This window comes from Hyla sarda, chromosome 7 (assembly GCF_029499605.1).
Source record: "Hyla sarda isolate aHylSar1 chromosome 7, aHylSar1.hap1, whole genome shotgun sequence".
Lineage (NCBI taxonomy): Eukaryota > Metazoa > Chordata > Amphibia > Anura > Hylidae > Hyla > Hyla sarda.
Genome location: NC_079195.1, coordinates 30,670,807 through 30,731,754, shown reverse-complemented (window position 1 = coordinate 30,731,754; position 60,948 = coordinate 30,670,807). Strand labels below are relative to the sequence as shown.

General features: G+C 43.9%; 1 protein-coding gene across 9 annotated transcripts; it reads right to left on the bottom strand.

Moving 5' to 3' along the window:
* Positions 1-664: 664 nt before the first annotated feature.
* On the bottom strand, positions 665-53,411 carry ZNF384 (zinc finger protein 384). Of its 9 annotated transcripts, none has more exons than XM_056528955.1 (11): positions 53,077-53,411; positions 29,899-29,989; positions 28,583-28,650; positions 26,518-26,755; positions 21,453-21,759; positions 17,832-18,056; positions 9,870-10,052; positions 5,940-6,122; positions 5,594-5,672; positions 4,037-4,195; positions 665-1,400 (listed from the first exon to the last, which is right to left on the bottom strand). In XM_056528955.1, exons 3-11 carry the CDS (start codon positions 28,643-28,645, stop codon positions 1,167-1,169), a joined length of 1,671 nt encoding a protein of 556 aa, XP_056384930.1. In that variant the 5' UTR covers positions 28,646-28,650; positions 29,899-29,989; positions 53,077-53,411; the 3' UTR covers positions 665-1,166. The 9 variants fall into 9 exon arrangements, with proteins under 9 accessions (XP_056384930.1, XP_056384929.1, XP_056384931.1 ...); XM_056528954.1 differs by having other exon boundaries at positions 26,518-26,758; positions 29,911-29,989; XM_056528956.1 differs by having other exon boundaries at positions 29,911-29,989.
* Between the last annotated feature and the right edge of the window lie 7,537 nt (positions 53,412-60,948).

Sequence of the window (60,948 nt, the reverse complement as noted above, 5' to 3'; positions counted from 1 at the left end):
ACAGGGACCACGGTGGTGGGAGGAGAGCAGGACAGGGACCACGGTGGTGGGAGGAGGAGAGCAGGACTGGGACCAGGGTGGTGAGAAGTGAGCAGGACAGGGACCAGAGTATGAGGTAGGAGAACGGGACAGGGACCAGAGTGGTCTTTGAAGAAAACCATAGCTCAGTTTACAGAGAAGGGATAAGAGCGGCTTGTAAGTTGGGGATCTATCAAACTGGTAGGTCCCCATACGATATAATGTATCAGACTGCGTAAAAAAATAATAAGCTAGAGCAGTAAAATAAAGCAGTGGATAGATATACACACTTTGTTCTGTATATATTTATACATAATATTAACCAGGACACAGGCGTAACCTCCTCTCCCTGGCAGATGAACAGAACTAGCTAATAGAAATGCAGAAAATAGTCAATAAATCAGCCACCTCCTCTCCTAAAGACCGGCAATGTCAGTCTTAATATGGCCTCCACTTCCTAATCCTATGCAGTGTACTTCCAGGGAAGATGTCAGCTGAGGAAGAGCAGGAACAAGATATGGATAAAATAATATATAATACAGAACGTACCCCCCCCCCCCTCCCTTCCCGTCCTCCCCATTTTACGTATTAGGGTATAAAATAAAGTCCAAAAATCTTAAGCCATACTCCCCCTCCCCCCCTCCCAATCTGTCCCATATATGGGAAGTATTGCTGGCTGGGCACTGACACTGGGTATAAACTGCAGTCCTTCCAAAACACTAGCGGTGCATGGCATCCTCCGGTTCAGTGACAGCACTTGCACTGCAAGAAACCTGTATGAAGTCAATAATGGGATGCAGTGCATTGTATATAACACTGCTGGGACACTGCCGTTCTCCGTGTGCTGTTAATGTATACTATGAGCAAGCAGCAAAAGTGTTGACGTCAGGACTTCAGCCTGATCTCAGCCCAATGTCCAGGGCTCCAATGTAATAGCTTGAAAACCTCCATTATACTGAGGCTGGTTATGAGTCCATTCTCTCTGTCTTCGTAAGCCAAAGTTCATAGCCACTTTTTTCTGTAGCTTTTTTTTCCCCACCCAACAAGAATGGTCCGGTCCAGACCTTTAACCCCCTCCCCACATGTCTGGTCTGGGACATTTTCGCTCCCTTCCCACTTGTACGAAGTTTGTCCATTTCTTGAATAAACTAAGAGCTGGCTAAATGTTCCACTTGAATGGTGCTGGTGGCGACGGTCAAACATAAGTCCTTGTGATGATCAGTCTTGAAGGGACTCATGTCAAAGGAGCACTGAGGACCGTCAGACGTTGGGGCCTGGGATACGGGTGTGAAATGCGCTTGTGAGGTTAGGACTTGCGTAGGAGGCGGCTGCGAAGTTTCTGGAGCGTTGTGTTTCCTCATGTGTTTCATCAGATAAGTCTCCTGGATAGAAGAGAAAAGAACAAGATGAATAAATATGAAATAACAATGAGGCTGTGTGTACAGGGGATCTGTATGGTGATACTAGGAGCGCACTTCTGCTGAACAGAGGGACAGGGATTCATGGGGTACAGTCCAAAGGCACCACACTTCATTATACCACCTCCCGGATAAGTCTTCAACAAAGAGCTGTGTTGTCCGCTCACTCACCGATGACCACTGTTGCACACCTGTGCTATCGGACCCACCGGTCCCGCCCCGGCTTCAAAATGCAAAAATTGCAAATCCAAAAGGAAGAATGTCCGGCACTGGATATGCATAAAAGTTTTTGCTTTATTTCGGCTTTGGCAAGGAGTCACAATACAGAGCAGGAACAACTGACGCGTTTCTCACTGTCAGACGTTCAATCGAAGATTAAGCACCTGACGGTGCAAAACGCATCTGATTAATCTACGATTGAACGTCTGACGCATTTCGCACCGTCAGGTGCTTAATCTACGATAAAAACTCTGACGCATTTCGCATCGTCAGGTGCTTAATCTACAATTAAACGTCTGACGTTTAATCGTAGATTAAGCACCTGACGGTGCGAAACGCGTCAGTTCCTGCTCTGTATTGTGACTCCTTGCCAAAGCCAAAATAAAGCAATAACTTTTATGCATATCCAGTGCCGGACATTCTTCCTTTTTGACCTTCCGGATTAACGCAAAGAGGTCACAAAGCTAAGACCATGAGGTGCCTTCTGACGTGGGAGGTCTTGTTCTTAGCATGTGGCACTCACTAATGCCAGGAGTAAGACCCCCCCCCCCAAATCTAATAAATAGTCCATAAATATTCAAAGTCCAGGTGACCTCTTTAAAACTTGCCAAAATTTATCAGGAAAATAGTGGGTTAAAGTAAGCAAAAGGTGGAAGAGAAAAAGAGCCTAACATATCTAACCGTATACACCAAGTCTATCGCCAGTGTGCGCTACTGGAATTAATTTAACATGGCTTCTGCCTGAGCCAAATTTATTACAGTAACAATAAAAAATAAAAAAAATAAGTTAAGCCCTATCTTTTGTGAAGATATGCTTTTATCTTTATATATTCAACCAGCATGAGTAGAAAATAGGTCATTAAAAGGGGTACTCCGCTGCTCAGCATTTAAACTGTTCCGAATTCTGGAGCCGGGAGCTCGTGACGTCATAGCCCCACCCCCTCGTCACGTCACGACCCACCCCCTCAATGCAAGTCTATGGGAGGGGGCGTGACGGCCTGCCGTGCATGACACGAGCACTGGTCCGATGCTCGCGGTCGTGGTGGAGCGTAAATGTACGTAATGGTGCGTTAAGTACCACCGCACCATGACGTACATTTATGTCAATTGTCGTTAAAGGAGATATATCATAGAATAAAGCTTATCCCCCTTATTCCCCTCCGCAGGATAGGGAATAAGTTATAGATCACGGGGGTCCGAGTGCTGCGGCCCGTGCGATCTCCTGTATGGAGTGACGCATCACGACCCTCGCCATGGCCGCCATGCCCCCTTCCTACATCTCTATGGGAGACATACAGCTATCATTGGCTCTCCCATAGATATACAGTGACCCCCCCCCCCCCCCGACCTACGATGGCCCCGATATACGATCATTTTAACATACGATGGTCTCTCAGAGGCCATTGCATGTTGAAGGCAGCATCAACATACGATGCTTTTGTATGTCGGGGCCATCGCATAAACGGCTATCCGGCAGCGCTGACTGCTTCAGCTGCCACCGGATAGCCGTTTACGGTGCCCCATGTGGTCTGGTGACGATCACTTACCTGTCCTCAGGGCTACGGCGCACCCTCTTCAGGATCCCCTGCATCGTCGGCGCTCTCCATCGTTGTCATCACGTCGCTGCGCACGCCGTCCCGTCATCCAATAGGAGCGGCGTGCGTAGCGACGTGATGGCGGAGACGTGAGAGCGGGGACACCTCGGGGATGCGGCGACAGCGATGGACAGCGACATCCAGGGCAGCGGTGACGGTCCAGAGTGGCAGGGACACGTGAGTATAACCTTCAACCTGCGGATCTCCAGATGTTGCAAAACTACAACTCCCAGCATGCCCGGACAGCCGTTGGCTGTCCGGGCACGCTGGGTGTTGTAGTTTTGCAACATCTGGAGGTCCGGAGGTTGTAGACCACTGTCCTATACTTTACATTGCACGGATCGCTCAACATACGATGGTTTCAACAAACGATGGTCCGTTTGGAACGGATTACCATCGTATGTTGAGGGACCACTGTATATGGAGGGGGCGTGGCAGCCCCCTGCTTCAGGCGGAGGTTGTGAAGCGCCTCTCCAGGGGAGAACTGGGGCTCCCGCGATCAAAATCTTATCCCCTATCCGCAGAGACTACTCCTTTAATGACCAAACCATTTTCTACTTATGCTGGTTAAATATATAGGGATAAAAGAATAATTTTTTTGAGTAAATCTTTAATATGTTCTTTAATGTTTTTTAATCTATGCTAAAGCCTACAGTCCTCCGGTAACAAGCGTTACAGAAGAATGTTATCAGCTGCAGCCTAAGAAATGGCGCTACCGGCTGTAACACCAGAAATATGGAAGGATAATAACAAATCGCAGTTGTATACAGTCATATCAGCACACACCGAAGTATATGCTCGGCTACAGATGGAACAGGTATACACTTTAGCGTGCTTGACGGTGTGAGTAGACAGGTGGACCTCCAGGGAGGACGAGTCGGTGTACGCTCGGTGACAATTGTGGCACTTGAAGGGTTTATCTTTGTTGTGCTGCCTCCTGTGAGACTGAAAGACAAAAACACAAAACGGGAAATTATTCAGACGCCAAAGTGATAACAGAACAATGAGCGTATACAAACATCAGTTGTACAGAACGTCACCCAAATATGCTATAAATGGGTTGGATAGGGGCCATGAGGAGCGCGAGGGTCCGTCTCCCACCAATCACACAAACTTATTACAGCCAACCAAAAAGTAGTTTTTCCCTTTTTATGTATCGTTCCGCAACTTTCTACACTTTTTGTAATGCTTCTAGTAAATCAGAATTTTTGCAGTGTATTTCCAAAAGATATACCAAAATGTGATTAACCCCTTAAAGATATCTCATGCATAAAAAAACACTTAGCCCCTAACCACAGAATAGGGGATAGGTTTTAGATCGCGTGGGGTCCTAGTGCTGGGACCCCCGTGATCTCCTGTAATGAGCCCCGACTCTCCCCTGGAGCGGCGCGTCACAACCCCCGCCCGTAGTGTCCCCTCCATATATCTCTATAGGAGAGCCATTCGGCAACCTTTGGCACTCCCATAGAGATATATGGAGGGGGCGTGGTGGCCCCTGCTTCGGGCAGGGGGTTGTGAGGTGCTGGGGTTGTGAGGTGCCGTTTCAAGGGAGAGCCGGGGTTCCGTACTGGAGACCGCAGGGGGACCCATATCAGGAACTGTCCAGAGCAGGAGGAAATCCCCATAGCAAACCTCTCCTGCTCTGGACAGTTCCTGACATGGGCAGAGGTGTCAGTAGAGAGCACTGTGGACAGACAGGAAAGAAATTCAAAAAGAAAAGAATTTTCTCTGTAGTATACAGCCGCTAAAAAGTACTGGAAGGATTAAGATTTTTCAATAGAAGTCATTTACAAATCTAAAACAACCAAAGAACACATAGGTCCACTCACCGCAAAGCAGAGACTATCGGGTCTTGAAGTCCGGTGACGGGGTGCCGGGTCATGGCATAGGCACTGGTGAAGAACCGCCACACTTTACCAGCGCCTATGCCGTGATCTGTCACCGGACTTCAAGACCCGATAGGCTCTGCTTTGTGGTGAGTGGACCTATGTGTTCTTTGGTTGTTTTATATTGATGTATTTGTGTATATACATGTATATATATCTGTGTACGTGCACCCCGCAGGAGACTTTGATTGGAGGTCACCGAGGACCTTACTGCACTCAGCGTTAGGTGATATAGCCCCTTGAGTGCTCTCCCAATTTCCTTACTTTGTTGTTTATCATTTACAAATCTGGCACCAGTTGAAAAAAAATAAAAAATAAATAAAAAAAATAAGTTTTCCAAGGGAGTACCCCTTTAATTCATTTAATTTACATTGGAATCTGCAGCATGAAATCCTGCTCATCAAAATCTGCACAATGGCAAGAGCAGAAAGCAATAACATGTAACGGGATAAATTACCTGCAGATTTGACAGCTGGGTGAAAGCCTTGTCACATCCAGGATGTACGCATTTATAGGGCCTGTCGCCTGTGTGAATCCTGCATGCAGAAATGAAAGGATAAAGAATGACATCAACAAACCAGACAAGTATTAGGGGCAGGCACGGGAAAGCAGCTCAAGGAGGGGAGGGGAGGGGGGGGGGGGGATGTTAATGGGGGGGAGGGGTGAAATGAGCAGACAGGATGTCATCCCTCCCCTGACCCGGTTTCCATTCAGACACGTGTGCATGCGGTTGGTGGGGGAAAAAAAAGGAAGGTGCATGCTGGTGTCGGGGCTCCCCCAGCTCTCTCCTCCTGCCCCCTTACCGTGTATGTTGCTGGAGGTGAGAGAGCTGGCGGAAGGCCTTCTGACAGTAGCGGCAGTTGTAGGGCTTGGCCCCCGAGTGGATGCGCACGTGCTGGGCCAGATAGGAGCTGTTGGCGAAGGTTTTGGAGCAGTGCGGGCACTTGTGAGGCTTGGACACCACAATATGCACCTTCGTGTGGATTCTGCCAGAACACACAATTGGTTGGGACAGGGACCATTTAAAGAAAAAAAAAAAGAAAAAAGAAAATTTACGGGAACTTTGTAGAGTGTATGCAACCTGCCGAATGTCAGCACATGGCCCCCGGGGGACTATGCAACTGCGTGTGTTATGTGTAACCCCCAGAGAAAGGGACCCGACCAAATCCGTGAATGAAGTGCGTGTGTGTGTATGAAAACTTATACTGTAAACAGACCTGTCTCTACATTACCTGACTGTAACATACACAGGGGTTTGGACGGGGGGGTTTTATTGGTCATGTGTAAATAAAACACCATCATCTCATCAACTTTCTAAAAAAAAATTATTAGGATTTTATTATTATTAATAATTATAATAATAATATAATTAATATCTTTTATTATTATTTTATTATTATTAATAATAATTATTATTAATAATTATTATAATAATATTAATAATTTTTCCAGTATTTTAGTGAATGGAAACCTATACAGACCTGATTATGCATCATAGCTGAGGATTTGCTACAATTGTTTCCAGTTCAGGCAGTCCTCTGTGTCAATGATCTCCACCATGATGTTGCAAAACCACAACTCCCAGCATGCCCGGACAGCCGTTGGCTGTCCGGGCATGCTGGGAGTTGTAGTTTTGCAACATGGTGTAGGTACACAGTTTGAAGACCACTGCTCTATGTGCTGAACTTCTTGCTGTTTGTTGCAATGTATCAGTGGTGGTGAAAAGCTGTGTTTTTTCCGGACTTTAGAGATGAGCGAACTTACAGTAAATTCGATTCGTCACGAACTTCTCGGCTCGGCAGTTGATTACTTATCCTGCATAAATTAGTTCAGCCTTCAGGTGCTCCGGTGGGCTGGAAAAGGTGGATACAGTCCTAGGAGACTCTTTCCTAGGACTGTATCCACCTTTTCCAGCCCACCGGAGCACCTGAAGGCTAAACTAATTTACGCAGGAAAAGTCATCAACTTCCGAGCCGAGAAGTTCGTGACGAATCGAATTTACTGTAAGTTCGCTCATCTCTAGTTGCAATGTATCAGTGGTGGTGAAAAGCTGTGTTTTTTCCCGGACTTGATACAAGTGCAGCAAAATCTCAGCTGTGAAAAACAGTAGGCCATATTCATGTCAGACTTAAAGGGGTACTCCGGTGGAAAAATTATTATTATTATTATTTTTTTTTTTGTTAAATCAACTGTTGCCAGAAAGTTAAACATATTTGCAAATTACTTCTATTAAAAAATCCCAATCCTTCCAGTACTTATCAGCTGCTGTATGACACACAGGGATTTTTGAATTTCTTTTCTGCCTGACCCCAGTGCTCTCTGCTGACACCTCTGTCCATATCAGGAACTGTCCAGAGTAGGAGTAAATCCCCATAGAAAACCTCTCCTGCTCTGGACAGTTCCTAAAATGGACAGAGGTGTCAGCAGAGAGCACTGTGGTCAGGCAGAAAGGAAATGAAAAAAAAAAAAACTTCCTGTGGATCATAACAGCAGCTGATAAGTACTGGAAGGATTACGATTTTTTTAATAGAAGTAATTTACAAATCTGTAACTTTCTGGCACCAGTTGATTTAAAAAAATGTTTTTCCAGTGGAGTACTCCTTTAAGATTTGATGTGTATTTCAGTGGCAGAAATCTGAAGCCGAGCCTAGCGTTTCCGCCATGGCTATGCTGCAGTTTTGCATGAGGCTTATCCTCCCCGATAGCAAAAAATCTGCACAAATAATTTCCACTGAGTGGGAAGAGGGTTGTAATAACCCTGTTAACATGCATTGAATGTGAAAGATCATTGTATTTGACGGTGATTTCGGCCTGAAATCTGTCTTACTCTTAGAACTGCATAGGTTTTCAGGCTCTGGAGTTAAAACAGGAATGTTCCCATTCACCTACTATAGGCAGAGGTCTTGAAAACAGTGAACAATTCGAGTAAATACAAGTTTAGAAAGTTAGGGAACTTTCCCCTTTACAATGATGAAAGGGAAGTTGTCACTCAGTCCTGTTTACCTGAAGCTGTAATACCCTGTACAGCCACAACTATACATATGGCGCTCTGCTTGCATTAAAGGGGTACTCCGGTGGAAAACTTTTTTTTTTTTTTTTAAATCAACTGGTGCCAGAACGTTTAACAGACTTGGAAATCACTTCTATTAAAAAAATCTTAATCCTTCCAGTACTTTTTAGGGGCTGTATACTAAAGAGAAATCCAAAAAATACATTTATTTCCTCTGATGTCCAGACCACAGTGCTCTCTGCTGACCTCTGCTGTCCATTTTAGGAACTGTCCAGAGCAGCATATGTTTGCTATGGGGATTTTCTCCTGCTCTGGACAGTTCCTAAAATGGACAGCAGAGAGCACTGTGGTCTGGACATCAGAGGAAATGCATTTCTTTTTTTGGATTTCTCTTTAGTATAAAGCCCCTAAAAAGTACTGGAAGGATTAAGATTTTTTAATAGAAGTGATTTACAAATCTGTTAACATTTTTGGCACCAGTTGATTTAAAAAAAAAAAAAAAGTTTTCCACAGGAGTACCCCTTTAAAGGGGTACTCCGCTGCTCAGCATTTGGAACAAACTGTTCCGAATGCTGGAGCAGGCGCCGGGAGCTTGTAACATCATAGCCCCGCCCTGTCATGATGTCACGCTCCGCCCCCTAAACGCAAGTCTATGGGAGGGGGCGTGACAGCCGTCACGCCCCCTCCCATAGACTTGCATTGAGGGGGCGTGACGTCACGATGGGGCGTGGCTATGACATCACAAGCTAACGGCGCAGCTCCAGTATTCAGAACAGTTTGTTCAAAACGCTGAGCAGCGGAGTACCCCTTTAAGGGAGCACTCCAGTGCAATAAAACTTTGGATAAGGGATATGTTTTAGAACGCGGAGGATCTGACTGCTGGGACCCCCGTGATCTCCTGCACAGCACCCCGGCAGTCCCCAGGAAGAGGGCACGCCCCCTTCATCTATTGCCAACACGCCTCCTTCATCTATTTCTATGGGACACATGGAGGGGGCGTGTCAGCCGCCGCTACGTGTGGGAGTCGACGCGCGCCCTTCCTGGGGACTGCTGGGGTGCCGTGCAGGAGATCCCCCAGTGGTCAGACCCCCCCCCCCCCCCCCCACACACAATCTAAAACGTATCCCCTATTCTTTTGATAGTGGATACGTTTTATTGCACTGAAGTACTTCAACAATAAAGCTAACCGTTCATTCTGCTGCTTGGTGCTGGTCTCAGGGGCCACATCACTCCAAATAAATACTGCTGATCTCTCCTAAGTCAATCTAACTACTGGAAAGACTTCTAGGTTTTATAAATACTCTACTGTAGTGTTTCCAAACCAATGTGCCTCCAGCTGTTGCAAAGCTACAAATCTCAGACTAGACGCACAGCCGAAGGTTGTCCGGACATGCTTGGAGGTGGCAGTTTTGCAATAGCTGGAGGCACCGTGGTTGAGAAACACTGCTCTATATACTAAGGTGCTGTATAAACATAACCGGTTCTGACTATATGTGCGGAACGGGGCGACTCTTATGTGCATCGATCAAAGTGTAAAATGTAAAAATCCCAAGCCTACCCCCATCCCCCCCCCCCCCCCTCCCAAACCAGCTATAGATGACGTGTGCCCGGGAACAGACTGTGTGCATGTAGGGATGCATGATGTGTACACTGTTAGGTGGGTGGGGTAAAGGTAACATGCTGGTGTCGGGGCTCCCCCAGCTCTCTCCTCCTGCCCTCTTACCGTGTATGTTGCTGGAGGTGAGAGAGCTGGCGGAAGGCCTTCAGACAGTAGCGGCAGCTGTAAGGCTTGGCCCCCGAGTGGATGCGCACATGCTGATTCAAGTAGGAGCGGTTGGCGAAGGATTTGGAGCAGTACGGGCACTTGTGGGGCTTGGACACCGCACTGTGCACCTTCGTGTGGATCCTGCCGGAACAACACAAAGGTTGGGTCTGGAATCATTGTGAAAAATGAATGTGGTGAGGCGGTCTATACAAGTGTATGGGGTGTCATCATGCTGATACCAGGCCCTACAAACTCCAGCTATATATATATATATATATATATATATATATATATATATATATATATATATATAAAGTCAACCCTATGTCGTGATGAACCTAAACATGACTGTCTTCCTATAATCGCCTAGGACACTGGTGCTTTTTGTTGAGGTCCGTAGCTTGTTGCTTCTGCGATAACTTCAGGGCCCTGTATGTCCTACCCCAGCGGTCTGCAACTTGTGGATTGTATCTGCAGCTATTGGGGAACTACAACTCCCACACTCTACAGCTCTACCCCATGAGCAGACAGAGTAAGGGATGCAGTGGCCTCCCATCCCTAGACTGCTTGTGGCCCTAAACTCTAAATCAGAGGATTCTAACACTTTTCTAATGTCGGAAAACAACTCAGTATTCGGATAAACACACATGATCTAGTCTAAAGTGATCAACATGGCATCCGTCCCATTAGAGCAGTGTTTCCCAACCAGGGTGCCTCCAGCTGTTGCAAAACTACAACTCCCAGCATGCCTGGACAGCCTTCGGCTGTCCAGGCATGCTGGGAGTTGTAGTTTTGCAACAGCTGGAGGCACCCTGGTTTGAAAACACTGCAGTAGTGTATCTGGTGCATGCTATAGCGGGGGAAACACTGCTCTCCCACTGTGTCAGTAGGGTATATTCCTTACTGCGCTCCTGTCCTGTTACATGCAGCTTCACCAACTTATCTCTCATATATATTTATATACACACATGGGGGTCTCTAATGTAGGGCCTGATGGGGGGCACTGCACAATACATTCTCACACTGGTGTTAATTACTTAAAGGAGTAGTCCAGTGGTGATTCAGTGGTGAACAACTTATCCCCTATCCTAAGGAAAGGGGATAAGTTGCAGATCGCGGGGGGTCCGACTGCTGGGGCCCCCTGCGATCTCCTGTACGGAGCCCCGACAGCCCGCGGGAAGGGGGCGTGTCGACCTCCGCACGAAGCGGCGGCCGACACACCCCCTCAATACAACTCTATGGCAGAGCCGAAGTGCTGCCTTCAGCAATCTCCGGCTCTGCCATAGAGTTGTATTGAGGGGGAGTGTCAGCCGCCGCTTCGTGCGGAGGTCGACACCCGCTATCTGGCCGGAGAGCCGGGGCCCTGTACAGAGAGATCGCAGGGGGCCCCAGCAGTCGAACCCCCCGTGATCTCAAACTTATCCCCTATCCTTAGGATAGGGGATAAGTTTTTCACCACTGGACTACCCCTTTAAAGGGGTACTCTGGTGGAAAATTATTATTATTATTATTTTTTTTTTTTTTTTTAAATCAACTGGTGCCAGAAAGTTAAAACAGATTTGGAAATTACTTCTATTTAAAAATCCTAATCCTTCCAGTACTTATTAGCTGCTTTACACTACAGAGAAAGTTACTTTCTTTTTGGATCGCTTTTTTGATTTATTATTTTTTTTTTTTTCCTGTCCACGGTGTTCTCTGCTGACACCTCCAAATTAGAAGCATATCCCCCATAGCAAACCTCTCCTGCTCTGGACAGTTCCTGACACGGACAGAGGTGATCAGCAGAGAGCACTGTGGACAGACAGAAAATAAATTAAAAAAAGAAAAGAACTTCCTCTGTAATATAAAGCAGCTAATAAATACTGGAAGGATTAAGATTTTTAAATAGAAGTAATTTACAAATCTGTTAGAAATTCAAAAAGAAGATTACTTCTATTAAAAAGAATCTTAATCCTTTCAGTATTTATTAGCTGCTTTATACTACAGAGGAAGTTATTTACAAATCTGTTAGAAATGCAAAAAGATGATAACTTCCTCTGTAGTATAAAGCAGCTAATAAATACTGGAAGGATTAAGATTTTTAAATAGAATTAATTTATAAATCTGTTAGAAATTCAAAAAGAAGATAACTTCCTCCGTAGTATAAAGCAGCTAATAAATACTGGAAGGATTAAGATTTTTAAATAGAAGTAATTTACAAATCTGTTAGAAATTCAAAAAGAAAATAACTTCCTCTGTAGTATAAAGCAGCTACTAAGTACTGGAAGGATTAAGATTTTTTTTAAATAGAAGTAATTTACAAATCTGTTAGAAATTCAAAAAGAAGATAACTTCCTCCGTAGTATAAAGCAGCTAATAAATACTGGAAGGATTAAGATTTTTTTAAATAGAAGTAATTTACAAATCTGTTAGAAATTCAAAAAGAAGATAACTTCCTCCGTAGTATAAAGCAGCTAATAAATACTGGAAGGATTAAGATTTTTAAATAGAATTAATTTACAAATCTGTTAGAAATTCAAAAAGAAGATAACTTCCTCCGTAGTATAAAGCAGCTAATAAATACTGGAAGGATTAAGATTTTTTTAAATAGAATTAATTTACAAATCTGTTAGAAATTCAAAAAGAAAATAACTTCCTCTGTAGTATAAAGCAGCCAATAAGTACTGGAAGGATTAAAAATTTTTTAATAGAAGTAATTTACAGATCTGTTTAACTTTCTGGCACCAGTTGATTTGAAAACATTGTTTCCCACCGGAGCACCCCTTTAATTCTCAGTGTCATGCACCACTCCTGGATTAGCTATTAAGAAAACTAAACCTGTTACTGGAATCTGGTGGTTATGTAGAAATGGTATAGTAGTGAAGGAAGCATAAATATCATGTATACAGTCTACAGATGCATTCTGCTGTAGCATGGGATCAGATTTCCCCACAATCTTCACTATTGGAATAGCTCCACCTTGTGGATGGAACAATGCCAACAATAACATAACTTTAGCGATTTGCAAAAAAAGAAAAAAATATAAAAAATAAAATTAAATCTAACTCCAACCTCCCACATGTATGTTAGCTGTATGTGAATGACAACTATCTAAACCTGTATGGTATATGCTGAGGTGTGGAAGCTGTGATTCCAAAATGAGAATAATCTATATCAGTGGTCTTTAGAGATGAGCGAACTTACAGTAAATTCGATTCGTCACGAACTTCTCGGCTCGGCAGTTGATGACTTATCCTGCATAAATTAGTTCAACTTTCAGGTGCTCCCGTGGGCTGGAAAAGGTGGATACAGTCCTAGGAGACTCTTTCCTAGGACTGTATCCACCTTTTCCAGCCCACCGGAGCACCGGAAAGCTGAATTAATTTATGCAGGATAAGTCATCAACTGCCGAGCCGAGAAGTTCGTGACGAATCGAATTTACTGTAAGTTCGCTCATCTCTAGTGGTCTTCAACCTGTGGACCTCCAGATGTTGCTAAACTACAACTCCCAGCACGCCCGGACAGCCAACGGCTGTCCGGGCGTGCTGGGAGTTGTAGTTTTGCAACAGCTGGAGCTTCGCAGGTTGAAGATCACTGATCTATATAGTGTATAAAGAGAGAAGAGGGGTCGGTGAACTGTGCGTCTGTCATGTGCTGCACCTGTACTGGTGAATGAACAAGCTGCTGTTAGTGGGAAAGAGAGACATGGTACCTGTATGCAGCAGATATGGAAGAGACTTAAAGGGGTACTCCGGTAGAAACTTATTTATTTATTTAAATTTTTTTTTTTAATCATCTGGTGTCAGAAAGTTAAACAGATTTGTTAATTACTTCTATTTAAAAAATCTTTATCCTTGCAGTACTTATCAGGTGCTGTATGCTGCACAGGAAGTTCTTTTCTTTTTGGATTTCTCTTCTGTCACGATTAGAGATGAGCGAACTTACAGTAAATTCAATTCGTCACGAACTTCTCGGCTCGGCAGTTGATGGCTTTTCCTGCGTAAATTAGTTCAGCTTTCAGGAGCTCCGGCGGGCTGGAAAAGGTGGATACATTCCTAGGAAAGAGTTTCCTAGGACAGTATCCACCTTTTCCAGCTCACCGGAGCACCTGAAAGCTGAACTCATTTATACAGGAAAAGTCATCAACTGCCGAGCCGAGAAGTTCGTGACGAATCGAATTTACTGTAAGTTCGCTCATCTCTAGTCAAGACCACAGTGCTCTCTGCTGACACCTCTGTTCATATCAGGAACTGTGCAGAGCAGGAGAAAATCCCCATAGCAAACCTATCCTGCTCTGGACAGTTCCTGATATGGACAGAGGTGTCAGCAGAGAGCACTGTGGTCAGACAGAAAGGAAATTCAAAAAAGAAAGGAACTTGCTCTGTAGTATACAGCCGCTAATAAGTACTGGAAGGATTAAGAATTTTTAATTGTTAAATTACTTCTATTAAAAATTCTTAATCCATTCTTCCAGTACTTATTAGTGGCTGTATACTACAGAGAAAGTTCCTTTCTTTTTGAATTTCCTTTCTGTCTGACCACAGTGCTCTCTGCTGACACCTCTGTCCATATCAGGAACTGTCCAGAGCAGAATATGTTTGCTCTGGGGATTTTCTCCTGCTCTGGATAGTTCCTGATATAGAGATGAGCGAATTTACAGTAAATTCAATTCGTCACGAACTTCTCGGCTCGGCAGTTGATGCCTTATCCTGCACAAATTAGTTCAGCTTTCCGGTGCTCCCGTGGGCTGGAAAAGGTGGATATAGTCCTAAGAGACTCTTTCCTAGGACTGTATCCACCTTTTCCAGCCCACCGGAGCACCTGAAAGCTGAACTAATTTATGCAGGATAAGTCATCAACTGCCGAGCCGAGAAGTTCGTGACGAATCGAATTTACTGTAAATTCGCTCATCTCTAGATATAAACAGAGGTGTCAGGAGAGAGCACTGTGGTCATGACAGAAGAGAAATCCAAAAAGAAAAGAACTTCCTGTGGAGCATACAGCAGCTGATAAGTACTGCAAGGATAAAGATTTTTTTAATAGAAGTAATTAACAAATCTGTTTAACTTTCTGGTACCAGTTGATACAAAAAAAAAAAAAAGTTTTCCACCGGAGTACCCCTTTAGGGTCTTATACACACGTAAAGTATTCTGGGCTGATCTGATGCGCAGGATTTGAAGCGGTGTTCAGTCATTCAGTTTACATTGACATCTGCAGCAGAAAATCCTGCGCTTCAAATCTGCACAGAATACTGCACGTGTGAATTGACCCTTAAAGGTTAACTTAAAGGCATTTGGCTCCCACCTGTTCTCCAAGGAACGGTGACGCAGCTCACGCTGGAAGGTATGGTTGCCAAGGCACCTGTACAAAGATGAGTGAGTTCTGTGCACAAGTCCTGTTCATAAGAAAAGGGCTCATGCAAGGAACTCACTGAACGACGTACGCTTTGCCTCGGCCACTGTACTGACCAGCGCGAGCTGCGTCACTTTACACCAAAGGCGGGAGACAAGCTCTGCAGTTACACTTTAAACATGGAGAGAGAGAGGAAAAGCTTTTATGGTATTTTAATTAAAGGGGTACTCCACTAGAAAACTTTTTTTATTTTTTTTTTCAATCAACCTGTGCCAGAAAGTTAAACAGATTAGTAAATTACTTCTATTTAAAAATCCTTAATCCTTCCAGTACTTATCAGTTCTTTTTTGTTTTTGAATTTCCTTTCTGTCTGACCACAGTGCTCTCTGCTGACACCTCTGTCCATGACAGGAACTGTTCAGAGCAGGAGAGGTTTGCTATTGAGGATTTTCTCCTACTCTGGACAGTTCCTGATATGGACAGAGGTGTCAGCAGAGAGCACTGTTGTCAGACAGAAAGAAAAAAAAAAAATCCAAAAAGAAAAGAACTTCCTGTGGAGCCAATAGTACCTGATAAGTACTGGAAGGATTAAGATTTTTAAATTGAAGTCATTTACAAATATGTTTAACTTTCTGGCACCAGTTGATTTAAAGAAAAATGTTTTCCAGTGGAGTACCCCTTTAAGGAAAGGTCTGGCATCACAATGGGCAGGGTTGAGTGGTTTATGGTACAGATGCTGTGTAGAGAGAGGATGCCGATGGCAAAGAGAAAGCAGCTCATGAGGCAAAAAAAGAGAGAAGCAACAAGAATGAGATCAAAACAAAACAAACCACACACAAAAAGGACAACGTGGTGACATTGCAGCAGAGAATAGGAGATACTGTGGAAGATGGTAAAGCTAAAGGGGACAAACACAAGGACACAAAGGGAGCGACATCATACACACATGAGCAGGAGAGGGATCAGATGATCAGGTGATTCAGAGTATGGATCAGTAACAGAAGGATGACAATGTCTCTGTGCCGTGTACAAGGACACATGACACGGTGTATAAACTGCTGTGTGAATGGAAGAGGTAGGAGACATGTGACACGATGTCTGAATGGAAACACTCCCATGGAAGTGTGACACAGACTAACTGGATAGAATGTTCTAGAATGTCCTAGAACAGTGTTTCCCAACCAGGGTGCCTCCAGCTGTTGCAAAACTACAACTCCCAGCATGCTCGGACAGCCGAAGGCTGTCCGGGCATGCTGGGAGTTGTAGTTTTGCAACAGCTGGAGGCACCCTGGTTGGGAAACACTGTCCTAAAATAACATCCCATTAAAGGGGAACGCCGGTGGAAAACTTTTTATTTATTTATTTTTTTAAATCAACTGGTGCCAGCAAGTTAAACAGATTTGTAAATTGCTTCTATTAAAAAAAAAAAAAAAATCTTAATCCTTCCAGTACTTATTAGCTGCTTTATACTACAGAGGAAATTATTTTCTTTTTGGAACACAGAGCTCTCTGCTGACATCACGAGCACAGTGCTCTCTGCTGACATCTCTGTCCATTTTAGGAACTGCCCTGTAAATGACTTCTATTAAAAAATCTTAATCCTTCCAGTACTTATTAGCTTCTTTATACTACAGAGGGAATTCTTTTCTTTTTGGAACACAGAGCTCTCTGCTGACATCCCGAGCACAGTGCTCTCTGCTGACACCTTTGTCCATTTTAGGAACTGCCCTGTAAATGACTTCTATTAAAAAAATCTCAATCCTTCCAGTACTTATTAGCTTCTTTATACTACAGAGGGAATTATTTTCTTTTTGGAACACAGAGCTCTCTGCTGACATCCCGAGCACAGTGCTCTCTGCTGACACCTCTGTCCATTTTAGGAACTGCCCAGAGCAGCATATGTTTTCTATGGGGATTTTTCTCCTACTCCTGGACAGTTCTTAAAATGGACAGGGATGTCAGCAGAGAGCACTGTGCTCGTGATGTCAGCAGAGAGCTCTGCGTTCCAAAAAGAAAAGAATTTCCTCTGTAGTATTCAGCAGCTAATAAGTACTGGAAGGATTAAGATTTTTTTTAATAGAAGTCATTTACAAATCTGTTTAACTTTCTGGCACCAGTTCATTTAAAAAAATAAATAAATAAATAAATAAAAATAAAATAAAAAAAGTAAAAATAAAAGTAAAAAAAGTATTCCACCGGAGTACCCCGTTAAGTCCCATATATCTGTCATAGACGACATTGTGTTTTGTGTGAAATGTGTAATCTGTCAGTACCTTAATGCACATAATGTGTGGTAAAAGTAACAAAAAAGCATCCATGTGTCCTGCTCTATGTCCAGTCCTGAGATGTGTCTCAAGTGTCCACGTTCCTGATGTAAAGGTGAAGAATCCGAACCGGTGAGCTCAATGATGTATATAGCGTGAGATGATTATGTCAGTGCAGACTAGGACCAAGACCCCCCCCCATATATAAATAACACAATGTGCATCTCTACACACACATTACCAAACCTGCAAACTACATTTTCTCTCTAGCTCTGCCCCTCCCCCCCCGCTGGTGAAAACGTCCTTTTCTCACTCCTCCTCTTACCGTGTGTGCTGCTGGAGGTGAGACAGCTGGCGGAAGGCTTTCTGACAGTAACTGCAGGTATAGGGCTTAGCCCCAGAATGGATCCGCACGTGCTGAGCCAAGTAGGAACTGTTGGCGAAGGTTTTCGAGCAATGAGGGCACTTGTGGGGCTTGGCCTCTGTGTGAGACTTGGAGTGAATCTGCATCTCAGATTTGGAGAAGAAGGTGATCGAGCACATCCGGCACCTGAAACAACAAAGCGGTGACTGTCAGCTCAAGTGACTATATAAAGCTGGGTGATGGAGGAATTCAAGATTTAGAGACGGTGCAGATGAGATACATAGAACAACAACAATTCAAAGAAAAAGCCAGAGCACATTGTCTGCCTGTGAAGCATATGATTGGGAAGGCATGAGAACCTGCTGCATTAAAGGGGTACTCCGGTGGAAAACACTTTTTTTTTTTGTCAGAAAGTTAAAACAGATTTGTAAATTACTTCTATTAAAAAAAAATCTTAACCCCTTAAGGACCGGAGGTTTTTCCGTTTTTGCATTTTCGTTTTTTGCTCCTGGCCTTTAAAAAATCATAACTCTTTCAAATTTACACCTAAAAATCCATATGATGGCTTATTTTTTGCGCCACCAATTCTACTTTGTAATGACGTCTGTCATTTTGCTCAAAAATCTATGGTGAAGCGGGAAAAAAAATAATTGTGCGACAAAATTGAAAAAAAAACGCTGTTTTGTAACTTTTGGGGGCTTCCGTTTCTACGTAGTACATTTTTCGGTAAAAATGACACCTGATATGTATTCTGTAGGTCCATACGATTAAAATGATACCCTACTTATATAGGTTTGATTTTGTCGGACTTCTGGAAAAAATCATAACTACATGCAGGAAAATTAATACGTTTAAAATTGTCATCTTCTGACCCCTATAACTTTTTTATTTTTCCGTGTATGGGGCGGTATGAGCGCTCATTTTTTGCGCCGTGATCTGAAGTTTTTAACGGTACCATTTTTGTATTGATAGGACTTATTGATCACTTTTTATTCATTTTTAAATGATATAAAAAGTGACCAAAAATGCACTATTTTGGACTTTGGAATTTTTTTGCGCGCACGCCATTGACCGAGCGGTTTAATTAATGATATATTTTTATAATTCGGACATTTCCGCACGCGGTGATACCACATATGTTTATTTTTATTTTTATTTACACTGTGTTTTTTTTATTATTGGAAAAGGGGGAGTGATTCAAACTTTTAATAGGGGAGGAGTTAAATGATCTTTATTCACTTTTTTTTTGCAGTGTTATAGGTCCCATAGGGACCTATAACACTGCACACACTGATCTTCATCATTGATCACTGGTTTCTCATAGGAAACCAGTGATCGACGAATCTGCCGGATGACTGCTCATGCCTGGATCTCAGGCACTGAGCAGTCATTCGGCGATCGGACAGCGAGGAGGCAGGTAGGGGCCCTCCCGCTGTCCTGTCAGCTGTTCGGGATGCCGCGATTAGCCGCGGCTATCCCGAACAGCCCGACTGAGCTAGCCGGGAACTTTCACTTTCACTTTTAGCCGCGCGGCTCAGCTTTGAGCGCGCGGCTAAAGGGTTAATAGCGCGCGGCGCCGCGATCGGCGCTGCGCGCTATTAGAGGCGGGTCCCGGCTTCACTATGACGCCGGGCCCGCCATGATATGACGCGGGGTTACTGTGTAACCCCGCGTTATATCAGAAGAGCAGGACCAAGGACGTACCGGTACGTCCTTGGTCCTTAAGGGGTTAATTCTTCCAGTACGTATCAGCTGCTATATGCTCCACAAGAAGTTCTTTTCTTTTTAAATTTATTTTCTGTCTGACCACAGTGCTCTCTGCTGACACCTCTGTCTGTGTCAGGAACTGTCCAAAGCAGGAGTAAATCCCCATAGCAAATCTATCCTGCTCTGGACAGTTCCTGACTCAGACAGAGGTGTCAGCAGAGAGCACTGTGGTCAGAAAGAAAAGAAAGTCAAAAGGAAAAGAACTTCCTCTGTATCATAAAGCAGCTGATAAGTACTGGTAGGATTAAGATTTTTTAATAGAAGTAATTTACTAATCTATTTAACTTTCTGGCACCAGTTGATTTAAAAAAATAAATAAAATGTTTTCCATCAGAGTACCCCTTTAAAGTGGTTGTCAAGTTATAGAAAAACAGATAAAAAATAAATAAATAAAAAAACAGCACCACACCTGTCCTGGCTCCATTCACTGAGCTGTATTACCACACACAACCCAAGAACAGGGGTGGCTTTTTTATTTTTATTTTTTCTGGGTTATCCAGGAATAGAGAAACAGAGCTCATTTCTATAAAAAAACAAAAAAACAAAAACAGCTCTGTGTCTGTCCCCAGGTTGGGTGGGGTTCTGCAGCTCATTTCCAATGAAGTGAATGGAGCCAAGTTGTAATACCACACCCAAACTGGAGACAGACCTGGAGCTGTTTTTGAAATAAATTAGCAGTTTTTTCTATTCCTGGACAACCCCTTTAAGGCCATGTTCACAAGGCAATTCCACACAGAATCCGTTTAGCAAGGTTCACAGAACGAATTTGTGAAATTCTGCCGGAATTGCGTCAGAATTCAGTGTTCTCTAAAGACAGAATTCCGCCGAAATTCAAGTCCCGCCACAGAAATTTTGTTGTGTGAATGAGACGGCGGAATCATATTGAAGTGAATGTACAGTCAATTTCGGTACAATTCCGCCATGTCAATGTAGCCTAAAGAGCTTTTCCAGGATTTTAAGAAAATGTTATTAAATTTAAAGAGTACCTCTCATCAAAAGTTTTTTTTAAAATATTTTATAGTATAGTGTGTGTATATATATATATATATATATATATATATATATATATATATATATATATATATATAGATTAACTTTGTAATTGGATTCTATAAAAAAAAAAATATATATATATATATATATGTTTCCTTTTCCATGTGTATTTTTGATTTAAAAGTTTGGCCACTAGGGGTCCCCTGTCTGCGAGCTTTTTCAGTGATTTTGGACTCACGGAGGCCTGGCTGTTGAGTCCGAAATCGCATACTCAGCGCAGCTCCCCGCCTGTCAGTCAGACAGGCGGAAGCGAGCGCTGTGCGCGTATCCCTGGAGGGCATGGCAGCTCTGTCCTACGACATTCCTCCTCTCTGTATGGCACGTGTATAGCCAAACAGAAAGGACGAGACTCAGAGGCTGCCGTCCCTGCCCTGTACTCAGCCTGTATGCGTGCTCCCGAGAGGGAGCGCAGCATACAGGAAGAAGGGCGAAAGCCGTCCCTGGCAGGCATCAGATGACGTCACGCCTGCCGAGCCACGCCCACTTTCTCCCCTCATACACAGCTCCAAACTGAGCTACTGAAGATAGAGGAAAAAATCTGCAGTATTTTTTCAAACAGTGTGCCCCCAGCTGTTGCAAAGCTACAACTCCCAGCATGCCCGGACAGCCGTGGCTGTCCGGGCATGCTGGGAGTTGTAGTTTTTGCAAGAGCTGGAAAACACTGCCCCATGCTGTGGATAGGAGGATAACTTTCAGAGATAGGAATACCCCTTTACAAGAATACTAGCAGTACACTACAACATGATGTAGTAGGGTTATTACCGGTAGGTCTTCCCATCTTTATGGTGATCCTCATCATCTTCATTAGACAAGTCATACGGGTCGTGCAGCTCGGGTAGTGTAGGTTCTGGGATTCTCTTCTTCTTCCTCCCTCGGCCTGATTTTTGGATACCTATAGTTCCCACCTCATTGATCTTGGCCTTGGTAAGCTCAGACACAACTTGCAATGTCTGGGAGCCTGGCAAAGTAGACACAATCATGGTGGAAGGGGCAGAAATGGGAAAGGTTTGACCAGAAGAAGATGGAGTAGTCACAAGAGATCCAGAGGGAGAAGTGATGACCAGGCCGGCTGTAAAGAAAGAGGAATAACAAATGTAACAATCAACATGGGTCTGGATCTTATACACTGATGATGATCATGATAATAACTAATAATATAAGTTAAAAAATAATGTCAAATAAAATATAATACAAATATTAATCAAAATAAAAATGATTATTTTTTATATTTTTTTTTATTATTTATTTATTTTTTTAACTAGTATTAGTTATATTATTATTATAATAATTAATAATAAACAATATTTTTATTATTATTGTTATTATTACTAGAGATAAGCGAACTTAAAGTAAATTCAATTCGTCACGAACTTCTCGGCTCGGCAGTTGATGACTTTTCCTGCATAAATTAGTTCAGCTTTCCGGTGCTCCGGTGGGCTTTGAAAAGGTGGATACAGTCCTAGGAAAGAGTCTCCTAGGACTGTATCCACCTTTTCCAGCCCACCGGAGCACCGGAAAGCTGAACTAATTTATGCAGGATAAGTCATCAATTGCCGAGCTGAGAAGTTCGTGACGAATCTAATTTACTGTAAGTTCGCTCATCTCTACTTATTACTATTACCATGAAGAGAATAAGACAAAAGACATATTGGCCCATAATAATAATAAAAACAATAACTAATAATAAAAAAAATTATATATACACCGGTATATATTAAGAATATTAATAAAAGATAATAATTATTATTCCTTATAATTTTTTTTTTAACTAGTACTATTAGTTGTTATTATTATTATTATTATAATCAATATTATTATTATTATTAATAATAATAAATATTTATTTTTATTATTATTGTTAATATTATTACTAGATATCATTATTACTATTATCACGAAGAGAATAAGCAAAGAGATCTATTGGCCTATAATAATAACAATAACTAACTAACTGATTACCGTATTTTTCGCCCTATAGGACGCACCGGCGTATAAGACGCACCCAATTTATAGGTGCAAAATCTAAAAAAATAAAGATTTTGAACCCAATAGTGGTCTTCAACCTACGGACCTCCAGATGTTGCAAAACTACAACTCCCAGCATGCCCGGACACCCGTTGGCTGTCCGGGCATGCTGGAAGTTGTAGTTTTGCAACATCTGGAGGTCTGCAGCTTGAAGACCACTGCATAGGAGGTAATACTCACGTGTCCCCGCCGTTCCGGACCCGTCACCGCTGCCCTGGATGTCGCTCCATCGCTGTCGCCGTGTCCCTGTCGCTCTCCGTCGCCGCCATCAGGTCGTTACGCACGCCGACACACGTACGCGACAACGTGATGACGACGAAGGAGAGTGACGGCCATACAGGGGATCCCTGAACGGAGAAGACACCGAGGAGGCAGATAAGGTCCCTCCCGGTGTCCTGTAAGCACTAACCCGGCTATTCGGTGAAATCGCGGCGGTCCCGAACAGCCCGACTGAACAGCCGGGTCAGTGTCACTTTCCCTTCAGAAGCGGCGGTCAGCTTTGATTGCCGCGTCTGAAGGGTTAATACAGGGCATCACCGCGATCGGTGATGTCCTGTATTAGCCGCGGGTCCCGGCCGTTGATGGCCGCAGGGACCGCCGCGATAGGGGTGTATTCGCCGTATAAGACGCACAGATTTTTCCCCCCCCAGTTTTGGGGAAGAAAAAGTGCGTCTTATATGGTGAAAAATACGGTATATATAAAAAAAAAATTTAACCAATACTATTTGTTATTACTAATTATTCATTAATTAATAATTAAGTATTAATAGTAATAATAATCAATATATATATATATATTTTATTATTATTAATATTATTACTATCAGTTATTATTACTATTATCATGAAAAGAATAAGCAAAGAGACATATTGGCCTATATTTATGAACCTGCCTGAAACCCTAATTGTCTGTTTTTTCCCATAACAACCAATCACAGCTCGTCTTTTACTTTACTAGAGCTTGTTAAGATATGAAAGTTGAGCTGTGATTGGTTGTTATGGGAAAAAACTGACAATTAGGGTTTCAGGCTGATAAATCAGGGCCACTATATATTTACTTTTACTTTCCACTTTACAAAAAATTATATTTGCTGCAATGAGAATTCAGTACATATCATCATAGCGGATACTATAAAATATTAAAATGATGTGACCCGCTCCATGATGACTGTATTGGTACAAGCCCCACTGACTAATGACATTGTAACACCCTGATGCTTATTTACAGAATAATTTCCAGAAAGAATATAATGCAAACTAACAATACATTGCTCTATTGCTCAGACAGGGAACCCCATAAAACTCATAGCTTGAGATAAAGGACATGTGACCCTTATAGATCGGAGTTCTGAGCTTAAAGGGGTACTCCGGTGGAAAACACTTTTTTTTTTTAAATCAACTGGTGCCAGAAAGTTACACTGATTTGTTAATTACTTCTATAAAAATGTTTTAATCCTTCCAGTACTTATTAGCTGCTGAATACTACAGAGGAAGTTCTTTTCTTTTTGGATTTCTTTTCTGTCTGTCCACAGTGCTCTCTGCTGACACCTCTGTCCATTTCAGGAACTGTCCAGAGCAGGAGAAAATCCCCATAGCAAACATATGCTGCTCTAGACAGTTCCTAAAATGGACAGAGATGTCAGCAGAGAGCACTGTGGACAGACAGAAAGGAAATCCCAAAAAAAAGAATTTCCTCTGTAGTATTCAGCAGCTAATAAATAAGTACTGGAAGGATTAAGATTTTTTTTTATAGAAGTAATTTACAAATCTGTTTAACTTTTTGGCACCAGTTGATTTAAAAAAATAAATAAAAAATAATGGTTTCCACCGGAGTACCCCTTTAAATTCCGGCACAGTCATTGACTTTTACAGAGAATTGCTATGCACGGGCAGCCAAGTCTACAGCCCAGAAGAGAGATTTGGGACCTCTTGATCTAGGTTACATTAGGTTTCCAGTGCCAAGATCTCAGCCTATCGTACATTTTCAACTTATGGTGTTTTTTCTTTCCACTTTGAGTAAGGGAGCGCTCCCACCTGGCGTATACGCAGCGTGAAAAATTTACGGCAGCAGCGGGAAATACGCTGCGTATTCCTTGCTCACTATACACACAGGGCTTTCCGGTGGCAGCCCTATGTGTGTAGAGAGTTTTGGAGGCGGGGCCATGTGCCGGCGTGACTGTGATGCGCGGCTCCGCCTCCAAAACTCACTGCACACATAGGGCTGCCACCGGAAAGCCCTGTTCGTATGGTGAGCAAGGAATACGCTAGGGATTGACCATCCTCTGCCCACATAACGCCGCCGTCTCCCCCCCCCCCCACCTCTGCCCACATACCGCCACCGCACAGCAACAGCGCAGGAGCCAGAAGGATCGCGGACCACAGGCACAGGTAATTATAACACCGGGGATGGGGGGAGGCGATGGGGCAGCGGCATGTGGGCAGGCAACGGGGCAGCGGCATGTGGGCAGGCAATGGGACAGCGGCGGCGGTATGTGGGCAGAGGATGGGGGGAGGCAATGGGGCAGCGGCGGCGATGGTCGTCTCTGGCCGGGGCATTATCGGCAAGGTAATTGCCGATACCAATAATGTCCAAAATCGCGATTATCGGCCGATAATATTGGTCAAACTGATAATCGGTCGATCCCTAGAATACACAGCGTATTTCCCACTGCTGCCGTAAATTTTGCGCGTGGAATACGCTGCGTATACGCCAAGTGGAAACGCACAGTAAGGCTGCATTCACCCCACGTTTTAGCTATACGGGGACTAGAACCGGCGCCCTTCTCATTCATTTGAATGAGCCGACCGGAGCCAAACAGTGACACCGGTCGGCTCATTTTTGCCCCGTATCCGGTTTTCTGACCGGACTGAAAACAGCAATATGCCACGGTTTTCAGTTCGGTCAGAAAACCGGATATAGGACAAAAATGAGCCGACCGGAGTCACTGTTTGTCGCACTTTGTAAGTAGCAGCCACTGTAAGTTTAAAGGGGTACTCCACTGCCCCAGCAGGGTGGGGGCTACGGGTGGGTTGTGATGTCAAGGCCACGCCCCCTCAAAAACATTTTTTTAAAAAAATTTAAAAAAAAAACTATTTCCCGATAGATAAAAAGTTCTGAAACTTTTCAATATACTTTTGCTTTTTTAAAGGGGTTATCCAGGAAAAAAATGTTTTTTTTATATATCAACTGGCTCCAGAAAGTTAAACAGATTTGTAAATTACTTCTATTAAAAAAACTTAATCCTTTCAGTACTTATGAGCTTCTGAAGTTAAGGTTGTTCTTTTCTGTCTAAGTGCTCTCTGATGACACGTGTCTCGGGTTCTGGCCAGTTTAGAAGCAAATCCCCATAGCAAACCTCTTCTTAACTGGGCGTTTCCCGAGACAGGTGTCATCAGAGAGCACTTAGACAGAAAAGAACAACCTTAACTTCAGAAGCTGATAAGTACTGAAAGGATTAAGATTTTTTAATAGAAGTAATTTACAAATCTGTTTAACTTTCTGGAGCCAGTTGATATATATATAAAATAAAGTTTTTTCCTGGATAACCCTTTTAATTTATCACCTACAAAGACCTCCTCTGCTTGCAGTCAGTGAATGTGAAACCTTATGTTTACACATTAGGTCGGCGTTTCCCAACTAGAATGTCTCCAGGTATTGCAAAACTACAACTCCCATCATGCCCGGACAGCCAACGGCTGTCCGGGCATGCTGGGAGTTGTAGTTTTGCAACAGCTGGAGGTACCCTGGTTGGGAAACACTGCTCTAGAACATAACTCAGTAACTCTAATGTAAGCCACTCACTTGCTGTCATGAGCCCCGTTGTGGGGACAGGCAGGACGGTGATGTTCTGGGTGACAGACGCCTGACTGTGAGGAATCCCATGAATCTCCACCTTGTTATCGCCATCTACGCTTATGCCTGCGGGCAGGGACACGGACGTGGGTACCGTCAAGAGAGTGGGGTAGTGGGAGCTTAGGTTGCAGCCTTTCTCCTGAATCAGCTGCTCTTTCACTTTGTTTAGGAACATAGAGTTGTCAATCTGCTAAAAAGAAAACAAAAACATTATGTTACATGATTACAACCCTTTGGGCAGAGGGAAAACTCTGTCCTACTCCTCATGTATTCCTATTAACTACCACAGATCTAGTGTGTTCACGAGCGCTGTCATGACTACGATCATAAAACGTAACTCTAGCGGTGATAAGACAGTGCTGCACGACCGCTTTCTCCCCACTACTCTACGCAGCTCACAACTGTGCAAAATCAGTGTCCAGCACCAGACCCAGTGTCATAGACTTACAATATGCTGTGTGTTGCGCTGGGGGTGGATTTCACAAAGCTAACATGTGTGGAGAGCGGGGAGAAAGACGATGAATACATTTTTTTAAATTTATTTATTTATTTTTTTAATTTCCATCTTGCGCAGCGCTGTCATTTGCCAAATCACCATCTTCTTGATACGTTCTGCGGTTTCAACAGCAAAGTATTGCATTGGATGTACCAGTCCCACCACAATGTTAGGCTGCATTCACGCCACGTTTTTGCAATACAGTTCCCGTATACTTTTTCAATTTGAAAACCGTGCGGAACCGTATTGAAAACCCTATGCATTGACTCTCCATTGAAAACCATATGCCAAACGATGCATGCGGTTGCATTCTTTTTGCGTCTTTTACGGTTTTGTGCATATTTTTCTTGTACACAAAACCGTAGCCTACCACGGTTTTTGGTCTGGGTGAAAAACCTTATTGAAACCATATATGTTTTTTTTTTTTTTTTTTTCCAACATGGGAGTCAATGGGAACCGTAGAGAACTGTATGTGTGTACGGTTCCATCCGGTTTCCACCATACAGTTTTTGACTTTGCACGTGCGCAGTGCACGCCAGAAGTTTTTTTCTTGGAATTTCAATCAAACAAGTGAAACTTTATTCATAATGAAATAAAAAAAAGGAGATTTTTGTACTCACCGTAAAATCTCTTTCTCGTAGCTTTCATTGGGGGACACCTTTACTGATGGGTGTATATATATATATATATGCTCTTGCCACTAGGAGGCGCTGACACTAGGAAAAAAAAGTCGGCTCCTCCCTGCCAGGATATACCCGCCCACTGGAAGTGAGGTAATCAGTTTTGTCACAAAGCAGTAAGGGAAGCCAACAAAGAAATATGTCCGAATGACCCTAGAAAATAATCCCAGATAAAAAAAAAACCCTAATAACCGGAAGGATTATTCGGACAAAAAAATTAAGAAATGGGTGGGTGCAGTTTCCCCCCCATTGAAGGCTACGGGAAAGAGATTTTACGGTGTGTACAAAAAAATCTCCTTTCCTTGGTCGCTCTTCATTGGGGGACACAGATACTGATGGGACGTACCAAAGCAGTCCCCTAGGGTGGAAAAAACAACCATCAGAGAAAAGGAAAAAGAACCTAACTAGACGTACTTAACTAGAAAACAATAAAATAAAAGAGGGGAGATCCCAGACCTGTGTCTTGCCTCTTACTGACACTAGCTAAATCTGATTACCTCACTTCCTGTGGGCGGGTATATCCTGCCAGGGAGGAGCTGACTTTTTTCCCTAGTGTTCATGCCTCCTAGTGGCAAGAGCAGATACCCATCGGTATAGGTGTCCCCCAATGAAGAGCGACCGAGAAAGATAAGAATGTATACGTTTTTTTTCTTTAAAAAATTGATGCAACCGGACATCATTCTTCAAACCGTATACGGGTTATAATTTGTACACACGTTTTGATACAGTTTAGTCAGGTTTTGAGGAATTTGTTGTTCATCAAAAACCTGATACGGGAACTGTACTGCAAAAACGTGGTGTGAACGCAGCCTTATTCAGTATTACTGTTTCAACTTACCTGTCCAGAGACTGTGGGGACAGCTGGCCAAAAATAGGAGGAGTTGAAGTGAGACTCCTCCATGGCTCCTGAGAAGAGAGAGTAGAGTCATGTAAAACACCCTGTTCAACAAAAACTTACCTACTAAATGTCTTTGTATTAGGGCTGCACGATATGGGGAAAATGTGCGATTGCGATTTTGGGCCTAAATATTGCGATATCTACGCGGTATTATAAAAAAAATGGTGAAATCCCCCCATTTTATGTCCAATCGCCTCCATTTCACATCTACCTACCCATTTTATGCCCACCGCCTATTTCACATCTCCCCCTTATCACATTACCCCCCCCCCCTTGTCACATTCTCCTGCCCCTTGTCCCATTCTCCTTCCCCCCCTTGTCACATTCTCCTTCCCCCTTGTCCCATTCTCCTCCCCCCTTGTCCAATCCTCCTCCCCCCCTTGTCACATTCTCCTCCCCCCCTTGTCCCATTCTCCTCCCCCCCTTGTCCCATTCTCCTCCCCCCCTTGTCCCATTCCCCTCCCCCCTTGTCCCATTCTCCTCCCCCCCTTGTCCCATTCCCCTTCCCCCCCTTGTCCCATTCCCCTTCCCCCCCTTGTCCCATTCCCCTTCCCCCCCTTGTCCCATTCCCCTTCCCCCCCTTGTCCCATTCCCCTTCCCCCCCTTGTCCCATTCCCCTTCCCCCCCTTGTCCCATTCCCCTTCCCCCCCTTGTCCCATTCCCCTTCCCCCCCTTGTCCCATTCTCCCCTCCCCCCCTTGTCCCATTCTCCCCTCCCCCTTGTCACATTCTCCCCTCCCCCCCTTGTCACATTCTCCCCTCCCCCCCTTGTCACATTCTCCCCTCCCCACCTTGTCACATTCTCCCCTCCCCCCCTTGTCCCATTCTCCCCTCCCCCCTGTCACATTCTCCCCTCCCCCTTGTCACATTCTCCCCTCCCCCTTGCCACATTCTCCCCTCCCCCTTGCCACATTCTCCCCTCCCCCTTGCCACATTCTCCCCTCCCCCTTGCCACATTCTCCCCTCCCCCTTGCCACATTCTCCCCTCCCCCTTGCCACATTCTCCCCTCCCCCTTGCCACATTCTCCCCTCCCCCTTGCCACATTCCCCTCCACCTTGCCACATTCCCCTCCCCCTTGCCACATTCTCCTCCCCCTTGTCACATTGTTGAGTCTGGTTTCAAAACTACAACTCCCAGCATGCCCGGACAGCCAACGGCTGTCCGGGCATGCTGGGAGTTGTAGTTTTGCAACAGCTGGAGGCACCCTGGTTGGGAAACCCCGAGATAGATCAATAAAAAAAAAGGCAGCTTCTTACCCCTGCACACACCTCGGTGTTGAGTCTCTGCAGAGCAGATAAGGGAGAAAAGTTTTCCGATCAGTTCATGAAGAAGGTCTGAAGTGTCAATCTGTGAAAAGAAAAGAAACAGCATCACCAACATATAAGGGCAGGTTCACATGCAGCAGATCTGCGGCCGAAATGACCCCCACTGAAAATCTGTACTTTGGAATAGCCTTGTTTTTATGCAGCAGGAGCGGTTATTGTATTCCGCCCTATTCAGATGTACGGAACAATTCTACACCAAATGTTGCCGTGTAAGAATCCCCTAAGGTGGCAATAATAATTATAGGAGAAGGAATATAGACATTTATTATAGGTAACACTTAGAAACATGTTGTCAGGAATACATTTGGTATCTTATTTGTCACCAAAACAGGATAAAAAAAAAAAAAAAAATATATATATATATATATATATATATATAAAAAAAGAGTACAGAGAACAGTTCTGACTTTTGAGGTCCCCGGTTTGTCCAGGTCCGTACATGGTCGGGATTTTATGTTAGGACGACACATAATATTACATTTCTCCTGTGTTTATACAACCGTTGTGCTATGACCCATTAAGGAGGTACTCCGGTGGAAAAAAAGATATATTTTTTAAATTAACTGGTGCCAGAAAGTTAAACAGATGTGTAAAGGACTTCTATTAAAAAAAATCTATTAAAAAATCTTTACCCTTCCAGTACTTTTTAGCAGCTGTATGCTACAGAGGAAATTCTTTTCTTTTTGAATTTCTTTTTTTGTCTTGACCACAGTGCTCTCTGCTGACACCTGATGCCCATATCAGGAACTGTCCAGAGCAGGAGAAAATCCCCATAGCAAACCTATGCTACTCTGGACAGTTCCTGACACGGACAGAGGTGTCAGCAGAGAGCACTGTGGACAAGACAAAAAAGAAATTCAAAAAGAAAAGAATTTCCTCTGTAGCATACAGCTTGACTTGAATGGGGTCCATCAGGTGTCCGGTATTTTACAGGAGTTGAGCGGAGAAAAAAAAAAATCGGACATGCACTATTTTTTTTTCTCAGCTCGACTCCCATCCTCCCTAAAGATTAAAAGGGGTACTCCGGTGGAAAACAACTTTATTAAAATCAACTGGTGCCAGAAAGTTAAACAGATTTGTAAATTAATTTTATTAAAAAATCTTAATTCTTCCAGTACTTATTAGCTGCTGTATGCTCCAGAGGAAGTTGTGTAGTTCTTTCTGTCTGACCACAGTGCTCTCTGCTGACACCTCTGTCCATGTCAGGAACTGTTCGGAGCAGGAGAGGTTTGCTATAGGGAATTTGCTCCTGTTCTGGACAGTTCCTGACATGGACAGAGGTGTCAGCAGAGAGCACTGCAGAGAGCAGACAGAAGGGAAATTCAAAAAGAAAATAACTTCCTCTGGAGCATACAGCAGCTGATAAGTACTGGAAGGATTAAGATTTTATATTAGAAGTAATTTAAAAATCTGTGGAGTAAAGTGAAGTAAAGGGGTTGTCCAGCCAAAACTACCCTATCCCCTACCCATAGGATAGGAAATAACTAGCTAATCGTGGGGGGGGGGGGGGGGTCAAACTGCTGGGACCCCACCAGCCACCCAACAACCCCCCCACGATCTCAAGAATGAGCCCTGGCTCCATTCATTTCTATGGCCCCAGAAAGTTAAACAGATTTGTAAATGACTTCTATTAAAAAAATCTAAATCCTTTCAGTACTTATAAGCTGCTGAAGTTGAGTTGTCCTTTTCTGTCTAAGTGCTCTCTGATGACACCTGTCTCAGGAACCTGCCCAGAGTAGAAGCAAATCCCCATAGCAAACCTATTCTACTCTTCTACTAGAGATGTCAGCAGAGAGCACTGTTGCCAGACAGAAAAGAACAACTCAACTTCAGCAGCTGATAATTATTGGAAGGATTAAGATTTTTTAATAGAAGTAATTTACAAATCTGTAACTTTCTGAAGCGAGTTGAAATATAAAAAAAAGTAAAAAAAAAAAAAAAAGTAAAAAAATAAACAAAAACGTTTTTTAAAGGAGATATCCAGTTCCGAAAAACGTATTCCCTATCCTAAGGATAGGGGATAAGTTTCAGATCGCAGGAGGTCCGACCGCTGGGGCCCCCCGCGATCTCCTGTATGGGGCCTCACGGGAAGGGGGTGTGTTGACCACCACACAAAGTGACAGCTGACACACCCCCTCAATACAACTCTATGGCAGAGCCGGAGTACATAGCGATGTATAGAGGGGGCGTGTCAGCTGCCACTTTGTGTGGTGGTCGACACCCGCTGTCTGGCCGGCGAGCCGGGGCCCCAGTGGTCGTACCCCCTGCGATCTGAAACTTATCCCCTATCCTTAGGATAAGAGATAAGTTTTTCAGCACTGGACTACCCCTTTAAGTAGAGTAACATGCCTCTTTATATCTTATGGGGAATGCTGACATAGACATAAGATGGGTTGGGTCTGGCGGATAATGGTGGATTGGGCCAACTTTGCCCTTATGTGTATAGGGACCTTTGGGTAATAAAAAAAAGGCAAGTCATGGTCCTCTCCTCCTGCGGATCGGTGAAGGTCCCCGCGGTCGTAATATATTGATGACCTACGTCCGCAGAGCCCCTGATCGGATTATCAACAGAGAACCTGACAGAATGAACTCTTTAACTCCATGGAAAAACAATAAGAAATAAAATAGCGGATGACAAATTCCCCCTGTTATCCCCGGCATTTAATCCTATTTTCTCTGGCGGATAGCGATCTGCAGGTGGAGCGGCGGATAAGTGAGTTACAAGCCTTCATTTATTATTAAATGTCAGCCGTGAAGCGACGCGGTTAGAGCCGCCGCTTATATCACTCGGGTGACATTATCCTTCACACCATCAACATCTATTTCTGCGCCATCCATTATTTACTCCGCCATATACAACGAGGGATGTTATACCGCCTCACATAAAAAAGGCATCTGCTCTCCCATCGCTTGTCATCTCTACATACACACATGAATATTTAAGGATGTCGGTTTTTATATCGATGCCTCCAATGGTCCACAATTCTTTTTAAGGAGGAAACCCAGGGTACGATACTTGGCCTATGTTAAAACGTGATGGATTAAAGGGGTATTCCAGGGAAAAAACTTCCATTTATCAACTGGCTCCGGAAAGTTATACAGATTTGTAAATTACTTCTATTAAAAAAATCTTAATCCTTCAGAACTTATCAGCTGCTGAAGTTGAGTTGCTCTTTTCTTTCTGACAGCAGAGCTCTCTGCTGACACAACTGTCCGCCGCAGGAACTGTCCGCCGCAGGAACTGTCCGCCGCAGGAACTGTCTCAGGAACTTTTAAAGGGGTACTCCGCTGCTCAGCATTTGGAACAAACTGTACCGTACGCTGGAGCCGGTGTGAGGTGGATTTTTGCGCCCCCGTAGATCCATGCGTCCGCTCCTCCCCCAGCTCTCCGAACATTTTCGAAGCTAGAGCTGGGGCAAGGGGAGGAAGGAGGTACACACCCCCTCCCTGAGCTCGGCTGGACGCAGATCTCCACGGCACGCCCCCTCCCTGAGGACATAGATCTCCACGGCATGTCCCCTCCCTCATCTCCCCGAGCATAGGACGTAAATCTCCACGGCAGGTCCCCTCCCTCATCTCCCCTCCCTCAGGACATAGAGCAGTGCTCCCAATGAGCTCTATGTGTAAAGGGGGGACATACTGTACGGGCTCTTTAGCCCCTGCAGTATGTGCTCCTTTAGCCCCTGCAGTATGTCCCCTTTAGCCCCTGCAGTATGTCCCCTTTAGCCCGTGCAGTATGTCCCCCTTTAGCCGTGCAGTATGTCCCCCTTTAGCCCGTGCAGTATGTCCCCCTTTAGCCCGTGCAGTATGTCCCCCTTTACACATAGAGCTCATTGGGAGCACTGCTCTACGTCCTCAGGGAGGGGAGATGAGGGAGGGGACCTGCCGTGGAGATCTATGTCCTCAGGGAGGGGGCGCGCCATAGAGATCTGCGTCCAGCCGAGCTCAGGGAGGGGAGAGGGGGTGTGTACTTCTCTCTCCCTTTGCTCTGCCCTCCCCCAGTTCTAGCTTCGGAAATGTTCGGAGAGCTGCGGGAGGAGCGGACGCATCAATCTACGGGGGCGCAAAAATCCACCTCACACCGGCACCGGGAGCTCGTGACATCATAACCCTGCCCCCTCATGACATCATGTCCCGCCCCCTCAATGCAAGTCTATGGGAGGGGGTGTGACTACTTGCATTGAGGGGGCGGGACATGACGTCATGAGGGGGCTGGGGCTATGATGTCAAGAGCTCGCGGCTCCAGCGTTCGGAACAGTTTGTTCCAAACGCTGAGCAGTGGAGTACCCCTTTAAAGGTTTGCTATGGGTATTTGCTGCTACTCTGGACAGTTCCTGAAATAGACAGAGGAGTCAGCAGAGAGCACTGTTGTCAGACAGAAGAGAACAACTCAACTTCAGCAGCTGATAAGTACTGGAAGGATTAAGATTTTTTAATAGAAGTAATTTACAAATCTGTTTAACTTTCTGGAGCCAGTCGATATACATTTTTTTTTTTTCCTGGAATATCCCTTTAATGGGGTTGTACGAGATTACAGAAACATAGATGCTTTCGGCCAGCAAAGGCGCCACACACCTGTTCATGGCTGTGTCTGGTATTGCACTACTAAAAGTGAACAGGGTTGAACTACCACACTAATTTTGCACATTTTAGATCATAGGATTGTTGCATTAGGACAGTGTTCCCTGACCAGGGTGCCTCCAGCTGTAGCAAAACTACAACTCCCACCATGCCCGGACAGCCTTTTTTTGATAATATTTGTTTGTGATATGATGTGACCAAAAATCAGACATTTTGTCAGCTAGATCTTTCATTTTTGCATTTATGCCGTTGGCCATGATCGAGTATGTGAATTTGGGCAATTTTGCATGCGGAAATACCATATATATTTTTTTGTTTAACTTTTTAATGTGGAAAATTGAAAAATGGGTTAATTCCCATTTTTATTAGGGGGGGGGGGTGAGGGGGATTCTTTTTCTATTGTTGTAAAAACTTTTTCTTTTTAAAAAAAAAATAAAAATTACTGTCTGAATTGCAGAGTCACAGCCTGCACTGAGGCCGGAACAAACTATGGACCAAAGTACTGAGTTAAAGGGGTACTACCATGGAAAACTTTTTTTTTTTTTTTTTTTTTTTTTTAATCAACTGGTATCAGAAAGTTAAACAGATTTGTAAATCACTTCTATTAAAAATTCTTAATCCTTTCAGTACTTTTTAGGGGCTGTATACTAAAGAGAAATCCAAAAAAAGAAATGCATTTCCTCTGATGTCATGAGCACAGTGCTCTCTGCTGTCCATTTTAGGAACTGTCCAGAAAAGCATATGTTTGCTATGGGGATTTTCTCCAGTTCCTAAAATGGACAGGGGTGTCAGCAGAGAGCACTGTGGTCAGGACATCACAGGAAATGCATTTCTTTTTTGGATTTCTCTTTAGTTTCTCTTTTTCTTTTTTAATAGAAGTGATTTACAAATCTTTTTCTGGCACCAGTTGATTTAAAAAAAAAAAAAAGTTTTCCACGGTAGTACCCCTTTAAACAGGTACTCCGCTGGGAAAAAAAATAAAAAAATAAATAAAAATATAAATATAAAAATATAAAAAATAAAAATAAAAAAAACACACACACACAAAAAAAAATTATTATATTTACTGATAGTTAAAGGGTACCTTTCATCAAAAAAACTTTTGATACATTATATATTAATGTATGCAGAATAACTTTCCAATAGCATGTTATTAAAAAATATGCTTCTTTCTATTTAATTTTCCACTTTGAAAAATGACCACTAGGGGTCTCCCTACCAGTCCTCTTTTTATAGATTTCAGACTCGTGCTGGAGTCCTAAATCTCAGACTGCAGCCGGGACACAGACAAGCACAGCACTGCTCTCTGGCAGTGAGCAGTGCTGAGTTTGTCTGTGTCCCGGCTGCAGTCTGAGATTTAGGACTCCTGCATGAGTCTGAAATCTATAAAAAGAGGACTGGTAGGGAGACCCCTAGTGGTCATTTTTCTAAGTGGAAAATTAAATAGAAAGAAGCATATTTTTTTAATAACATGTTATTGTAAAGTTATTCTGCATACATTAATCTATAATATATCAAAAGTTTTTTTTGATGAAAGGTACCCTTTAAAAATTGTGCAACTTTTCAATATACTTTTGTGTTTTTAATGTATTACCTATAAAGACCTGTTTGCTGTCAGTGAATGTGAAGGCTTATGTTTACACATTAGGTCGGTGATTCCCAACCAGGGTGCCTCCAGCTGTTGCAAAACTACAACTCCCAGCATGCCCGGACAGCCAACGGCTGTCCGGGCATGCTGGGAGTTGTAGTTTTGCAACAGCTGGAGACACACTGGTTGGAAAACACTGCTATAGGACATGTTGAAATTATTAATTATTATTAGTAATTATCCTATGAAGTGTTACAAAACGATCCCCAATGTATCCAGCATGGAGCCTACGATGTACGTGCCCACCCGGATGCCAAGAAAAAGAAAAGCTTCAATGGCAAACACATCAGGCGCGCTCGCGCTCGCAGGAGGCCTCCACTCAGAAGGCCACAGAGATTTTCACAGGTTACATACAAAAAAAAAGAAAAAAAGAAAATACTTCATCTGGGTGTAACAGGAGACGTCTGTCTGGAGGAAAGTCCCCGATGTAATTTATTCCACATGACACAGGAGGGGAAACAAAAACAAGGGCAATGTGTTTCTGCTGCGCGCGAGGGGCCATTTTAGAGGAGACCAACGGCCAGAATGGGACACTTTCCAAAGGCAGAGACGTATTAAAAAATTGTATACAGGCTCTGAAAGTGAGATACAAAGTTTTAGCAGAAAATAAATTGGTTGTCGTCTAAAAAAAATAAATAATAAAAATAAAAAAAAACACGAAAAAATCTTGATGTAAAATGGAGAAATAAATATGGAATACGGCAACGTGACTGCTGCGGGGCCGGCGACCACCACCGCGAGGGATTGGCAGATGTTGTCTGGTGAAGCGGTCAGAACAGAGGACCCCCCCCCCCCCCCAGACCCTCCATAGGATTTCTAGCTTGGACAACTTCTGTGTTTCAGCTTTTGCAAGACTACAACTCCCAGTTTGTTGTTTTGCAACAGCTGGAGGTCCACAGTTTGGAGACCACTGATCTATGCGAATGACCAGCGTGGGATAATATATTTCCCCTGTAGTGGGCGCTGCGGGTAAGTAAGAAGACACTTAAGCTTTAAAAACAAAATAAAAAAAAAAATAAAAATGGCCGTCACACCCCCTCCCTTAGACTTGCATTGAGGGGGTGGGGCCTGATTTCATGAGGGGGCGGGGCTATGACGTGACGAGCTCCCGGCGCAGACTCCAGCTTTCGGAAAAGCTTGTTCCAAACGCTGAGCAGCAGAGTACCCCTTTAAGGACGGTTCAAGTGACAGGTGCCATGACCCAGACCATGTGCTATAGCCATCTACAGGTTTGAAGAAAAGATTTAATGAATAAATAAATAATCTGAAATAATGTTATCAAATTCAATACATACTGCAGCAATGTTTTCCATCCGGAGGCTCTGCAGCTGCTGCAGAACTACAACTCCCATCAAGTCTTAAAAGGGAGAGCAACAAGTTGTAATTTACAGATTTGTAAATTACTTCTATTTAAAAATCTTAATCCTTCCAGTACTTATCAGCTGCTGTATACTCCACAGGAGAGGTTGGGTAGTTCCTTCCAGTCTGACCACAGTGCTCTCTGCTGACACCTCTGCCAACGTCAGGAACTGTCCAGAGTAGGAGCAAATCCCCATAGCAAACCTTTCCTGCTCTGGACAGTTCCTAAAATGGACAGAGGTGTCAGCAGAGAGCACTGTGGTCAGACAGAAAAGAACTACACAACTTCCTCTGTAGAATACAGCAGCTGATAAGTACTGGGAGGATTAAGATTTTTAAAAAGAAGTAATTTACAAATCTGTTTAACTTTCTTGAACCAGTTGATTAAAAAAAAAAAAAAAGTTGTATTCCACCAGAGTACCCCTTTAAATAAAGTCCTGCCTTTAAACGTAGGTGACACATTCCCTTTAAATCAGTGTTCTCCAACTGTAGGATTTGAAGCTGCAGATTTTATGCTGTGTACAGTCATTTAGTTTATGCTGAAATCTGCAGCTTTAAATAATGCGCATCAAATATGAGCAGGATATCGTGCATGAGAATACACCCTTAGTATAACATTTATAAAGGTTATATTGTTAATTCCTATTGTATGACTGGGGCTGCACAGTAACTGCAGATGTGAGACAATGCTATTCTGCCTGTGGGCCCTAGAGAAGTGGTTCTCAACTTGGGGTACAAGTGTCCCCCCAGGGGTACTTAGCAGTTCTCCAGGGGGAACTTGAAAAAAAAAATCAGTAATTGCAGCCGCAGCCACTGGTTACTGGTCTGGAGCACTTTGAAAGAAATGTTAGGATGACGTCACTGCACCGAGGAGCAGGAGGACAGCAAAGGGGAAGCGCGGGCACTGGGTGCTGTGGGCAGTAACTACCATCAGCCACTACCATTTGGTGCTCCACTGCCCCTGCAGACCGGGGACCTACTGCTATGAGCCATGACAATAGGTCCCCAGACCAGAGCAGCATCAAAGCTGGAGACTATGGTGGCCTACAACTATATATGGGGCACAGAGGGGGCCTACAACTATATATGGGGGCACAGAGGGGGCCTACTACTATATATGGGGGCACAGAGGGGGCCTACAACTATATATGGGGGCACAGAGGGGGCCTACGACTATATATGGGGGCACAGAGGGGGCCTACAACTATATATGGGGGCACAGAGGGGGCCTACGACTATATATGGGGGCAGCATGGGGGCCTACGACTATATATGGGGGCACAGAGGGGGCCTACAACTATATATGGGGGCAGCATGGGGGCCTACAACTATATATGGGGGCACAGAGGGGGCCTACAACTATATATGGGGGCACAGAGGGGGCCTACAACTATATATGGGGGCACAGAGGGGGCCTCAACTATGTATGGGGGCACAGAGGGGGCCTACAACTATGTATGGGGGCACAGAGGGGGCCTACAACTATGTATGGGGGCACAGAGGGGGCCTACAACTATATATGGGGGCAACATGGGGGCCTACAACTATATATGGGGGCACAGAGGGGGCCTACAACTATATATGGGGGCACAGAGGGGGCCTACAACTATATATGGGGGCACAGAGGGGGCCTACAACTATATATGGGGGCAGCATGGTGGCCTACAACTATATATGGGGGCAGCATGGGGGCCTACAACTATATATGGGGGCAGCATGGGGGCCTACAACTATATATGGGGGCACAGAGGGGGCCTACGACTATATATGGGGGCACAGAGGGGGCCTACGACTATATATGGGGGCACAGAGGGGGCCTACGACTATATATGGGGGCACAGAGGGGGCCTACGACTATATATGGGGGCACAGAGGGGCCTACGACTATATATGGGGGCACAGAGGGGGCCTACGACTATATATGGGGGCACAGAGGGGGCCTACGACTGTATGGGGGCACAGAGGGGGCCTACGACTATATATGGGGGCACAGAGGGGGCCTACGACTATATATGGGGGCACAGAGGGGGCCTACGACTATATATGGGGGCACAGAGGGGCCTACGACTATATATGGGGGCACAGAGGGGGCCTACGACTATATATGGGGGCACAGAGGGGGCCTACGACTATATATGGGGGCACAGAGGGGGCCTACGACTATATATGGGGGCACAGAGGGGGCCTACGACTATATATGGGGGCACAGAGGGGGCCTACGACTATATATGGGGGCACAGAGGGGGCCTACGACTATATATGGGGGCACAGAGGGGGCCTACGACTATATATGGGGGCACAGAGGGGGCCTACGACTATATATGGGGGCACAGAGGGGGCCTACGACTATATATGGGGGCACAGAGGGGGCCTACGACTATATATGGGGGCACAGAGGGGGCCTACGACTATATATGGGGGCACAGAGGGGGCCTACGACTATATATGGGGGCAGCATGGGGGCCTACAACTATATATGGGGGCAGCATGGGGGCCTGCAACTATATATGGGGGCAGCATGGGGGCCTACAACTATATATGGGGGCAGCATGGGGGACTACCACTATATATTGGGGCAGCATGGGGGCCTACAACTATATATGGGGGCAGCATGGGGGACTACAACTATATTTGGGGGCACAGAGGAGACCTACAACTATATATGGGGGCAGCATGGGGGCCTAAAACTATATATGGGGGCACAGAGGGGGCCTACAACTATATATGGGGGCAGCATGGGGGCCTACAACTATATATGGGGGACTACAACTATATTTGGGGGCACAGAGGAGGCCTACAACTATATATGGGGGCACAGAGGGGGCCTACAACTATATATGGGGGCACAGAGGGGGCCTACAACTATATATGGGGGCACAGAGGGGGCCTACAACTATATATGGGGGCACAGAGGGGGCCTACAACTATATATGGGGGCACAGAGGGGGCCTACAACTATATATGGGGGCACAGAGGGGACCTAACAACTTTATGGGGATAGAAAACGAGTAATATAACTATGTGTGACAATAAACATGGGGAGTTAGTAAATAGGTGGGTATTGTCCTGCAGAAAGGAGCCTAACATTTTTTTGTTTGGCCGGTTCTGTGGAGAAGTCTTGTATGGGAGAAATCTTAATGGCGGTCTAGGCCAGATAGAGAAGAAAAGGAAAGTAAACAACTACGGTTAGAGAAGACGTCACCTGTAAATCGGGGGACAGGGGAGGCAGGGAGAGGAACAGGGGGGCCTGTTATAGAGGAAAGTAAATTTTATGAATTATACTATAATCATTACAAAATGTCTCTAAGGCCCCTTTCACCTTACAGGTATCATCCTGCTTTTGTACTGCCGTTATTTTAGGCCCCTTTCACACTACAAAACGCTGAGCAGCAGAGTACCCCTTTAAGGACGGTTCAAGTGACAGGTGCCATGACCCAGACCATGTGCTATAGCCATCTACAGGTTTGAAGAAAAGATTGAATAAATAAATAATCTGAAATAATGTTATCAAGTTTTATACATACTGCAGCAATGTTTTCCATCCGGAGGCTCTGCAGCTGCTGCAGAACTACAACTCCCATCAAGTCTTAAAAGGGAGAGCAACAAGTTGTAATTTACAGATTTGTAAATTACTTCTATTTAAAAATCTTAATCCTTCCAGTACTTATGAACTCCTGTATGCTCCACAGGAGGTTGGGTAGTTTCTTCTAGTCTGACTACAGTGCTCTCTGCTGACACCTCTGTTCATGTCAGGAACTGTCCAGAGCAGGAGCAAATCCCCATAGCAAACCTCTTCTGCTCTGAACAGTTCCTAAAATGGACTATACCTACAGTAGGCCCTCCAGCTGTTGAGGCCCTCCAGCTGTTGCAAAACTACAACTCCCAGAATGCCCGGACAGCCAACGGCTGTCCGGGCATGCTGGGAGTAGTAGTTTTGCAACAGCTGGAGGCACCCTGGTTGGGAAACACTGACCTATACTATATACTACTATATAGTCCAACATGCTGGGAGTTGTAGTTTTGCAACAGCTGGAGGCACCCCTAGTTGGGAAACACTGACCTATACTATACACTACTATATAGTGCAACATGCTGGGAGTAGTAGTTTTGCAACAGCTGGAGGCACCCCTGGTTGGGAAACACTAACCTATACTATATACTACTATATAGACCAACATGCTGGGAGTTGTAGTTTTGCAACAGCTGGAGGCACCCTGGTTGGGAAACACTGACCTATACTATATACTACTATATAGTCCAACATGCTGGGAGTTGTAGTTTTGCAACAGCTGGAGGCACCCCTAGTTGGGAAACACTGACCTATACTATACACTACTATATAGTCCAACATGCTGGGAGTTGTAGTTTTGCAACAGCTGGAGGCACCCTGGTTGGGAAACACTGACCTATACTATATACTACTATATAGTCCAACATGCTGGGAGTTGTAGTTTTGCAACAGCTGGAGGCACCCCTAGTTGGGAAACACTGACCTATACTATACACTACTATATAGTGCAACATGCTGGGAGTAGTAGTTTTGCAACAGCTGGAGGCACCCCTGGTTGGGAAACACTAACCTATACTATATACTACTATATAGACCAACATGCTGGGAGTTGTAGTTTTGCAACAGCTGGAGGCACCCTGGTTGGGAAACACTGACCTATACTATATACTACTATATAGTCCAACATGCTGGGAGTTGTAGTTTTGCAACAGCTGGAGGCACCCCTAGTTGGGAAACACTGACCTATACTATACACTACTATATAGTCCAACATGCTGGGAGTTGTAGTTTTGCAACAGCTGGAGGCTGTAGGGTTGTTTGTTACATCTATTTAAAAGGATACTCCACTGCCCCAGTGTTCAGATCATTTAGTTCCGCTACGTCACCTCAATGCAAGTCTCAATGTAAAAAAAAATAAAAATACCGTGAAATACCGTGAAATACTGTGATACTTTAGAAAAATACCGTGATACTCATTTTTGGTCATATCGCGCAGCACTATCCGTTATCATCCATTATTACCAGTTACATCCATTTTTTTTTTTTAAATCAGGTTTTTAACCCTTTTTTTGTAACGCTGTACTGAGCATGCTCAGCACAAAAAACGGATGTTAAAAAACCTGACAATAACTGATAAGGCTAAGTATTCACTTTTTTTTTTTTTTTAGTTTTAGAGCCAAGGCCAAAAATGTATTGAAAAGGAATAGGACATATAAAGGAAGGACTTACACTTCTCCTCCCTTATGGATCCACTTCTGACTTTGGCTCAAAAACTGCGGTGGCTGTATTCTGATAACTGCCATAAAAAAATTAAATACAAAAATTAAAATAAAAGTGGAAACTTAGCCTAACAGATTTTTATTTTAACATCGTGTTTTTTTTTTTTTTTTTTGTAAACATCTGGTTCCCACAGTCTTCAATGTTAAATTTTAACGTCGGTTTTTCACCATATTTTTTTGCCGGACCAAAAATTAGTGCATGCGCCGTCTTTTGTGGCGGAAAAAATAATAACGGACATTAGTAAAAACGGACATGACTGATGCAAAAGGATGTTCAAAAAATCCCAGTGACATGAATGGGATTTTTTGACGGCCGTTTATAGGACTTTTTACCAGGAGTAATAACGGAGGTTTTTTTTTTTTTTTTTTTACAGGATGATACCTATAGTGTGAAAGGGGCCTAATATGGGGGTACAATTTTTTGGGAATGAGCTGTCAAGGGGTACTCAGGCAAAAAAAAAGTTGAGGACCATTGCCCTAGAGAACCATTGATACAGATCATCACAAATGACAGTGAATGCACAAAAATACAAGAAACAAAAACCTTCTGTAGACGGAATCTTTGAGTTAAATCTTTTAGGACGCAGCTACAAAAATCCCCACACAAAATAAAAATGCATTGGGGCAGACATACTTGTGCAAATGTGCTAGAAATCTGCCATAATTAATGGAAAATGTAAGAAAAAAATAATTGCCCATATTTTTAATAAGTTTTAGCCAACTAAGGCTGGAACTCCACTTGTTTTTATTTTTTTTTGGGGGGGGGGGGGGGGAGGAAACGCCAAGAAAAACGCCAATTCTACCGCAAGGCGGCCAGATGTTAGCTGTAAATCAACGAGAAATCGCAAAATTCTTTTTCCACTTGGTGTTATTCAGTTTGGCTTTTTTTTTTTTTATCCTTTTGGCATTTTTTCACTCTTTTTTTTTAGCTCCTCGGCAGTTTTGCAAAATCGAAGCATGTTGAGCCTATGGCATCTTTTCCCTGAAATTGTGTCTGAATGAAGTCTATGGGAGTAGAAAAAAAAAAAAACGCCACGTGGGTTTTAACTTTGGCGTTTTTTCAGGTGGTTTTTATTCTCTTTTGGACTTTAGCGATCCAAAAAAGTGATGGCGATACCTTTTTTAATAAAATTTCATAGGGTACCATTAAAAAAATAATTAAAAAAAGATGCAGTAGTGAAATAAAAAAATTTCCAACAACATTTTTATTAATTTTTAAACAGGGATCAATTTATGTGATAGACTGGAACCTAAAAATGTAGACGACAATAATAAAAATGTAGTGTGTGTGTGTGTGTGTATTTCACTTTTTTTCCTTTATTTTTTAGGTGGTACTACTACTCCCAGCATGGAACACGCACTGTTACATGATGGGAGTAGTAGTACCTGTACTAAATGACAGATCGCCCGGAGTCTGTTGCGATCCTCCTGTACAATGTATAGATGCGGCGGCCGCTCTTCTACGTTCCCCTGCACTGCTGTATATATACACATATTCATGTTTCCCACAGAGCTGTGATTGGCCAGATGGTTCCAGCCAATCACAGCTCTGTGGGAAATATGAATATGTGTATATATATATATATATATACGCCAGTGCAGGGGAACGTAGAAGAGCGGCCACCGCATCTATACATTATACAGGAGGATCGCAGCGGGTGTCAGGAGTGACATCCACTGTGATCTTTGCTTAACTGCAGGTACTACTACTCCCAACATGGAGCAGAGCGTGCTCCATGATGGGAGTAGTAGAACGTGCAGTTAAGGACATATCACAGCGGGTATCACACCTGACACTAGATGCGATCGTCCTGTCTATTGCAGAGACGCGGAGCGGCTTTCTCCTGCGCTCGCATCTCTGCACTATACTCCGGCCAGTGATCTGAATAGAACATCACTCATTGATATTTCCCTCAGAGCTCTGATTGGCTGCAACCATCCGGCCAATCACCACTCTGGGCGGAAAATATGAATGAGTGATGGGAATTTCTATTCTAGAGCAGAGATGCGAGCGCTGTATAGAGCCGCATCTCTGCTATATAATGGACGATCGCATCGGGTGACAGACTGACACCCGGGGCGGTATGTCTATCAGTACAGGTACTACTACTCCCAGCATGGAACAGTCTGTTCCATGCTGGGAGCAGTAGTACTACCTAAAAAATGTAAACTAAAAAATAGAGAAAAAAAGTGAAACACACTTTATCAAAAATTAATTAAATGTTTATTATAAAAAAATAAATATTTCCTTAAATAAATTATTTCCCATGCCTACTGCATCCTTTTATTTAATTTTTTTTCGGTACCCAAGACATTTAGAAAAAAACGCCAAAAATCCAATTTAAACTCAAATGCAAAAATGCCAGAGAAAACCGCAGGAAATTGCACTGGTGTTTTTCTGGCATTTTTTTCAGTGGAAAAAAAACAACAAGTGGAATTCCAGCCTAATAGTTTGTGTGGACTACACAGTGCAAGGTCTAGTTCCCACTAAGGAATTCAGAAAGGAAAATTTCCTGCCCCAATATTTATTTTTAACAGCATACAAAATTACTCAGGTCTCGGCATTTCCCAGGTTGCAGTGCGTCGAGACCTGACATCACTAGTCAGGTGATCAGAAGGAGTCTGTCCTGTTTCAATTTTGCAACAGCTGTAGGTCCTCTGGTTAGAAAACACTTTGTTTCAATGGGTGGGGTGGCTGATGTGTGGGAGGAAGGAAAGTGACTTGGAACTATGGGATGTGTAGTTTAGAGAACAAAATCCAACAGGAAATACCCAGTCCTGCCAGGTAAGTACTAAAATCGCCTTATGGTGGATAACTCCTTTAATTTATCACCTATAAAGACCTCTGTTTGCTGTCAGTGAATGTGGGGGCTTATATTTACACATTATGTCTGTGTTTACCAACCAGGAAGCCTCCAGCTATTGCAAAACTACAACTCCCAGCATGCCCGGACAGCCTCTGGCTGTCCGAGCATGCTGGAAGTTGTAGTTATGCAACAGCTGGAGGCAACCTGGTGGGTGAACACTGCATTAATTTGTTTGTGATGCTGAATTTCATTAAAGGGGTATTCCGGTGGAAATTTTTTTTTTTTTTTTCATTGAACTGATGCCAGAAAGTTAAACAGATTTGTAAATTTCTTCTATTAAAAAAATCTTTATCCTTCCACTACTTATTAGCAGCTGTATGCTACAGAGGAAATTCTTTTCTTTTTTTAATTTCTTTTTTGTCTTGTCCACAGTGCTCTCTGCTGACACCTCTGTCCATGTCAGGAACTGTCCAGAGCAGCATAAGTTTGCTATGGGGACTTTCTCCTGCTCTGGACAGTCCCTGACACGGACAGAGGTGTCAGCAGAGAGTCCTGTGGACAAGACAAAAAAGAAATTCAAAAAGAAAAGGATTTCCCCAGCTGCTAATAAGTACTGGAAAGATACATATTTTTTAATAGATGTAATTTACAAATCTGTTTAACTTTCTGGCACCAGTTCATTTAAAAAACAAAATGTTTTCCACCGGAGTACCCCTTTAACCCCTTAAGAACCAAGGACGTATGAGTACTTCCTTGGTCCCCCTCCAGTGATATAACGCGGTGCCCACGGTGACCCCGCATCATATCACGGCGGGCCCGGCGTCATAGTGAAGCCGGGACCTGGCCGCTAATAGCGCGCAGCACCGATCGCGAAAAAGCTCAGCCACGCGGCTAAAAGTGAAAGTAAAAACTGCCGGTTAGCTCAGTGGGCTGTTCGGGATCCCGCACAGCGTGCAGGACAGCCGGAGGGTCCCTACCTGCCTCCTCGCTGTCCGATCGCCGAATGACTGCTCAGTGCCTGAGATCCCGGCATGAGCAGTCATGTGAAAGATCAGTGTGTGCAGTGTTATAGGTCCCTATGGGATAACAATGATCAGTGTGTGCAGTGTTATAGGTCCCTATGGGATAACAATGATCAGTGTGTGCAGTGTTATAGGTCCCTATGGGACCTATAACACTGCAAAAAAAAAAGTGAATAAAGATCATTTAACCCCTCCCCTATTAAAAGTTTGAATCACCCCCCTTTTCCAATAAAAAAAAAAACACAGTGTAAATAAAAATAAACATATATGGTATCACCGCGTGCGGAAATGTCCGAATTATAAAAATATATCATTAATTAAACCGCTCGGTCAATGGCGTGCGCGCAAAAAAATTCCAAAGTCAATAAGACCTATCAATGCAAAAATGGTACCGTTAAAAACTTCAGATCACGGCGCAAAAAATGAGCCCTCATACCGCCCCATACACGCAAAAATAAAAAAGTTATAGGGGTCAGAAGATGACAATTTTAAACGTATTAATTTTCCTGCATGTAGTTATGATTTTTTCCAGAAGTCCGACAAAATCAAACCTATATAAGTAGGGGATCATTTTAATCGTATGGACCTACAGAATAAAGATAAGGTGTCATTTTTACCGAAAAATGTACTGCGTAGAAACGGAAGACGCCAAAAGTTACAAAACGGCGTTTTTTTTTCCAATTTTGTCGCACAATGATTTTTTTTCCATTTCACCGTAGATTTTTGGGCAAAATGACTGATGTCATTACAAAGTAGAATTGGTGGCGCAAAAAATAAGCCATTATGTGGATTTTTAGGTGCAAAATTAAGAAAAAAAATAAAAGTGTTATTTTTTAAAGGCAAGGAGCAAAAAACGAAAGTGCAAAAACGGAAAAAAACCCGGTCCTTAAGGGGTTAAATATACATGTGTACAAATTTCTGCACGGAATTCTGCATGAATTAGTAGCCAATTCGAAGTGGAATTCCCCTTGATGTGGCTTTCAAACCCGCATTGAAAAAAAAAATGGTTGTGGATGTCAATGGTGAACTTACAGACTAGCGTACACCTGTAAAATTGTGTGCGCAGTGTGCTTTTAATTTGCGCATTTCGTGCAGAAATTATCCTCAACTTGTTTGCTATTTTTATGCTGTCAGCGTTGGCTTCATCATCCTTCTTGCTGTGCGCTTGGTTGGCGGCGGTGAGGTTAGCAGGTGCACTCTGTGAGGTGAATTTTTCACAAGGGCAAAAAAAAAAATATTTTGGCGCAGGTGTACTTTAGTGACCCGCTGGCGTGGAAATGCGTGTGCGCTTTTTACCCTTTCCTGCATTATATAGGAGCTTTATATAGGAGAATTTTTATGAAGCAACGTGTCCAACATAATAAGTTTTGCGCAGCAATTTGGAAAACCCCACACTTGTAAAGCAGATTTCACACTGTGCAGACATCTAATACTGACGATTAATTCCCCTGACAGAAATTTTGAGGAATGTCCGGCATGGCTAGAAACGTTGTGAAATGTGGCATCTCATAGAATGTGTTGGCAGATTAAAACCATTTGGCTTATCTGTACAATTTTCTGAATTCTATGAATAGACTCTGGCCTTTATATAAAGGATAGTCTTATACCTATCCCTATCTTATATGGAGGATAGCCTTATACCTATCCCTATCTTATATGAAGGATAACCTTATACCTATCCCTATCTTATATGAATAATAGCCTTATACCTATCCCTATCTTATATGAAGGATAACCTTATACCTATCCCTATCTTATATGAAGGATAACCTTATACCTATCCCTATCTTATATGAAGGATAACCTTATACCTATCCCTATCTTATATGAAGGATAGCCTTATACCTATCCCTATCTTATATGAAGGATAAGCTTTATACCTATCTCTATCTTATATGAAGGATAGCCTTATGCCTATCATCTATCTTATATGAAGAATAGCCTTATACCTATCTCTATCTTATATGAAGGATAACCTTATACCTATCCCTATCTTATATGAAGGATAACCTTATACCTATCCCTATCTTATATGAAGGATAACCTTATACCTATCCCTATCTTATATGAAGGATAGCCTTATACCTATCCCTATCTTATATGAAGGATAAGCTTTATACCTATCTCTATCTTATATGAAGGATAGCCTTATACCTATCGCTATCCCTATCTTATATGAAGGATAGCCTTATGCCTATCCCTATCTTATATGAAGGATAGCTTTATGCCTATCCCTATCTTATATGAAGGAAAGTCTTATCCCTATCTTATATGAAGGATAGCCTTATACCTATCCCTATCTTATATGAAGGATAGCCTTATCCCTATATCTTATATGAAGGATAGCCTTGTGCCTATCTTATATGAAGGATAGCCTTAGGTCTATCACTATCTTATATGAAGGATAGCCTTATACCTATCCCTGTTTTACATAAAGGATAGCCTTATGCCTAAACTCCTCACTGTATTTGCAGCTACCACTTCTGCAGGAAGACTATTCCATGTACCCACTACTCTCTCAGTAAAGTAATTCTTCCTGATATTACTGCAGAAACCTTTCCCCTCTAATATAACACTATGTCCTCTATATAACACTATGTCCTCTATATAACACTATGTCCTCTTGTGGTAGTTTTTCTCCTATATAAATCTCCTCTCCTCCTTTACCGTGTTGATTCCCTTTATGTATATAAAAGTCTCTATCATATCCCCTCTGTCTCTTCTTTTCTTCTATACATGTTAATGTCCTTTCACCTTTCCTGATAAGTTTTATCCTGCACTAGTTTATTTAGTATCTTCTCTGAACTCTTTCCAAAATATCTATTAAGTGTCCATAGACTTTGGTGCATTTCCAAGCAGATTCCGCCAAAAGTACTGATATGTCCATTTTTTTGGCAGAGGCCGAAATTGGGATTTCTGCAGCAGATGCTTCCGTCGTGGAAATTCCATCATGTGCACGATGCAGCAGTATCCCGATGAATGCAATAGATTTCTGCTGCCACCGAACTTCCAAGCAGAATTTTTCCATCAAATTCCGCTCGGAAATTCCATCATGTGAACATGGCCTTAGTGTGCATAAGGAAGTGTTTCCCAACCAGGGTGCCTCCAGCTGTTGCAAAACTACAACTCCCAGCATGCCCGGACAGCCAAAGGCTGTCCGGGCATGCTGGGAGTTGTAGTTTTGCAACAGCTGGAGGCACCCTGGTTGGGAAACTGTTGCAGGTCTACTGCTTCCACAGTCTGCAACCAAGTATCCAGCTGTAAAAAAATCGTATCAGTCTGGAATCCAGACTATTTACCTGACTGGATACATTGTAACAAACTATGTGAAAGATGGATGTATCAGGTAAATATATAAACAGAACTGCAGTAACCAGATTCTCCTGCCCTGTATGTGTATAGACTTTATGCAGGTTCATATGACCATGATACAGATTAAAGGGGTATTCCGGGGAAAAAACATTATATATATATATATATATATATATATATATATATATATTTCAACTGGCTCCGGAAAGTTAAACAGATTTGCAAATTACTTCTATTTAAAAATCTTAATCCTTCCAGTAGTTATCAGCTGTTGAAGTTGAGTTGTTCTTTTCTTTCTGATAACAGTGCTCTCTGCTGACACCTCTGCTTGTCTCTGGAACTGTCCAAAGCATTAGAGGATTGCTATGGGGATTTGCTCCTACTCTGGACAGTTCCTGAGACAGACAGAGGTGTCAGCAGAGAGCACTGTGGTCAGAAAGAAAACAACTTAACTTCAGCAGCTGATAACTACTTTTATTTATGTTTTTAATAGAAGTAATTTGCAAATCTGTTTAACTTTCCAGAGCCAGTTGATTGATATATATATATCAAAGTTTTTTCCTGGAATACCCCTTTAATGTTTGTTCCTGTACTATAGCTACAAGTCTCTTCCTGACAACGGATCTCATGATCCTAACCGGCAGCTCTCACTTCAGGTAATCAGAATTTCAGCCATAATTCAGAGGGAAAAAAAAAAACACATTCATATTACACTAGTGTTAATCCAGCCCTATACTTCTCACAGCTGAGGTGCTGCTACAATTGTATCCAATCTAGGTCTCCCGCGTGTGACAATGTATCAGTGCTGGGGAAAAAAATCTCTGTCTGGAGAAATGTTTCCCCAACCAGGGTGCTCCCAGCTGTTGCAAAACTACAACTCCCAGCATGCCCGGACAGCCAAAGGGGTTGGAAGCTGGGAATCCCACAATCTCAAAAATGTGATCCCTTGTCCCCCAGTGAATGGAGCATCAGCTGCCTTTCCATTAGTTCTCAAGATCCCCCCCCCCCCCCCCCCCGAGCAGGTACCTATCACCTATCCTGTCCTTAGATAATAAATAGATATTAGTGAATTCAGTTTCTATTGGTATATTGCCTAGGAGTCCAACTCCAGCTGTGTCAAAACTACAACTTCCAGCATGCCCTGGCAGCCTTTGGGTAGTGTTTCTCAGTCTGTGGTTTTAAAACTACAACTCCCAGCAGGCCTTACAGTGTTTGGTAGTGTTCCACAATCTCTGGCTCTCCAGTGGTTGCAAAACTACAAAGCCAAGCATGTCCAGACCAATTGTATCAACTGATTGCCAACCTGCGGCTTTTCAGTGGTTGTAAAACTACAGCTCCCAGCATGCCCTGGCATACTTTCTTCAATCTGTGGCTCTTCAGTGGTTGTAAAACTACAACTCCAAGAATGTCATTATACTCTTGGTTAGTATTACTCACTCTGTGGACCTCTGGCAGTTGCAAAACTATAACTCCCAGCATGCTTGGACTTTGGGTAGTGTTCCTCAATTTATGGCACACCAGTGGTTGCAGCACTACAACTCCCAGCATGCCCTGATACTCTTGGGTAACGTTCTTCAAACTGCAGCTCTCTGGCAGTTGCAAAACTACAACCCCCAGCATGCCCCAAAAGCCTTTAGCAAGTGTTCCTCAAACTATGGCTCTCCAGCTGCTGCAAAACTACAACTACCAGCATGCCCTGACAGCTTGAGGAATACTACCCAAAGGATGTTAGTACAGAGGTAGCAGGGTTTCCCAACCACGGTGCCTCCAGCTGTTGCAAAACTACAACTACCAGCATGCCCGGACAGCCAACGGCTGTCCGGGCATGCTGGGAGTTGTAGTTTTGAAAACGCTGGAGGCACCCTGGTTGGAAATCACCGACCTAATGTGTAAACATAACCCTTCACATTCACTGACAGCAAACGGAGGTCTTTATACTATTTTATATAGTTTATAGGAGATAAATTAAAAACACAAAAGTATATTGAAAAGTTGCAGTAAAGATTTTTGTTGGTGTTTTTTTTTTTTGCTTTAGTGTGCATAAGGAGGTGTTTCCCAACCAGGGTGCCTACAGCTGTTGCAAAACTACAACCCCCAGCATGCCCCAAAAGCCTTTAGCCAGTGTTCCTCAAACTATGGCTCTCCAGCTGTTGCAAAACTACACCTTCCAGCATGCCCTGACAGATAGAGGAATACTACCCAAAGGATGTTAGTACATGCTGGGAGAGGTAGCAGGGCTTCCAAACCAGGGTGCCTCCAGCTGTTGCAAAACTACAACCACCAGAATGCCAGGACAGCCAACGGCTGTCCGGGCATGCTGGGAGTTGTAGTTTTGAAAACGCTGGAGGCACCCTGGTTGGAAATCACCGACCTAATGTGTAAACATAACCCTTCACATTCACTGACAGCAAACAGAGGTCTTTATAGGTGATAAATTAAAAACACAAAAGTATATTGAATAGTTGCAGTTACTTTTTTTTTTTTGCCTTCGTGTGCATAAGGAAGGGTTTCCCAACCAGGGTGCCTACAGCTGTTGCAAAACTACAACTACCAGCATGCCCGGACAGCCAACGGCATGCTGGGAAATGTAGTTTTGGAACCGCCAGAGATCCACAAGTTGGAGGACACTGCATTACAGAATAGTAGAACTAAAACAACATGTAAGTGGACAATCCCTTAAAGAGAATGTGATTCATGTGTATAGTGACCAGACAATGGCCGCTCTATGGGTAGGAATGACTACATAGAGAGGAAACCTGCAGCTATACACTATATACAATGCACAAGATGTTGGGGGTAGTAGTTTGCCTGCCTGTTCAGCCACAGGTAGACAATAGCACCTGTAACCCCTCACTCTGCCATGTGGGGGCGCTATAAGAAGCCTATGGGTATAATGAGGGCAGAAACCTGGGCAAAGGGGCAGAGGATGAACTCTGAGGGGCAAAGCTATTCACAAGACAAGCAGGATCCCCTCCACAGACACAGAGGGGGCACACAGGGGGGCAGAAGAGCTGAGGCCCCTCCAGAGCACGACTGAAGGGGGACACAACCCCCGACATGACGTCACATCACGATATTCACCCACAATTACCTCACACGTTATCACCTCGCTCCCTCTCAGCCTCCGGGTCCCCCAGCTCCTGGCGCCGCTTCCGCTTCCGGTCCCCTCAGGGGAGGGAGGCGCGTCCCCGAGCAGCGCGTTCCCGACGCTTCCTGGCGCTCAGGTTTCTGCGACCGCCATCTTGTCTAAGGGCATTACTCTCATCCCGCAGGTGTCCAAGCCATAAGATAACTCTTCAGGAACTAAGAGGAGCTACGAAGGGAAGTGAGGATTATGGCTTGGTTTTGGCGAAGTAAAGGGGGAAATTCACCTGCGTGGAAAGTAAACCTGCCCACATCCAAGATGTCTGCCGCCTGAGCCAGACAGTGACGTCACGTACGCGACGTCTGCAAGCTGAGAATTCCGCGAGTGTAAGCCCCGCCCCCTGCCTGTTGGATCTGGGCGGCTTTTTTTCTTTTATCCGCCATTTTTTTTTTTGCAACAAATTATCTTTATTGACAAATTGTTTATTTTACAGTCAGTTCTGCAGAATGTCTGGACATAAAAAAGTGATAATGGCCCGAAGATCTCTGAGCTCATTGGTTCCCTGCAAATCAGGGCTGTAACTAATACTGCAAATCCATAGGGAGGGGCAATGACAGCATGTTCTGAGAGAGAGAGATATATAAGATATATACATATATAATGATATATTTATATATAGATATGTATATATACACCTAATAAAGTGGTCAATATGTGTGTGTATATGGATATCTATATATATATATATATATATATATATATATATACACACATACACATCAACAATTGTTTGGTGATAAGTGCCTGATCAGTTACTGTTGCCTTTCTATCATCTCGAACCAGTCGGCCCATTATCCTCTGACATCCACAATGCATTTTTCTCCACACAACTAACATTCACTGGATGTATATGCGCAAGCGCTGGAGACCACTCTGAATGGACATCGCAAGGGACGTCTTGATGCACAGTCATCTGATCTATGACAACTTCCGGATTATCCGTAAGCGAGAATCACAGACCTGCGCAGAAACATTGTTTACAAACAGAGGATGCAGACCTCTCTATTGGATCCTTGCGTTTCTGACATCGGGTGTTCATCCCCCCCCCCCCCCCCCCCCCGGACATGGACTGATTGTGAATTATGTGGATCTTAATGTATATATATGCAGTATATATATATATGCAGTGTATTGCACGATTTGTTATGCTTGAAAAAGGCTTTATTGATGAACCGAAACGTCGCTTTGCACACAGATGTGTGAATAAATCTTCATGTTTTTTCACCGAACCTTGGAGTGCCGCCTCTACCTTTTTACTTGTGAATCTTGTTACTTGGTCTGGATCCTGGGGGCTTAGCACCCATTTGGATCATGAATCCTTTCATGGTGCTTCTCCATTTTGAGATTTTCCTGTACTTTTATTGACCAGGAGTGAGCACGTGAGTTTTTTGTTACTTTTTTTCGGATTATTATCTTTGATGGCTTCACCCAATCTGTTCGTCTATACGGATGAGGACATTAGTAAGATATTAAGTGGCCCATTGGGAGATGGTGCATTCCTCAGTATGCCATCAAAAGTGGACATTAAACGTACATATGAAGCTGAATCCAGGAGACTGATTTCATGGACCTTGTATTTGTCGTTGGGATGTTACTATAGCAACAGATGATTCCACGTGGTTTGAGACCTCATCTGCGACCTAATCTATTCCTGAGTAATGTTGATTTTTGCTGTAAGTATGAATGATTAACCATGAATATGTCATGGACCTTATGTTACTAAACATTGATTTTTTACAAAAGGACATTGATATGATCAATAAACGTATTGGTGAATGTGAGGAAAAAGTGAGGTATCTACCGGGACCTGAAGAACTTTCTACATATATGTTGAAAACAAAAGGCGTCCTAGACAAAGTTAAACAAGATCAAGAGGATAACAAATGCCAGAAATGGCATAGAGACTTTGAGGACTATAAATCAGGCCACATTTATAATTGGCAGTATATGAATAAACAAGAGAAACAATTCTGGGGACTCAAAACCACACAGACATCTATGAGACGACAGAAACAACAAGTAAACAGGACACCACAATGACAACAACAACAACAGCGTTTTTTAGGATCAGGCCAGATGACACCTCTGGACGGAGGAGGGCAAGAATCAGGTGGGGTGGTCGTCGAAGACCTCGGCAGCAACAAGAAAGCATAGAGCACAAGGAGCAACCGGGTGGCAAAAAACAAAGACTTAGCGGCAGGGGTGGACTGGTTACAACTCCATATTGACTTGGCTGGGTTGTATAGAAATATAAAATTGAAAGTGTGGTTTGCCTCAAATGCTATGGTTACACAACCACAAAACAAGAGTGAATTATCTCTACATAAATGGGGGTTGATTAACAAAAGTGACTTTTCTCCTCAGATTACCTCCCAAGCTGTGGACACGTTTTTTGCGATTTGGTTAATAGGGATATTGAGACATTGAAGAGAAAACAGAGTGGTATAATAAGGTGGGATTGCCCCAATAAGTCTAAGGTAGAAAGGATTGTATTGGAGAACTTGGTCCATAATGACGATTTAATTATAAAACCTGCCGATAAGGGAGAAGCAATGGTCATTATGGACCGGTCCATGTATATGAAAGAATTGTACAGTCAACTAAATGATACAGCTGTATATAGATGTTCTACCACTGATCCAAAAACTATGATTATGAAATGGTTGAAAACCTTGGTGGACAAAGCTCTGGCTTTAGATTTGATTGATGGTTAGTTGCAAAATACCTGTTACCTACACATCCAGTCACTCCAATTATATAAACATTACCAAAAATACATAAGAACCTGAAATGACCCTCGGGATGGCCCATTGTGTCAGGCTAGGATTCGGTCCTGAGCCCGTCCGCCATCTTCATTGACAAGGTCTTGAGAGTGTTTGCCACTAGAGCCAGATCATTTATACAGGACACATCAGAATTTTTAAATAAAATTGCTAGTCTCACATTACCTGAGATTGTCATTTTGGTGTCTTTTGATGTCACTAGTCTTTACACCAGCATTAATCATGAGAGGGGCTTAGAATGTGTCACAAAGGCATTGTCGGAAACTGAATACTCTAATGAGTGCAAAGAGTTTTTGTTGGGGCTTGTAGAAATTGTATGTCTGTCCTATATGTAATCTTGTGCCGGCTTGTGCTGCCCGAGTGTTGTTATGGGCTATCTATTCTTATGTTTATATTGATCACTAAGGGGCTGGGCTTGATCGCATCGCATCACTTGCGATCATGTGACCAAGCTCAGTCTCGATCTGATCCCCTGGCCGTATTCTGATTCCCTGATGTCATGTGATATCTCCAGACCTCGTTCTGATGCAGTATTCCTTCCTATCTTTTCTTGATCCGGCGCTGGGGGATCACGTGACTTAGTGTCACGTGATACCTCCAGACCTCGTTGTGATCTTCTTCTCCACTTCCGGGTCTTACTGACCAGGACTCACACTATGCGCGCGGCGCTGACGGAGTATGACCAACCAATAAGGTATCTCATAAGATATATAGTAGAACGCATGACTGTGATACTAATAGTTTCCACCTGTGTCCTGGCCTCCTTTTTTTTTTATGGCGCTACGGATTGGCTCCCTCTATCTATTTATACCTCACTTCCTCTGACCTGAGACACGCCCCCTGACGAAGCGGCAAGCGAAAACGCGTTCAGGGTAGGTGAGCTGTCCCAGGATAGGGTGCATGACCAGAATCTGTTTGCTTTTCCCATTCTTTGTTTACCCTGCCCTTCCTTTCTTTGTATTCGATTCCTGTTCCTCATAGTCTCATTCCTATACATATTATGTGTTTACATATTGACATATCCCATGTGGTACGCCACCATTTTGAATGATACTTTCTGTATTTTGTGCATTCTGTTTATTCATACGGGACATTCTCATCATTCTTTTGCAGTGTGTGTTGTATGACCACCGATTTATTAATGTTATGTAATTTTTTAATATAAGTTTTTATTGTATTTTCAATAAAGTATATGAATTTTTTCCATATTTGGCCTCATTGTTTTTGGTGAGAGAAATAGTACTTACGTGTAACTATTTTACATTTGATGACAAATACTATATACAGTTAAAAGGGACGGCCATGGGGTCTAACTTGGCCCCGACCTATGTGAACATGGTCATGGCTGACCTAGAAGAAACGGCAGTCTATATATCCCACCACTTCGGCCTAGTGCTGAAGTGGTGGAGATATATAGACAATATTTTTGTGATTTGGTGTGGAGATTCAACTGTTTGATTTTTTTGATTATCTTAAGCATATAGGGGGAGATTTATCAAATCCTGTCCAGAGGAAAAGTTGCTGAGGTGCCCATAGCAACCAATCAGATCGCTTCCTTCATTTTTGAAAAGGCATCTGAAAAATGAAAGAAACGATCTGATTGGTTGCTATGGGCACCTCAGCAACTTTTCCTCTGGACAGGTTTTGATAAATCTCTGCCATAGATGATAACATTAAGTTTACAATGGTTCAGTCGAGGGAAGGTATCCAGTTCCTGGATACTTGGGTCTACATTAATGGTTGCACATTGAGGACTGATCTGTATGTAAAGGACGTTCAGTAATGTATAAAAAAGGGAAACAGAAAATCCAAGCGCAACTATGTGCTGTTACTCCTTATTATCACGGATGTTCGAGTAAAAACTGAATGTGCGCACCTTGTGGTGTTTTTATTTTATTAATTTTTTTATCTTTTATTTCTTTCAAATACAAAATCCACAAAATCACAGTATACGATTCAGACATACACAACAACACCAATCACAAGAAGAAGGCCATATAGCCATGCTTATACTAGTCTGCATCCGAAAAGTACACCCACTCATCATTAATACCCCCCCACCTTCTGGCACATAGAGAGAGAGAGGAGAGAGAAAAAAATTTTTTAGATTCAAGTCTACCATGTCACGATGCCGGCTGGCAGGTAGTGGATCCTCTGTGCCAGAGAGGGATTGGCGTGGACCGTGCTAGTGGACCGGTTCTAAGCCACTACTGGTTTTCACCAGAGCCCGCCGCAAAGCGGGATGGTCTTGCTGCGGCGGTAGTGACCAGGTCGTATCCACTAGCAACGGCTCACCTCTCTGGCTGCTGAAGATAGGCGCGGTACAAGGGAGTAGGCAAAAGCAAGGTCGGACGTAGCAGAAGGTCGGGGCAGGCAGCAAGGATCGTAGTCAGGGGCAACGGCAGAAGGTCTGGAAACACAGGCAAGGAACACACAAGGAACGCTTTCACTGGCACTAAGGCAACAAGATCTGGCAAGGGAGTGCAGGGGAAGTGAGGTGATATAGGGAAGTGCACAGGTGAACACACTAATTGAGACCACTGCGCCAATCAGCGGCGCAGTGGCCCTTTAAATCGCAGAGACCCGGCGCGCGCGCGCCCTAGGGAGCGGGGCCGCGCGCGCCGGGACAGAACAGACGGAGAGCGAGTCAGGTAGGGGAGCCGGGGTGCGCATCGCGAGCGGGCGCTACCCGCATCGCGAATCGCATCCCGGCTGGCAGCGGAATCGCAGCGCCCCGGGTCAGAGGACGTGACCGGAGCGCTGCCGCGGGGAGAGTGAAGCGAGCGCTCCGGGGAGGAGCGGGGACCCGGAGCGCTCGGCGTAACAGTACCCCCCCCCTTGGGTCTCCCCCTCTTCTTGGAGCCTGAGAACCTGAGGAGCAGACTTTTGTCTAGGATGTTGTCCTCAGGTTCCCAGGATCTCTCTTCAGGACCACAACCCTCCCAGTCCACTAAAAAAAAATTTTTCCCTCTGACCTTTTTGGCAGCTAAAATTTCTTTGACCGAGAAGATGTCCGAGGAGCCAGAAACAGGAGTGGGAGGAACAGATTTGGGAGAAAAACGGTTGAGGATGAGTGGTTTGAGAAGAGAGACGTGAAAGGCATTAGGGATACGAAGAGAGGGAGGAAGAAGAAGTTTATAAGAGACAGGATTAATTTGACACAAAATTTTGAAAGGACCAAGATAGCGTGGTCCCAACTTGTAGCTAGGGACACGGAAGCGGACATATTTAGCGGAGAGCCATACCTTGCTCCAGGGGAAAAAACGGGGGGAGCTCTTCTTTTCTTATCCGCGAACTTCTTCATGCGTGATGAAGCCTGTAAGAGAGAATTTTGGGTCTCTCTCCATATGATGGAAAGGTCACGAGAAATTTCATCCACAGCGGGCAGACCAGAGGGCAAGGGAGTAGGGAAAGAGGGTGACGGCCGTACACCACGAAAAATGGGGATTTGGAGGAAGACTCAGAGACCCTGAAGTTATACGAGAATTCGGCCCATGGGAGGAGATCTGCCCAGTCATCCTGGCGGGAGGAAACAAAATGTCGCAAATAATCACCCAAGATCTGGTTAATCCTTTCTACTTGTCCATTGGACTGGGGATGATATGCAGAAGAAAAATTTAATTTAATCTTGAGTTGTTTACAGAGAGCCCTCCAGAATTTAGACACGAATTGGACGCCTCTATCCGAGACAATCTGCGTAGGCAACCCGTGAAGACGAAAAATGTGTACAAAAAATTGTTTAGCCAACTGAGGCGCAGAAGGAAGACCAGGAAGAGGGATGAAATGTGCCATTTTGGAGAATCGATCAACGACCACCCAAATAACAGTGTTGCCACGGGAAGGGGGTAAATCAGTAATAAAATCCATACCAATCAGAGACCAAGGCTGTTCGGGGACAGGCAGAGGATGAAGAAAACCAGCGGGCTTCTGGCGAGGAGTCTTATCCCGGGCACAGATAGTGCAGGCTCGCACAAAGTCCACAACATCCGTCTCCAGAGTCGGCCACCATAGAAGCGGGAGATGAGTTGCACAGATTTCTTGATACCCGCATGACCTGCGAGATGGGAGGAGTGACCCCATTTGAGGATTCCGAGGCGTTGGCGAGGAGAAACAAAGGTCTTTCCTGGAGGAGTCTGCCTGATGGAGGCAGGAGAAGTGGAGATCAGGCAGTCAGGTGGAATGATGTGTTGCGGAGAGAGTTCAACTTCTGAGGCATCCGAGGAACGAGAGAGAGCATCGGCCCTAATGTTCTTATCGGCAGGACGAAAGTGAATCTCAAAATTAAATCGGGCAAAGAACAGAGACCACCGGGCCTGGCGAGGATTCAGCCGTTGGGCAGACTGGAGGTAGGAGAGGTTCTTGTGGTCGGTGTAGATAATAACAGGAGAACTTGATCCCTCCAGCAGATGCCTCCATTCCTCAAGTGCTAATTTGATGGCTAGAAGCTCTCGATCCCCGATGGAGTAGTTCCTCTCCGCTGGAGAGAAGGTCCTAGAGAAAAAACCACAAGTGACAGCATGCCCGGAAGAATTTTTTTGTAGAAGAACAGCTCCAGCTCCCACTGAGGAGGCATCAACCTCCAATAGGAAGGGTTTGGAAGGGTCAGGTCTGGAGAGGACGGGAGCCGAAGAAAAGGCATGTCACGGCCCGCTCCGTGTCCCGCTATCCTGCACGGGGCCGTCTGCGCCTCTCCCCTCGCTCCTGTGTGCCCGTGCCCCGGCATTCTTCTCCCCGCCACTTACCTTCTTCCTCCGTCTCTCCAGCTGGGCAGCATCCTCGTCCCGCTCGCACGGGAGCCGCGTCCGTGGGCTTCTCTCGGCGCGTCTCCCGTGCTTCCTCCTGCAGTGCTGGTGCGCGCGCGTCTCTCCCCCAGGGCGCGCGCGCGCCACTCTGTGAGATTTAAAGAGACAGTACCCTTTCTATTTGTCACTTTTTGGTCCCACCTTATTTAAGCACCTCACTTCCCTTGTTCCCTGCCGGATCTTTGTGCTATTGCCCTAGAGAAAGCGTACCACTACTTTGACTACCTGTGCTA

Excerpts from the sequence above, each read along its gene's own strand:
- ZNF384 (XM_056528954.1), bottom strand. The coding sequence starts at position 28,645 with ATGGAGGAGTCTCACTTCAACTCCTCCTATTTTTGGCCAGCTGTCCCC. Across the intron at positions 10,053-17,831 it reads CACCTCCAGCAGCACACACG|GATCCACACGAAGGTGCACA; the intron begins GTAAGAGGAGGA and ends TTGTTCCGGCAG. Across the intron at positions 4,196-5,593 it reads CCCAGCTGTCAAATCTGCAG|TCTCACAGGAGGCAGCACAA; the intron begins GTAATTTATCCC and ends TTTGTCTTTCAG.